The sequence below is a fragment of the Mesoplodon bidens genome (assembly GCF_964165515.1).
Source record: "Mesoplodon bidens genome assembly, chromosome: 2".
Lineage (NCBI taxonomy): Eukaryota > Metazoa > Chordata > Mammalia > Artiodactyla > Ziphiidae > Mesoplodon > Mesoplodon bidens.
In genome coordinates this window covers 160836811-160907646 of record NC_138177.1, presented here as the reverse complement: position 1 = coordinate 160907646, position 70836 = coordinate 160836811, and the positions used below count along the sequence as shown (strand labels likewise).

General features: G+C 46.5%; 3 protein-coding genes across 10 annotated transcripts; 1 reads left to right on the top strand and 2 right to left on the bottom strand.

Moving 5' to 3' along the window:
- Window positions 1-1150: 1150 nt before the first annotated feature.
- Window positions 1151-6330, top strand: HPCA (hippocalcin; the record flags this gene model as incomplete). Its single annotated transcript, XM_081225114.1, has 3 exons — window positions 1151-1528; window positions 5990-6095; window positions 6233-6330. The coding sequence occupies 3 exons, from the start codon at window positions 1151-1153 to the stop codon at window positions 6328-6330; spliced, it is 582 nt and encodes a 193-aa protein (XP_081081240.1).
- A 403-nt stretch (window positions 6331-6733) lies between these two features.
- TMEM54 (transmembrane protein 54) lies at window positions 6734-13624 on the bottom strand. Of its 5 annotated transcripts, none has more exons than XM_081217366.1 (6): window positions 13354-13624; window positions 10885-11078; window positions 8452-8511; window positions 8105-8293; window positions 7841-7975; window positions 6734-7416 (listed from the first exon to the last, which is right to left on the bottom strand). In XM_081217366.1, the coding sequence occupies exons 1-6, from the start codon at window positions 13367-13369 to the stop codon at window positions 7342-7344; spliced, it is 669 nt and encodes a 222-aa protein (XP_081073492.1). In that variant the 5' UTR covers window positions 13370-13624; the 3' UTR covers window positions 6734-7341. The 5 variants fall into 5 exon arrangements, with proteins under 5 accessions (XP_081073492.1, XP_081073491.1, XP_081073494.1 ...); XM_081217364.1 differs by having other exon boundaries at window positions 7330-7499; window positions 13354-13384; XM_081217365.1 differs by lacking the exon at window positions 13354-13624 and having other exon boundaries at window positions 10885-11121.
- Window positions 13625-36374: 22750 nt separating this feature from the next.
- On the bottom strand, window positions 36375-60585 carry RNF19B (ring finger protein 19B). 4 transcript variants are annotated; one of them, XM_081217326.1, is made up of 9 exons: window positions 59784-60582; window positions 47713-47918; window positions 45995-46139; window positions 44464-44626; window positions 43899-44013; window positions 42505-42645; window positions 41356-41563; window positions 38215-38346; window positions 36375-37186 (listed from the first exon to the last, which is right to left on the bottom strand). In XM_081217326.1, exons 1-9 carry the CDS (start codon window positions 60413-60415, stop codon window positions 36733-36735), a joined length of 2196 nt encoding a protein of 731 aa, XP_081073452.1. In that variant the 5' UTR covers window positions 60416-60582; the 3' UTR covers window positions 36375-36732. The 4 variants fall into 4 exon arrangements, with proteins under 4 accessions (XP_081073452.1, XP_081073453.1, XP_081073454.1 ...); XM_081217327.1 differs by having other exon boundaries at window positions 45995-46136; window positions 59784-60580; XM_081217329.1 differs by having other exon boundaries at window positions 37048-37236; window positions 59784-60585.
- Window positions 60586-70836: the final 10251 nt, after the last annotated feature.

Sequence of the window (70836 nt, the reverse complement as noted above, 5' to 3'; positions counted from 1 at the left end):
CTGGCCATGTGAGAGGTGTGGGCATGGGAGCTGGCTTGTGATGGCATGTGTGAGACATGTGGGGTTGTGGGCTGGTGTGTCTCGATGCACAGGGTATGGGAGTTGTGCGTGCATGGTGCTGTGTCAGTACATGTGAGTTGTGGAACAGAGAGAATGTTGTTGTGTGTGGAGGCACGGAGACCCTGGGTGTGTGTGTGCTGGTATGTGAGTGGCATGGGATCCATGTGTGGACTTGGTGCACTGTGTAGCATAATATGTGTCAGTATGTATTCATTTGTTTACTGTTGGCATCTGGACACATGTAAGTCTTTTAAATTTATTTAACACTTAGGTAGCACTTATATGTGCAGGCATCTTTCTAAGTGCTTCATATGTATTAACTAATTTAATCCTCACAACAATAATGAGGTAGGTACTATTACCCCCACTTTACAGATGAAGCAGAGAGAGTTTAAGGAACTTGCCCAAGGTCACAGAGCTGGTAAGAAGCAGAGCTGGGATTCAAACCCATGTGATCTGGCTCTGGAGCCCAGGCTAACGCCTACCTTATTCTGCCTCTTGTCAAGCACACATGGTGGGAGGGAGAACAGGTCAGTGTTTGGGTTGCAGGTGTATTTTGTGTGAGCAGGTGTATGTGAGGCAGTAAGGGGGCAGGGGGTAGGAGGGAGGAAGACCAGAGGGCCTTCCTGCACTTCCCTTGGCAACTCTGGGAGTTAGCCCTGTCACTTCATGGCTATGAAGGTCACCTCACTTCCTTGAGCCTACCTTTTCATCTGTAAAATGGGCTAATTCCCAGGCTTCACTTTGTGAGGGTGAAATGATATACCCTGGGAAGGCTCAGTGGCTGGCACTGGGAAGGGCCTCAGTAAAGGTGAGCCCCCTTCTCTTCCTCTGTCTCCAGGTCTGTTCCCTGGGGAAGTAGAAGGTCTGGAGAAATGGTGTGGAGCTGACACAGTGGCAGGGTGCCTGGGTATATGTAAGCTGTGTGATCTTGGGCCAGCTCCTCTCTCTCACTGGGCCAAAAGAGAGGCTGGGGTGGCTGGTGTCTGGGGGCCCTCCTGGAGTATTGTCAAGGGGCCAGAAGGGCCTGACCACTCCTCTTTGTCCCTTGACGCCCTCGGGGACCCAGGTGGGACTTGGCTCGGTGGCCATGGGCAAGCAGAACAGCAAGCTGCGGCCCGAGATGCTGCAGGACCTGCGGGAGAATACAGAGTTCTCAGAGCTGGAGCTGCAGGAGTGGTACAAGGGCTTCCTCAAGGACTGCCCCACGGGCATCCTCAACGTGGATGAGTTCAAGAAGATCTACGCCAACTTCTTCCCCTACGGTGACGCCTCCAAGTTCGCGGAGCATGTCTTCCGCACCTTTGACACCAACAGCGATGGCACCATCGACTTCCGGGAGTTCATCATCGCGCTGAGTGTGACCTCACGTGGCCGCCTGGAGCAGAAGCTCATGTGGGCCTTCAGCATGTACGACCTGGACGGCAACGGCTATATCAGCCGGGAGGAGATGCTGGAGATCGTGCAGGTGGGCCCCTGGGCCCCTCAGAATGGCAGGCACAGGGCCCAGCAGCTTGCGCCTGCCAGCCCTCTTTACCCTCTCAACAGCCCTTGTGGGTAGGCAGTGACAGGTGCTATTCTTACGACCCATTTAAAGAAATCTTTAATAGGAAGTAATTTCCAATTTAAAGTTGAGAAAACTTCCACATATCCTTTACCCATCTTCACCAATGAACATTTTACCACATTTTCTTTATCATCATGTGTGTGTGTGTGTGTGTGTGTGTGTGTGTGTGTGTGTGTGTAATGTTTTGTTGTTCTGAACATGACCCTCTACCCCTGAATACATCAGGACAGATTTCCTAAGAACAAGGACATTCTCTTACATAACCCATAATATGATTATCAAAGTCAGGACATTTAACATGGAAACAATGCTATTATCTAACTTACAGACCATATTGAATTCTGCCAACTGTCTCAATAATGTTCTTTATAGCATTTTTTGCTCTGGTCTAGGATCACACATTGTATTTAGTCATCTTATCTTTTTAGGCCACTTTAATCTGTAACAGTTCCTCAGCCTTTCTCTGTCTTTCAAGACTTGACATTTCTGCAGAGTACAGGCCAGTTATGTTTCACTGATCCTCATTTACTCATGAGGAAACGGATGCTCAGAGAGGTAAAGACACTTGCCCGAGATCACACAGCCTGTGAATGGGCCACCTGGCTCTGTCGCCCACATTCCAGCTGGATACCCAGCCACCTTCCAACTAATTGATTGAGAGCCCACTAAGAGCCTAGTACTGTGAGATGCTTATACCCATGAGCTCAGTGCATCCTTACAACAACCCCATAAGGCTCAGAGAGGTGAAGTGGCTTGCCCAAGGTCATGCAGCATCTAAGTGGAGTCAGGTTCAACTTGGTCAACACTCAGAGCTGTCTCTTAAAAGGGGTCTGGCTTCCAGTTCTGGAGTTGGCTTCAACTCTTCAGTTGCTCATCTGTAAAACGGGGATGGTGAGGCTGATCTCACAGGGATACTTAAGGACCTGATAGGAATGTCCTTTCTTAGAACAAATTTAAGCATAGTACGTTAGCTTTATCTCAAAAACCTTCCAGAGTGCCCATCCCCTCAGAAGCATTGAGGTCCATCAGGGATCTGGTCCTATTTTGCCTACCAGTTCCTTGTTCACTTTTTCCCTAAGCCTTTGTTTCTTCACCTATAAAGTGAGGGTGTTAACCCCTTCTTCCAAGGCTATTGTGGGTATAAAGCAGGATAAAGACTCTAGTAGATGGCCTGGCATATAACTGGCACCCAGTAAACATCAGCGATTGTCAGTTATTATTTTCTCCTCTGCACATTCTCTGCTCCAGCCAGAATGGCCTTTTCAACATCCGCGGAATGTGCCACTTTGTACAGGCTCTCGCTCCCTTTCCTTCTGCCTTTCTGAATTCTTTCCCTTCTGGTCCCTCAGCTCTGCTGTCTGCTCCCCCTCCCAACTCATCCAGCCACTAGTGGACTCTTGACTTTGGCTTCTGGGTCTGCTCTCTCCAGCTAGAGTGGACTGGGCTGCCTTAGGATGTGGTGCTCTCCCTATGTCTATCACTAGGGAAAAGACTTAATGATTATCAATGACTCCCATGGGCCAGGGCTTAACTCTCTAGTTGATGGATAGTGGAGGGTTCTGGGGTCCTGGTGGAAGGGTTGGGGTAGCCAGGGTGGTGGAAGATCACTCAGGGATTGGGCAGCAGCTGGATACCAACTAATCTGTATGGATGTTCATGTTTTACCACTTAGTGTGGTTGCCTGGTGTATACTGGTAAATGTCAGCCTTGCTGGAAGCTCCAAACCCAGGGCATTGGTCAAGCCAGTACCATTCTTTGGGCATCCTTAGGACCCCTTCCTGGCTGGCCTCTGCTATCTAAGCCCTGGGTTCCTTTACAGCAACCCAGCGGCTCCAGACGACCGGTGCAGACAGAACTCTGCAAACCCTAGTGACCGATTAATTACAAATCGTCTCCACTGAAACAATGAGTGAGCAGTAATTCCAGACAATTAATTAGGAGGCCCAGGAGAAGGGCTGTCACAGGGGAGCAGTCACTCTCTAAGTCACTTGCTCAGTCCTTCTCAGGACGGAGCCCTGTGCCAGGTGGTGGGCACACTGGAAGGGAAGAGACCTCACCTCAGCCTCTTGGAGCTCCCACTCTGCTGGGAGAGACAAGTGTGCAGGCCACACTGACCAGCTCGGTGACAGGGGTGTAAAGGTGACATCTGGGAGTCCAGGGGACTGAAGGGCAGGGAAGACCTGAGGCTGTGGTGGTTGAGTAATGGTTATACTATGATCATGTTTACTGACCACTTACTCTAGCCAGCTATACACAGTATCTCATTTAATACTCTAGACAGTCCAAATGAGGGAGGTATGATTACCCCCATTTTACAGATGAGGAAACTGAGGTTAAGTACTTATCCAAGGCTACAGAACAAGTGATTAATGGAACCAGGCCACCTTACTTCATATACCCTGCTTTGAGGGGTCATTAGCACTCCACAAGCATCTATCCAGTGGCTAAGAGGGAGCAATTTCTAATCTGGTGTCTGCCCTCAATTTCCTTTCTGAGCTTCAATTTATTATCTGGAAAATGGGGATCTCAGTACCTGCTTTTCAGGGCTATTGCAAGGGTGAGAATAATGTATGTAAAGGACCTTGCACATAGTGGGTGTCTGTAAATGGTAGTTAGTATTATTGTTCCAGGCAGAGACTGTAAACCCTGGGAGACCTGAAAGGCGCAGGGGTATTTGGTTATGGCAGAATCACCTACTAGGGGAGGCCTGATGGTGGAGAGGTCAGCAGGGACCAGAGTGTGAAATGCCTTGAATGCCAAGGGCCAAATGTTTGGACTTGATAACAGAGGGCAGTGGGAGGTGCCAGTGGCTTTTTTTTTTTTTTTTTTTTTTGCGGTACGCGGGCCTCTTACTGTTGTGGCCTCTCCCATTGCGGCGCACAGGCTCCAGACACGCAGGCTCAGTGGCCATGGCTCACGGGCCTAGCCGCTCCGTGGCATGTGGGATCTTCCCGGACCGGGGCACGAACCCGCGTCCCCCGCATTGGCAGGCAGACTCTCAACCACTGTGCCACCAGGGAAGCCCTGCCAGTGGCTTTTAAACAGGGGAGTCCCTGTCAGATGCCAGGCACTGTGCTAAATTCTGTGGATCTGGGCACTAGCTAGATGTCCATGGTCCTTATCTGTATGCTGGGGCCGAGGAGCAATCCTACAAAGGCATAATTACTTCCGGAGAGTTGTCCCCAAAGGAGGCTCTGGGGCAGCATATGGGCCCTGACCCAGCCTGGATCAGAGAAGGCCTCCCTAAGAATGCGCCATGTAAGCTGAGCACCAAGGAGTGGGAGGCAGCAGAAGGAGCGTGGGGCAGCATCCAGAAGGAGCTGGGTGCACGGCAGGCCCGGAGGGAGGCCTGTGGATGTTGGGAACAAGGGGGCGGCCCCTGGGCTGGGGACGTGGCGGTGGAGATCTGTGTTTGTAAAGAGGTCTCAGAGGCAGCGTTGGGGACAGACCCTAGAGAGGCTGGAAGAGACCACTGCGGAGGCCAAAGCCGGATCTGAGGCTAGGGAAGTTTATGGGATGGGAGAAGGAAGGCTTCTTGGAGGAGGTGTCAGTAGCAAAAAGCTGGCAGACTGAGGCGCCGGGACCCAGCCCACAGGCCAAGTCCTTTGTGCTCTGTGTACGCTTAGCGCAAAAACCCTCCTTCGAGTCGCCTCCGAAGCTCCTGCATCTGGCGGCAGCCGTCCTCGGCCCAGCACAGCCGAGGCTGTCCCCGCCCCGGGCAGGTACTCACGTGCGTTTATTTGCATAATATCTCCCGCTCCTTGTGGACCCAGCTGCCTCCGGCCCTCCAGCGCTCAGGGCGGCTCTACGCCCCCTGCCGGCCACAGTGGCATCGCAGCCCAGTGTCATCCCCTTCGCCCAGCGCCCCCTGTCGGCCATCGAGGGCGGGCCGCCCGGAGCCCCGAAGTTTCTGAGAAGCAGCTCTTTCAACCTGGGACTTAACTGGGAACCTGGGGCGTCCGGCACAAGCTCCTTGGCCGGGCGTTCCAGGCCCTTCTCCATCTGGGCCCCAATGTCCTCCAACATCTCTCCTGACCCCCTGCATTCAGCCATCCCCAAGTTCTCGGCGTCCACTCAGGGCTGCCCGCTCTGGGGCCTTTGTACATGCAGATCCCTCTGCCAGCAATTCCTTTCCCACCGAGCGCTCCAAGGGAACTTGTTCAGGGCTCTCTCCAATAGCCCCCTCTTCTGGAAACCTTCTCAGTCTCAGAACTTCCCAGTTCCCCCACTCCTCCGTCACCCCCTCTCCGCCTCACCTTGGCGGGAGCGGCGATCATCAGCGCACCTGGGGACGTTTTTGGAAAGTTGGGGGTGGAGGGATCAGGCAGGCTCCCCCTCACTCCCTCCCCACCCGCCCCCCAGGCCATTTACAAGATGGTTTCGTCCGTGATGAAGATGCCGGAGGACGAGTCGACCCCGGAAAAGAGGACTGAGAAGATCTTCCGCCAAATGGACACAAACAACGACGGTGAGGAAGCAGGAGCGGGGCGGGGCGGGAGCCACCCCGGGGCGGGAGCCACCCCTCTTCCTCTCCCGCGGCTCGGCTCTTCAGCCCCTCGCTTTGCTGCTGCCTTCTCCTCCGTCACTGTTTCCCTCACCCCGCAGGCAAGCTGTCCTTGGAGGAGTTCATCCGCGGGGCCAAAAGCGACCCGTCCATCGTGCGTCTGCTGCAGTGCGACCCCAGCAGCGCCTCCCAGTTCTGAGCGAGGAGCCAGGTTTCCCCTCCCTGCCTTCACTGGCCCTCTCCCGGCTCTCAGCTTCCTCGCCCTTGTGTCTGTCCAGGCTGGGGGTCAGATTGCCACCCCCAGGGTCTGCACTCTGAGGGGCCTATGGAGAAAGGAACCCTGCAGCCCCCCCAAGTCCCAAGCCAGCAAGTGGTTAGCACCCCCCATCCGGGAGGCAATATCTCCCTTCGGCAATGATAGAGACACAGGCTCTGGCTTGGTCTGCCCCTCAGTCAGCCCTCCCTTACCTAGCTATCAGAACGTCAGCCATTCCCCCTCCCCCACGCCCGCACACACCCAGCCATGAGGCCAGACTTCCCTCCGCCACCCACGGGGCAAGCTTCCCTGCCTCCACCCCAACCCTTGTAGATCTCAGACTTGGTGGAGTTGGGAATCATGCCTGTCTTTTTATTTGGAACGGAGAGAAGGATTCCAGAGGTTTGGGGGCTTGAGGAGAAACCTTCCTTGAGCCATCCTTCCCTGCAGGAGGGCCTCAACTTTGCCTGCTCCTGCTCTTGTTGGCCCAGAGGCCATGATGCAAAAGGAAAACCTCCTGCTTCCAGCCCCCCAGCTGTGAGTCCCATGAACCCCCGCCTGCGTTTCAGCATTTTGATGAACACAGACCCACGGACCCCTCTGTGTGTCTTGTCTCTCTCAGATACACACACAGGCCCACAGACAGATGGGCAGACACACCTAGAGCGCCACCCACAGTGTCCTGTGTGGGAGAGCAGCACAGGCCCCCGGCCGAGCCCCCTCCCCCGCTGCATGCATCCACGTGGAGCATCTCTGTTCTTTTTAATATCTTCAGAATAAAGTCTCGTTTCAGTGCAGTGGGCTGGGTGGCTGGAGGAGAGGGGTGAAAGACCCACCCGGGTCCTGGAGTGGCATTGAGCCCCCTTGGCTGGCTCCAGGAATCCTGGCCTGATCACAGTGCAGACTTGGCTGGAGGGCCCCAGTGGCCACAGGGCTTGGGTGAGGCAACAGCTGTCAAAGGGTCATCAGCCCAGAGCTAGTGCAGCTCGGCAGGTCATGGTCCTCCACAGGCTCTGGGCTCTCCCGCATCTGTGAAGACGTCAGAGGCTACCAGGCCCACTGGGTCTGAGTCTCCTCCTCCAGGACATCCAGAAAGTGGGACGGGTGGGGGTCTGGGAGGATTTTGGGGTGAAGGGACATCATTACTCTCCACTATGCAAGAGTCAGGCCATACCCTTGGAGTGCCCCCAATTCCAGCCCAGATACCTCTCCCCCTCCCCAAGACTCATCCTGGGCCTTGGGAGAGCCAAGTGTCAGCTGTATGACTTAGCTGGGAGATCTGAGTTCTCTGAGCCTCCAAGTCTCTCCTTTTGGTCCTGGGGAGAAAACTATTGCCCCAGTTTTCAAGGTGGGGGCCCGTTACAGAGGGGTGGGGACAGATCAGCCTGAGCTCCCCAGCAGGGGCTCCCAGGAAGTATGAAGAGTCAGGGCTTGGGGGGATGGCAGGCCTTACCATGTGATGGCTGCTTTTCCCCAACCAGGGCCTCAGTTCCAGCAACTGGTGGGCGATCTGGGCACTGCGGACAGCAAACACACTCTCTGCCACGCAGAACAGTAACGAGATGCCCCAGAGACACAGGCTGGAGCTCTGTAGGGGGACAGGGGGCAGTGATGGCTGCCTGGGGTTGGGGAGTGGAGGGCAGGACTCCAAGAACCCTACCCACCTCTGATGAGCACCTCGCGGCCCTCCCACCCCATCCCAGGCCTGAGCACTTACGTAAATGCGAGTGGGGTCGAAGGGACAGTTGGGCGCCAGTTCCAGTAGTTCGGGGTCCCCAAAAGTACAGGCAGCCAGCAGTGCCTGGCCCTGGGTGGCAAAGGTCACAGCAATCGAGGCCAAGAGGCTGAGAGCACAGGTCAGACAGAGAAGGGCACAGGCCACGCTCGAGCTAAACACTGCCCAGCGCTGGATGGAGGAAGCCACTGGTCAGTGGACATCAGGTTCGGTCCCATGGGCAGCTCTGGCCCCCATGGGGTCAGCCTCACCCCCTCCAAGCAGGCCAGGCCCTTGGGGGTGGCTGCTGCCCCTACCCGCACAGCCCCATCCCAGGAGGTACCACATACCAGAGGTATGCTGGGGAGGTAGCGTGATAACACGATGACTGCAATGCCTGAGGTGATGACCTGTGGAGGAGGCTCAAGTCAGCTCTGACCCCCTGCTGGAGGAGAGTGGGCAGGGGGTCAGGGCCACTCTCCAGCAAAGATTCCACCAACACCAACTCTAGCCCTCCAAACCCGCAACTCCTGCTTAGCTTTGGTTTCATTACCTCCATCTGCAGGGGGACACTGCCTCTTCATGGTCCAGCCCTGAAGTGACATTTCTAAAACACAGTCACTCCCTGCCTACAACCTTCCATGACTCCCCACTGCCTACAGCTGCATTTCTCAAGCAGGGACCTGTGTATCCCAGGGCCACAGAGCCATGTCACAGGATATATATGACATGTTTTCCTGGAGTGGAAAAGATTTTGGAAGAAACTCAGTAACTCAACTGGCAAGGAAATAAAAACAAAATTGTTACTTTAAAATAAACCAGGATACTTTATGGAGTAGAATTCAAAATCCCTAGGAGTATTTTTAACTATCGCAGGCTCTCAGTGACCTGGCCCCTGTCCCATCAGTTTCTCAACTCCACCCTGGGCCAGGCTCTTTCCTCATCGCCCTGGATACGGACACCCACACAGAGCCTGCGCTTGATGCCGCCTACACAGCGCCTTCTCAGGAAGGCCTTTCCTGCTCCTCTTTACCTGCTTGGGTTCTCCCTCCTGCAGGCCCCCCTAACCACCCCCAGCCCCAAGAGGCGGGTCCACCTCACTGTTAAGCCCACCAGCTGCCCTCTGGATCTTCTGGGTTCCACTCAGCTGGGCTCCCTCCTTCAGTTCCCTCACTTTACCAGGCACGGGCTGGACCCGCGGGAGGCAGGTGAGATGATAGGTGGCCCAGCAATGTCTGTAATTCACTGTGCAGCCACTAGTAAGTGCCTCAAACTCTCTGGGCTAAGCCCACTCAGCAGGAATGAGCTCAGGGAAAGGACACTGGCTTTGGTGTCAGCCACAGATTGTTTCACATCCAGGTTGGCTTCTTTGTATCAGCAAGAGGTTGGGTGAATCCCTGAGTCAGTTTCCCCCTATGTAAAGTGGGGAAAATAATGGCCCCGTGTTGCAGGGAGCTGTGGGGATTAACTGAGGAAATAAGAGCACAGCTAAAGTGGTGCAGCCCAGAGCCCATCCGTGGTGGACCTCCTCACCCTGAGCTCACTGCCTTGCCTGCCTTCCTCACAAGGTTGGTGAGACGAATAAACAACAATAATAGTAACCCCAAGGGACACTGCACATGTCTGTACAGCCTAGCTCTGTCCCACTGACTGAGGCTCTCCTACTTGCCGGGGCCCGTGATCCTTGCTTTAGGGCCAGCAGGCTGTCTGAGCTTCATTTTGCAGGGGAGGAAACAGGCTTAGAGAGAGAAAGAAATCTCTCAGCCAGGAGGTGGCAGGGATGGAACTCAAGACACTGATGTGCAGATGTTCCCCAAAGGCTGTAGCCACCTCTTCTGACAGTTGGGAAAGGGCTTTACGAACTTGAGAATACCAGGCCCCTTCATTCAGGTATTCATCAAACAGGTACTGACATCCAGCCATAACCATGTCTACCATTTATTGAGCACTTATAGTCCAGGCCTAATGCTAAACTCCTGCCAAATTGTTTTTGTTTTTGCGGTACGCGGGCCTCTCACTGTTGTGGCCTCTCCCGCTGCAGAGCACAGGCTCCGGACGCACAGGCTCAGCGGCCATGGCTCATGGGCCTAGCTGCTCCACGGCATGTGGGATCCTCCCGGACCGGGGCATGAACCCGTGTCCCCTGCATCGGCAGGCGGACCCTCAACCACTGCGCCACCAGGGAAGCCCCCAAATTAGTTTTTTCAGTGTCTCCAGAGCAGACCTTATCCATTCCCACCTCCACACCTTTGCATTTGCCATTCTCCATACTTGAAAGCCATCCCAGCTTCCTCTCCTACCTGCTGGCCCTAGCAGGCTTCATACCCAGGATATGGTAATTGCAGCCTATCTTTGAACTCCTATTCATCCATCAATACCCACCTCAGGGGCCTCCACCTCTGGGAACCCTCCCAAGCTGAGCTGATGCTCCTTCCTTCTGGCCAACAGTGCCTTGACTATTTCCCTATTGTAAAAATAATCCAAGCTCACAGTAGTGAGTGTTAACCATGTGCTAGGCACTGTGCTCAGCACTTTATGTGGATGATCTCATTCAATACTCATCAGGACCCTCTCAGATGGACACTGTTACCATCCCCATCTTATAGATGAGGAAGCTGAGGCAAAGAGAGGTTGGGTGACTGGTGCCGTCGGTAAGTGGCGGAACAGGGGTTAGTACTTGGGGCTCTCTGCCTGCCCACCCCAGGCTGTGGGTGGGCTCATCGAAGCCCCTTCCAGCACCCTCCAGCCCCCTCCTGCCAGCCACCCTCCCAGCCTGGCCATACCACGATGGCGGAAGTGACAGAGAGGATGTTGACCACAAGGTACTGCACAGCCACAGCATCGTGGGGGGCTCCCACATAGCGCAGCACCGTGCCGTGGAGGAGAGCGGCTGCGATGAAGCTCACGTGGCCCAGCACCACCAGCACCAGCCCCGTCTTCATCAGCACCTTCCGGAAGTCACCCACAGTCAGGCCACCTGTGAGGGACAGCCATGTCAGGGCCATGGGTAGGGCTTATCCTGCTGGGCAGAGGAGAAAACTGAGGCCCCTGCAGGAGTGATGGACATTGGTTTCTAAATCTATTTCTGGGTGACTCGAGGCCAGTAACTTGTCTTCTCTGTGCCTCAGTTTCCTCATCAGGAAAAGGGGTTCACAGTGCTTTCATGAGAGTCCTTGGATCTCTAAGGTTGGAAAAGCATACAGGTGGTACTTAATAAAGGGTAGTAGTCCTTGTTAGTGTTCAAGGTCATGCGTGGCACAGTTAGGATTTGAACCCAGGTCTCTAGCTCTAGACCCATGATCCTTCCACTAAGCTTTGCATCCACTGATTTTTTTCATCCATACATTTGTTACATCAATGTTCACTGAGTGCCTGCTCCATGCCAGGCCCTGAGGTACCACAGAGAGCTTGATAGTCACTGCCCAGGCCCCAAGGAGCCCCTAGTTCACTGGGCAGGGATCAGGTTCTATTCAGGATTCAGTTTGGTGTAAAGAGCCTGGCACACAGTAGATACTCAACTCACAATTGCTGAACTGACTCCAGCAAAATACTCAAACTTTTGAGTTTTCATTTCCCCATCTGTAAAATGGGAAGAATAACCCTTGTTTCCCAGTGGGGAAGGAGGGTCCCATGAGGAGATGGATGGGAAAGTGGGGCATACCCGGGGGGTGTTGGGAAAAGCGAGCTCTTGGTGCAGGGGCACTAGGCAGGGACACGGCAAGGTGCAGGAGGCTGAGGTCAAAAGAACATCAGGGACTCATACGCAAATCCTCTCTGAGTGTCCAAGTGGCTACTCGGCCCCTATCTGCACACCCCCAGGATCAGGAGCCCTCCTTCTGGCTGTTCCAGATCTGCTCTTCAGAATGTCCCCTTTGGGTCCTGGCTCTGCACAATGCTGGCCCCTTAGGCCCACCAGCCCCCTCACTCTAGCCAGCTCTGTGAGACTGGAAGACTGGCCTGGCCCCTAGAACTAAACAGCACCCCCTTCTTCCTTTAGCTGCTCTTTGTGGGACCTGTGAGTCCCTTCCTAGACCTCAGTGTCCCCATCTGTGGCAGCAAGGATTGGGTCATATTTCATATATGGGAGTTTTGCAGCCAGAGAGAAAGAGAGAGAGGAAGGAAGGAATCCCTAGACCGGATGTCCCTGGGGGCGCTGCGCCCAGAGGAAGCCCCCGGGAGCAGAGAGGGCTGGGGCTACTCAGACACACACACCCTCTGTGTGACTTTACACCAGCCTCTCTCCCTTTTGGGCCCCAGCTTCCCCATATGTAAAATGGGAAGGGGTTGGTCTAGCCGGTCTCTGAGATCCTTGGAGCCTTCAGGACCCTCTGGAGCTGTACCAGATCGAGGAGAAGCAGAGGGCAGACGATGGGCTGGACAGGCACCGTGGGACTGGATGGCATCATGAAGATTAGCTGCTGGCCAAACAGGAAGGGGCATGGCAGCTTTGTTCCAGGGGCCTGACCCACTTCACCCCATCCACCCACCTACCTGGCCACCCAGACACCACCCGGCTCAGGGCTGAGCTCATGAACAACAGCATCCCAGGACCAAGACTTGTCAAACTGGAGGTACAGTGCCAGCGTGGGGCTGTGCCTGGAGCAGTGGACAGAGTCTCAGGGCAGTTCCTGGCTCAGGAGGGATCTAGGAGGTGGTGCTCCCTCGCCACTTTACAGATGAGGAAACCAAGGCTCACGAGTTCTCTTGGCTAGAGAGTAGGGACTCCCCAGGTCTGTCTGATGCCCAAGAGCAGCATCATTGTGTCCAGGGAGTGAGAGGAGGGGACACATCAGTCCTACTCCTCTGTCTGGATCGTGTTTGCCAGTGGCCCTTCTCACCTGGCCCGGTTTGGGGGAGTGGAGGGTGTGGGAGCCGGAGACCTTTGGGAGGCTGAGGAAGCCGAGGGCAGGCAGCCTCTGGTTCGGAACTGAATGCCCTCCCTGTGCTCTCCCTTCTGTGGGCAGTGGGGGTTGGCTGCTCTCCTCCCACCTGGGGGTGCCTCCTCCGCAAGAAAGGAGAGCGGGGAGCAGTGGGGGCGGGCGAGAGGCCGTGGTGCTACCCCACATCGGAAGATACCAGAAGCCCTCCTCTCGCCAGCTCAGTGCTGAGGAAACTGAGGCCCAGAGCAGAAAGTGACCTGCAGAGAAGGCGGCCTGGACCCCGGGGTTCCGGGCGCCCACGACAGTGCTCCGCCCCTGCCAGAGGATCTGGGGCGGGTTCGGGTCTCCCGGGCCGTCCCCCCCGCGGCTCACCCAGGCGCAGACACATCTCGGCTCCCGAGCGGGGTCTCCGCGGCGGCTTCAGCGGGGCTCCAGACGCTGCGGGCGGCCGGGCGGCCCCACTCCCATACTGGTCCGCAGCTGCCGAGTGCCCAGCAGAGCCCGCGCCGCGCCCACTTCCCGCCTCGAGCCCGGAGCGCCCGGCGCCCGGCCGGCCTCCTTTCCCGTCACCCCCTGGGCGGCCCGGCCCCGGGAGGGCCCTGGCGGCTCGTTTGCATCCCGGGCCGGTCTGACCGGCTGGGCAGCCCTTCCTGGCCCGCCCGGCTGAGTCACAGCGCTGGTCTCACCCACCCGCCTCGATGTCGGCCGGCACCCGGCCAGCAACCCCCCGCAGCCCACCCCGCTCCAGTGATGCCCATTTTACAGATAGAAACTGAAGCCTAGAGGAGCTGCGATCTTCCCGGCTAGGGAGTGAGATGGGGGCCTGATGCGTGGTTGTCACGACCTGGTGGGCAGCTGGACACGAAAGCCCCGGGTTGAGGGCTGGGAATCCACTTCTTTCTAGAGGGTGGGGAAGTGCAACAGTGGGTGGTGAAAGAGCACTACCTCGGGAGCCAGGCTCTGTCCTTGACCTGCGCCGTGACCTCAGGTTTCCTCCCTGCCGTGGCCTGAGGGTCTTCGGCCACATGCTGAGCAAGGTGCTTTACTTGTGGGGGTGGGGATGGGGGGGGTCTCTGTTCCCTTCTCAGAAAATCAGAGATCATAATTCCGGTCCCCTAAAGTCATGGTGAGATACAAAAGTGAGGTAAGAAAATGCTTTGAAAACCCTCTAGAGTATCTTTGCAAAGAGCAGACTTAGCAGGAGCATGTAACAAGAGCTTTACTATTCCTGGCTATTGGTTACTGTGCCCTTTAATGTGCCAGAATGACCCTTTGTTTCATCCTCAACATGTAGAAATGGACTCACACAGGAGTGTCCAGCGGAAGAGGTGGAGTAGGGGTCTCAGTGCCCTTTCTCTAATGTGGCCGTGCTGTGGCTGCCAGCCTGGGCTCTTGGCCCTCAGGCAGGCCTCTGGGAGGCACTTCCGTGGTATCTGGGGAGCATCAATTCACAGTCTGCACCCCCTACCCCACTGGTCAGTGGCCTTGAGGGTAGGGGCTGGCTTGATGCATCTAACACCAGCTGTCCACTGAATGCATGTGCCTTGTGTGTGGGGCACACAACTTACTGATGACCAAGTCCACCTCCCAAGGGCTGCCCTGGAGAGCACGTGTGGTCACTGCAAAACCAATGTCAAATCTCATGCATGTGCGTGCATGTGGCTTCTCTATCAGTGTCAGGCTGTCCCCTTGACACTGACCCCAACTGGGGCAGTCTGGAATTAGGCTGGGGACCCAGACCTTTTAAATGTCTTTGCTTTCAGATGAATAAATGAGGGTTCTCTCTTTCTATCTTTAGAACAATACTGAGAGTTAAAGATTATTACCCCATTTTACAGATGAGAAAATTGAGGCCCAGAAAGGTAAAGGGGCTTTTCAAAGAGCACACAGCATGTATCATTGGTAGAGCTGAGACTTGAATCCAGATCTGTTTAACTGTGAAGGCTGCTCCTGAGTGTGGTGGGGGACAGGGGAGCCATAGTCTCCAGGGAGTGGGCCTACTCTCTGGGGCCTCTGAGGAGGGAACGGCCCACCTGTTTCTCTTCTGACACAGTTTCTCGGCCATGGTCCAGCCTAAGCGCCCTGAAGTTATTGCCATTTCTCTTTGCTTATTGCCAAGTGACCAAAGTCCATTCGTCTGAGTTGTCCAGTGTCCCTTGCCTGCGCCTCACCCTTTTGCACACTGGCTAGGGTTCTGGGGTTCTGGAAAGAACCCCAGGCTAGAGCACTAGTCCCTTGTGCTCCACCAACTCACTGTGACACCCTGGCAGCTCACAGCCCTTCCCCAGATCTCAGTTTCCCCATCTGTCAAATGGAGATAGTGATTGCCTTCCCAGATTTCTGAGCCATAAAAAGACTTGAGAGATATGAGAGTTGGTTGAAACCTAGCCAGAGAAATACAAATAGAAATTCTCTCTCTTCCTGGAACACTTAACAACCAGGTGTGGCCCAGTACACTTAAATTGGACTCTGGGTCTTCCAAGGGCATGGCCTCCCCGCCGGGCTGCTCAGCTGGGAAGGGGGTTCAGGCTTCCAGTCCTTGTGCAAGTCCTTTTCACCTGAGAAAGGCTTTTTCCTCCCTGATTATTAGAATACTTCCTCCCTCTAAGTAGAACAATCACACACGGACCCTACCATATTCAATTTTGTGTCTTTCCACACACATACATAAAACGAAAAGCCAAGTGATCATGCTGAGAGGAGGAGGTGGTTGAAGGGGACTTAGGCATATTTACAATGACAAATTCTACATGGTGTGAATGGGGAGTTTGTTATTCTTTGTATATTTTCTATCTTTTACATTTCTTTCTTTTTCTTTTTTTTTTTTTTTTTAAAGCTTATTGTAGAAAACAGAGGAAAAAAACAGGAAAGTATAGAGAAGAAATCAGAACTACTCATAATCCTCCCTATCCCCACGGATAATCAGCATTCACATTTTGGAGGGTTTTTTCCTATGTGTGTATGTAATTTTCTCCTCTGAGACTCTTGACTCCTGGCTTTACTCTGCCACCCCTTCTCATCACCTTGATCTGTTGCCCTCTCTGCCATCCCCTTCCATCTATCAAGGACTTGGGTTTCCAGATTTTGGTGAGGCAGTCATTCCAAATTGTCCTGCTCATCCATGTGAAGGACCCTCCAATACTCTTCCTTGACCTCCTCAGTGACCCTCATCATGACCCCAGCCATCCTGTCCGGGTTCATGCCTTGAACGGTCCCCTCTGAAATCCCAGCCTTGAGCATCCCACAAAGACTCCTCTTGCACCATGCTGGTCTTTTGACTCCCATGGCCTCATCCTCTGACTTCCCAGAGGCCACCAGCCCATTCTCCTTTCTTCTGTTCAGTTAACCCCCTCCTGGTTTCTTTCCCACCAAGCCTACATCACAAGGTTGAGCATCTGAAGGCCAGCTCACTAGTCCAGGTGAGAAATGAGGAATGTAGGGGACTTGGAACAGGATGGTGACTACGAAGATGGAGAGAAGGGGAGGTTTGAGATATGTGATTAGTCTGCATGTTAAAACGTGGAAAGCACGGCTCTAAATCCACTCACCTCGCTCTCTCTCCCAGTCACTCCTACAGCTCCACATGGACCACACTTCATTCCTCACCCTCTTCCTTCCTGCCAAGTCTTTCCCGTCAGCCTATAAACATACCCAAGTCTCTTCTATCCTAAAAAAACACACCTACCCTTGGCTCCCTTTACATTTCTACTTACTGCTTTTGTACTTCCTTTCCCTTCCCCTCCAAACTTCTGAAATGAATTATCTTTACATGCTGTTTCCATCTTCTCAACTACCACCCCCTCCACACTCCACAGCAGTGCACTTCAGCCCTCCTCTGGAAGAGCCCTCTTCCGGGTCACCAGTGACTTCTGACCACACTGAATCCAACGAAGCATTTCAGTTCCTAACTTATTATTATCAGCCACTCTCTCCGTACTCCTGTAACACACCTCCTTCCCGGTTTTCCTCCTACCTCTGGCCGTTCCTTCTCAGTCTCCATTGTAGACTTTTTGTCAACAGCTCAACCTTTAAATATGGGTATTCCTCTGTATCCTTGCTGCTTCCTTCATGGGTCCCATTGGTTAATTCATGTAGTCTCATGGCTCCCCTTTTATAGGATGATTCTCCCAGACTAGACAGCTCCCCTGAGGATCAGACTTAAATATCCAATGATCTTACCTCTCCACCTGGGTGTCCAGTCACCTCAAGCTCAACATGTACCAACTTTTACCCCCTATTGCTTCTTGTGTATTTTCTACCTCAGTGGGTTGGCATCATGAGGTACCCAAGCCAAAAACCTGGGACTCATTCTTTACTCTTTCCTCTCTTTTTTTTTTTTTTGCGGTACACAGGCCTCTCACTGTTGTGGCCTCTCCCGTTGCAGAGCACAGGCTCCGGACGTGCAGCCTCAGTGGCCATGGCTCACGGGCCCAGCCGCTTCACGGCATGTGGGATCTTCCCGGACCGGGGCACAAACCTGCGTCCCCTGCATCGGCAGGCGGACTCTCAACCACTGCGCCACCAGGGAAGCCCTCTTTCCTCTCTTTCTACATAAAGTCAGTCGTCAAGTCCTGCCGATTTACATCATAGATATTTCTGTAACTAGTGCTTCCTCTTTGTCTCTGCTACTATTGTCCTTGTTCACGCAGCATCTCTTTCCGCAACTGTTTTTTCATACTACTGAGTAATCTTCCTAAAGTATAAATCAGATCACGTCACTCTTCTGCTTAAAATCAGTAACATAAAAGAAATTTAAGAAGACATAACTAAATGGAAAGACATCCTGTGTTCATGGATTGTAAGCCTTAATACTGTTAGGATGGCAATTCTCCCCAAAATCCAAGCTGCCTTTTTTTTTTTTTTTGGCAGAAATTGACAAGCTGATCATAAAATTCATATGGAAATGCAAAAGACCCAGAATAAGCCAAAACAATCTTGAAAAAGAAACAGGGACTTCCCTGGTGGCGCAGTGGTTAAGAATCCGCCTGCCAATGCAGGGGACACGGGTTCAATCCCTGGTCCGGGAAGACCTCACATGCCACGGAGCAACTAAGCCCTGGCACCAAAACTACTGAGCCTGCACTCTAGAGCCTGCGAGCCACAACTACTGAGCCTGCGCACCACAACTACTGAAGCCCGCACCCCTAGAGCCTGTGCTCCGCAAGGAGAAGCCACTACAATGAGAAACCCACGCTCTGCAATGAAGAGTAGCCCCCACTGGCCGCAACTAGAGAAATCCTGCGCACAGCAATGAAGACCCAACACAGTGGGTCTTTCTGAGGCACTCGTCGTGTGCCAGGCTCTCAGTGTTTTACACATATGAACTCATTTAATCTTCACAATAACAATAGTACCATTGTTATTCCCCATTTTACATTTGAGGAACTGAGGCATGAAAGAATTTGCCCAAGATCACAAAGCTAGACAGGGATAGAGCTATGACTTGAATCCAGGCAACATGACCTCTGAGCTTATGTACCTACAGCTTTGCTAAGAGAGATAGCCCATAGCCAGCAATCCAAGCTGATGCAGAGTCTGACGGTCACATGCTTTGCAAGATTGAAAAAGCTCATCTGTTCACGTCAAAGCTAAAGTGAGTGGGAATAAAGGCAGGGAGGTAGGAAGCACAACCTCTCCCAAACCCTTCCTACCTGTTCCCACTAAGAGGACAGTGACCCTATGTAAAGAGCCTTCCAGTGAGATGCAGCCTAGTGGTCAGGGACAGACAGCTGTGCCTTCCCCCCATGCCTGGTGTTCACAATTGCTTCAAGGCAGAGGTGAAGCTGGAGGCCCTGAGCTGAGGACTGGGAGGTCCTTTTGCTAAGACCCTGCATGGTAGTTTTCAACTACCCATTCTAAGGTCAAACCCTTGACCTTGTCATCTTCAGTAACTATACTACCTCTAAGACCATACGTTTCAGCACCCTACTCCCTGACACCTATCTATCTCCTATCTTTCCAGATTACTTTCTCTATTGCCTTCTCAATTCTTCAGCTTCTTAAGAGCCTCCACTCTCTTGACGCTTCATGATGGCATGCCTAAGAATTTGGGCAAAGGTCTTTTCTCCATCTCCACCCTCTTTCTGAGTGATCTCATCCAGTCTCTTGGCTTTTATACTACCAATGTGTCAATGATAATGTCAGTAACAACAATATATATCTTCAGCTCTGACCACTCGCTCAGTGCCAAACTTGTGTACCCAAATGCCTCCTTGTCATCTAATGGCCATCTAAACTGAATATACCCAAGAAGAGCCCTTAGTTCCACTCCCCTTAATTCATTCTCCCTCCAGTCTTCCCCATCTCAATAAATGGCACCATCATCTACCTAGTTGCTCAAGCCAACAACATAAAACGCATTTCTGATTCCTGCCTTTTTCTCATTCTCCATATTCTCTCCGTCGACAAGTCCTGTCGTTCTACCTCCCAAATATATCTTAAATCAAACAGCCTGTTTCCATCTCCACAGTCACTCCCTGCATCTAGTAGCCTCCTAACTGGCCCCTCTAATCTACCCCTAAAATCTATTTTCTACACTGCAAAGAGAGTGATCTTTCAAAAACATAAATCAGGTTATATCAACACCTCCCTGGGAATTCCCTGGTGGTGCTCTCACTGCCAAGGGCCCGGGTTCAATCCCTGGGCAGGGAACTAAGATCCTGCAAGCCATACAGCATGGCCAAAGATAAATTAAAAACAAAACAAAATAAACACCTCCCTTTAGTGGCCTATGTAGGGCTTCACCACAGCTTACAATGTCCAACATGCCGAGGTCCCCACTCACCTCTCTGATACCACATCCTACCACTCTCCTCTCAATCACTGCACTTCAGCCACCTGCTCTTCTTCCTTTTCTTTCAAGGCACTAAAGTAGATCTTTGCTCTTGCTGGTCCCTCTGCCTTCAATACTCTGTCCTCAAATCTTTTCTCTGTCTCACTGTCTATATCAGTGCTGTCTAGTAATCATGGAAATGCTCTATACCTGCATGGTCCAAAAGGGTGGCCACTAGCCACACGTGGTTACCGAACACTTAAAATGTGGCTAGGGGCTTCCCTGGTGGCGCAGTGGTTGAGAGTCCGCCTGCCGATGCAGGGGACACGGGTTCGTGCCCCGGTCCAGGAAGATCCCACATACCGCGGAGCGGCTGGGACCGTGAGCCATGGCCGCAGAGCCTGAGCATCCAGAGCCTGTGCCCCGCAACGGGAGAGACCACAACAGTGAGAGGCCCGCGTACCACAAAAAAAAAAAAAAAAAAATTGTGGCTAGTATGACTGAGAAACTGAGTTATTTAATTTACGTAATTAAAATTTAAAGTTCAATAGGCACAGGGTTTAGTGGACACCATATTGAACCGTGAACATAAATTACCCCAAAGCCTCTTTCTATTAAATTACCCAGTTTTCTTTTCTTTTTTCCTCTAAGTCTTATTGAGAAATAATTGACATTCATTACTATATAATGTTCAAGGAGTACAGAGTTTTATTTTTCCAAGGTACTTTTCTCTAGGTGAAATAACCTTGTTCATTTATATATTAATTTTCTGCTCTGTCTACAAGAATGTAGGTCATATGAGAGCAGAGGCCTTAAGTATCTCATATAAAGCTCACTACTCAAAACTCAGGGCCTGAAATGGTGTTAGTTAGGGACATGGTAGAGGCATGATACATATTTGTTAACTGATGAATAAAGCATTGGTAGTGGTTCTCCAAATGTGGTCTGCAAACCTCTGAGGATCCCCAAGACTTTATCGGGGAGTCTGTGAAGTCAAAACTATTTTTATCATAATTCTAAGATGTTATTTTCCAGTTTTGATGGCAGAAAAGCAATGGTGGGTCAAACAGCTGTCCCCTTAGCACTACGAAAGGTAGGGGCTCCAGGATATCCTTGTAGTCATTGTATCCGTCACTGCTGTGCACGCACAGCAAAAAAATAAATATACCAGATTCATTTAAGGATGACTTGATGAAACAGTAAAAATTATTAACTTTATTTTTTTTTTTATTTTTATTTTTTTTTCTTTTTGCGGTATGCGGGCCTCTCACTGTCGTGGCCTCTCCCGTTGCGGGGCACAGGCTCCGGACGCACAGGCCCAGCGGCCATGGCTCACGGGCCCAGCCGCCCCGCGGCATATGGGATCCTCCCGGACCGGGGCACGAACCCGTATCCCCCGCATCGGCAGGCGGACTCTCAACCACTGCGCCACCAGGGAGGCCCAAATTATTAACTTTATTAACTCTCTACCCTTGAGTATACTTCTTTTAAATATTTTGACAAAATGGGAAGAATTCTGCTGTCTGCCTAAGTACCATGGTTGTCTCCAGGAAAAGCACTTGTGCAATTGTTTGAGTTGCAAGATGAACTAGCTGCTTTTTTTCATGAGCACCATTTCTACTTGAAAGAAGGATTGAAAGACATACTGTGGTTATGGAAATGTAGGTTATTTTGCAGGCATTTTCTCTAAAATGAAGGAAGTTAGCCTGTCAATTCAAGGGAAAAAAATTGACAATATTTGATGCCAAAGATAAAATTTGAGCTTTTGAGTGAAAATTAGGTGTTTGGAAAATTGGTATCCACTGCTGTGAGCTTAGCAGCTTCCCAATATTAAAGACTTCTAGTGGTGACATTAACATATATGATTTTTATATTGTATAATGAAATGTGTCAACATTTGGAAGATCTGTATAACTCAGTGAACCAAGCAATACTTTCCAAGTGACCAACACATGACTGTACAAAATCATGCACAGGTTAAGGATGAATTCAAAGTGCAAGATAGACCAATGTATTTTAATCTAATGGAAAGTTGACAGATATGGTTTCAGATTCCACATTGAAACTAAATTTTACAAAACTATGACTTGTCAAGTTTAGGTAGAGTATCAAAGAGGAATATTCACAATTATCTGAAAATCCTTTTAACATACTCCTCCTTTTCCCAGTTATATACCTGTGTGAGGCTGAATTTTCTTTATGTACTTCAGCCAAAACAACATATCTCAACATATTGAATAAAGAAGCAGATATGGGAATTCTAGCTGCCTTTTATTAAGTCAGACATTAAAGAACTTTGCAAAAATGTCAAACAATGTCATTCTTTTCACTCATTTTTTTGATTTGCAAAATGTAATTATTTTTCATTGAAAGGGGTATTATTTACTTTAACATTGATGGGTTTATTATTTTTTAATAAATATTTTTAATTCTTAATTTTAGTTTATAATATTGCAAATATCAATAATGTAATCCACATAAACAAAAGCTCTTTCAGGTCTTCAATTTTTCAGAGTGTACAGGGATCCTGAGACCAAAAAGTTTGGGAAATACTGCTATAGATAAACAATAAAGTTAATCAGCCCCTAATACCTTGGTGCATTGATGAAGGGAACACAAGGTAATTATAAATAAGCAATCCCATTTTGAACAGGAGAGGAGGGGAAAAATCACCCAGTGGTCCATGGTGTGTATTGTATCCTGCAGAGTGAGAACAGCAAGGATTCCCTGCTTTGATAAAATGAGGCCAGTCTGGCTGCTCTGCCAGGTTGGGGGAATCTCATCTAACCATTGTAACTGTGGCCACATTTTAGAAGAATTTTGAGGATTTCCGATTGGTATTGTTTGGGGCCAAGACATTGCCCCTGGGGTTGATCAATTACAGGATTCCACGTGCCAGGATTGGGGTTTCTCTCACAGAACCACCCCCTTAAAAGCTGTGTAAGTTTTCTGGCTATTCACATTTGGATAACTCCATGAGTTAATAACCAAGTCAGAAGAATCATGAATTATGGTCCCTAAATCTAGACCTTGATCTTGGTATACAGGGTCTTAGCAAAAGGACCTCCCAGTCCTCAGCTCAGGGCCTCCAGCTTCACCTCTGCCTTGAAGCAATTGTGAACACCAGGCATGGGGGGAAGGCACAGCTGTCTGTCCCTGACCACTAGGCTGCATCTCACTGGAAGGCTCTTTACATAGGGTCACTGTCCTCTTAGTGGGAACAGGTAGGAAGGGTTTGGGAGAGGTTGTGCTTCCTACCTCCCTGCCTTTATTCCCACTCACTTTAGCTTTGACGTGAACAGATGAGCTTTTTCAATCTTGCAAAGCATGTGACCGTCAGACTCTGCATCAGCTTGGATTGCTGGCTATGGGCTATCTCTCTTAGCAAAGCTGTAGGTACATAAGCTCAGAGGTCATGTTGCCTGGATTCAAGTCATAGCTCTATCCCTGTCTAGCTTTGTGATCTTGGGCAAATTCTTTCATGCCTCAGTTCCTCAAATGTAAAATGGGGAATAACAATGGTACCCATTTCTTTGTGTTATTGTGAAGATTAAATGAGTTCATATGCATAAAGCACTGAGAGCCTGGCACATGATGAGTGCCTCAGAAATGTTAGCTTTTATTCTTCATTATTCTTTCTGCAAAATTTATGCCTTTGACTCTGAAATCAAGGCTTGGGAAAATAGCCAACACACACAACCCTCTGACAAATTTTTATCAAGTCCCCTTAACATCCCACCTATGTCAGGTACATGGTCTGAGCTTCAGGAGACCCTGGCCTTGAAGCTGCATCTCAGGGAATGCTGACCTCCTAGCCTCCTGGGAATGGAAAATCCCAGGATTTTCCCAACAGTTGGAAAATCCTCACTGTTCTGTACCTCACCTCAACTCAGCCATTTCCATGTGTCAGGGACACCACTGGCAACACCCCACTTCTCATAGTAGTCAGAACTTCAGTTGCAGGTGACAGAATCCTAACAGAAATGGGCTTTGGGTAGCGGGAAGGAATTTGTTGGATGACGTTCTGGGAAAGTTTGGGGGCCTTAGGCATGGTTAGATCCTGGCATTAATGTCACATAGGGAGTTCCCTGGTGGTCTAGTGGTTAGGATTCGGTGCTTTCACTGCTGTGGCCCTGGTTCAATCCCTGGTCGGGGACCTGAGATCCCACCAGCCATGTGGCGTGGTCAAACTACAACAACAACAATAACAAAAAAAAAACCCAGTGTCATCTGGTATGCTCAAAGGTGCCTCTGTCTCTTGTCTTCTCTCCATTTCTCAGCTCTGCCTTCGTCTGTGCTGGTTTCAGTATCAGGCAGTCTCTGCCCATGCAGTGGAAGATCCATGCTTACAACTTCCCAGCTTTGGAACCTCAGGAGAAAGCAGCCTCTACTCCCCTGGAATTCCAGAAAAGCTTGGGATTGCCTTTAATTTCTCCAGTTGGAGCTGTGTTCTTTAGCCTTGAAACATCCCAGAGTGACGTCACATGTGGCCTCAGGGGACTGACTGAAACTGCACCGCCAGGGAAGGGAGGAAAGGCTTGATATTTATCAACCATCTGTTCTGTGGCAGGCATTTTATATCTTCTCATGGTGAAGTTTATCCCTTTTGGGGAAGGAGACTAGATCTTCTGGTGGTCTCCACCTCCCTCCAAGCTGAGAGCAGAGGGGTTCCTTCTCATGTCCACAGCCAACCCCTCTGCCTGTGCCCTTGATCCCATCCCTCTATTTTCCTAAAGACAAAGCACCATCTAATAGCATCCTTTCTCTTATATTGTCACTCTCTCCATTTCTACCCTATTTTCTCCTGAGCCTCCAAACATGCTTGAATCTCTTGTACTTAAAAAAAAAAAACAAACAAAAACAGAACTCCTCTTAGCAGTACCTCCTTACTTTTCACTCACACCTCAACTAAACGAAATCAGTTTTCTATTGCTGCCATCTTTTGAAACTGCTCTTTCCAAAGTTACCAGTTACTTCCCCTGTGACAAATCCTGCCCTTGGCCAGCTTGACCTGTCTCACATGTCAGCTAACTCTGCTTTCCTTCCTGAAATCCTCACCCCATCATTTCCTTCATTCCTGGTTCTCCTCCTCCTTTTCCTGGCTGCTCCTTTCCTGCACTCACTGGTTAAAGGTTTATGAAAAGAGAAGGCCAATTTCCCTTTCATTCACATCTATGATTTCAAGAAGTGTTTTTTTCATTCGTGATTTTCCATCTCCAGGGCCTGGGTCTGTCTCTGGGTGTCAGTTTCTGTGCCCTGACACAGAGCCTGAACAGAGCAGCTGTCCACATATGGTGAGCAATGAGTGGATTTCCTCAAAGGTTGGTGCCTAAGGAATGACAAAGCAGTATCCAGAGCTGGAACTATATCCCAAGCCACTCACAAAGGCAGACGCACAAAAGTAAGAGGAGGGGTGGTTATCCTGCCCTTGCTGGATCCTTGTGATGACAACTCAGGCCTGATAATTCAGCCACAAAGAACCAGCAGTCTTCTCTCTTTGTCACCCTCCACTCATGAAGCCCTCTCCCTCATGTCTGCATGAGGGACAGCCATATTGGAGTGGGAAGAGCATGAATTCCAGATCTGGGTTTGCAGCCTGCTTCTTTTTTGACCAGGCTTCGATCTCCAGAAAATCAGTGGCCATGGCTGGGTATGTTCCTAGCTTCTTCAGGTGCTCAGATGACTTTCAGGAATGGGGGCCATGGTATGGACTCAGAGGATGTGGGGTATCAGGGGAAGCCATCTCAGGGGCCCCAAGCAGGTCCCTGGAGAGCAGGAACAATGATCTGGCAACATGCTCTGGATGTGCTCCTAGCACTTACCTCTCTCATTCCAGACGGCCTCACACGGGTGCGTGGCCTCCATCACATCCATGTTGTTCACAGCAGCATTTGGCTTGGGCCCAAATCCTGTGTCCAATCAGCTGCAGTAAGGTTGGCAGGGCTGGCCTCATTGGATTTACGTGACCTAGATCCCGCTGATTTCATGAAGCAAGATCAGCTAAGGTCTGCTGGCCCTGGGAGATGGGAGAGGGAGGTGCAGGTCCTCAGCATCATGGTTTTTGTGTCTTCCTCACTGTGTCTCCATTTCCTTCCTTCATTTGACAAATGAAGGGATTGGCAAAGGTGTGTCCAAATTTGACTTTCCAGGAATTTATTATTATTATAGTTGGGCTGCACATCAGCTCTAGCAAAATGACATGTCACATTCTTGCTCGAAGTTTTCAAGTTGTGCTGTTTACTAGTCAGGGATCAGTTGCAGGAAACAGAAACCACTCTATTTTAAGCAGAAAAGGATTTGATACAGGGAATCAGAGGTTTAAACACAATAGTTGGGAGGGCTGGAGGAGTGGGCTCCAGGAATGACTTCCAGAACAAGACCCCAGAATAGCTGCTAACTGGCACAATCATGAAGGTCATGAGTCAGGAGGCTGCTACTAGAATTCTTGCATTAAAGAACACACCAGGGCTTCCCTGGTGACGCAGTGGTTGAGAGTCCGCCTGCCTATGTAGGGGAAACGGGTTCGTGCCCGGGTCTGGGAAGATCCCACATGCCACGGAGCGGCTGGACCCATGAGCCATGGCCGCTGGGCCTGTGCGTCCGGAGCCTGTGCTCCGCAACGGGAGAGGCCACAACAGTGAGAGGCCCACATACCGCAAAAAAAAAAAAAAAAAAAAGAACACACCAAGTAAAAAGACAACCCACGGAGTGTGAGAAAGTATTTGCAAATCATATATCTGTTAAGGGACTTATAACCAGAACACATAAAGAAGTCTTTATAACTCAACCATAAAAAAGACAACCCAATTTAAAAATGAGCAAAGGATTTGACTAGATATTTCTTCAAAGAAGATATACAAATAGCCAAAGAGTACATGAAAATGATGCTCAACATCATTAGTCATTAGGGAAATGTAAATCAAAGCCACAATGAGGTACCACTTTATGCCCCGTAGGATGACTATAACGAAAAAGACACAATAGCAAGTGTTGACAAGGATGTGGAGAAATTGGTACCCTTGTGTATTGCTGGTAGGTAAAATGGTATAGCCTCTATGGAAAGAGGATGGTAGTTCCTCAAAAAATTAAACATAAAATTTCCATATGATCCAGTAACTCCGCTTCTGGGGTATATACCCAAAAGAACTGAAACCAGGGGCTTGAAGATATCTGTATACCAATATTCATAGCAGCATTAATCACAATAGCCAAAAAGTGGAAACAATCTAAATATCCATCAACTGACAAGTGGATAAACAAAATGTAGTATATCCATACAAAATCCTTACAATATTCAATGGAATATTAATTATTCATCCAAAAAAAAAAAGGAATGAAATACTGATACATGCTACAATGTGGATGAACCTTGAAAACCTTATGCCGAGTGAAAGAGGTCATATACAAAAGTCATTTTGTATGATTATACAAAATGTCCAGAATAGGCAAATTTCATAGAGAAAGTAGATTAGTGGTTGTCAGGGCTGGAGGGAGGGGGGAAATGCGACTGACTGATAATAGGTTTCTTTCGGGGGGGGATGGCAATCATCTGGAATTAGACAGTAGTGATAGTTGCACAACTTTGTGAATATATCTAAAATCTACTGAGTTGCACACTTTAAAATGGTGAATTTCAGGACTTCCCTAGCAGTCCAGTGGTTAAGACTCTGCGCTTCCACTGCATGGGGGCACAGGTTCGATCCCTGGTCAGGGAAGTAAGGTCCTGCATGCCGCACGGTGCGGCCAAAAAAATAAAAGTAAAATGGTGAATTTCATGTTATGTGAGTTATATCTCCATAAAGAAATAAGATGGTTAAAAAACACACACACCATGTGGCTCTAACCTAAGGACCAGGGATCAGAAATCTACCTCTGCTGCTGCCACCACTGCTTTTCAACCTCAGGAAAGTAGTGCTTGGACATTGGAGTGCCGCTGAAGTAACTCAAGGTTGCCACAAACATGAAGCAACAACCACACAGCTGGGAGATGGCCTTTGCCTTACTTTCTCCTCCCAACTCTTATATAAACGGATGCAATTTATAAACCCTAATTTGCATGCAGAATGTTAACTGCAAGGGATTCTGGGAAGTGTAGCATTTAACTCTGGCCTTGGCACTATGAGAAAGAGATTGGAATGGATGCTGACAAGCAATTCACCACATCTACACAATTTCACCCTCCCTAAAAGGAGAGATCCAAAATCTCATTAGTCATGTATCCAGCTCTGGGTGATATTCATTCCAGTTCAGTTACGATCCTGTCTCAACAACCTGTAACCTAATGATTAACTGATCAACTTACCAACACACTTTATGATACTAGGGAAAATGTGGGAGGGGAAGAAATGGGATAATATCTATAAATATATACATACCAGAGCAAGGGAAAAATACGAAACGCTAATATAGTCCTCATCTCTCCACCTTTCAGGAATTACTTAGATTCATAAATATCTTTCTCTGCTACTTATGAAGTTCATTTTCACAGCCAGTACCTCAGCCGGATGAGGCTCTTTATCTGGTGTGGTGACCCAAATCTTCATTCCTAAAGGAATTAAGCCTTCCCTGGAATAGCCTTTTAACCTTGACTCCTGCATACAGCAGTACTAGAAGTAGCCCAGAGCACCCTTTAAGTTCCAGACACACTCCTTCCTGCTCCCATTGAGCAACAACAAACCTATCTCCCTTGATAATCAGGATCAATCTCTCCATCTAACACAACTGCCCCCTTTTAGGCTATTGGTTCAGCGGATGAGGAGCCCAAACTGGCCAAAAAACTTCCAGTTCAATGGACTCGTTATGTGTCCTGGTGGAAGTACTTCTCCTCTGGGTATTGAGACTTCTAAACTAACAAAGACCAAAGTCACAGGGGCAAGAAGCAAAACTTTTGTGAATGGGTTATATACAGGTCACTGTTTCAGAACGTATACCTCATCCTATAGGACAGAACTTCCACTGCATGAGACACTGTCTTCCAATAGTGCCATTTGACTGTTGTGTGAGGCCAGCTGCTTTGGATGATCCCGTGGGTCTTAGCCCATTGCCTCACTTGATGAGAGGCAGTGTTGTGTGGAATACTACATGAATAGACATTCAGTAAGTTCATGGATAGTAACAATGATGATGATGATGAGCATGATAATAATAAATGAAAAGGATGATACTAGCTAATACATATAGCTCTTACTACAGGCCAGGCACTGTCATGTGCATTCATTTAATCCTCATAGCCCCAAATGAAGAAACGGAGACAGAAAGGTTAAATAATTTGCCCAAGGTTATAAGCTACTTAAATAAATGGTGGAGTTAGAATTCCTACTCAGGCATTCTGGCTCTGCTGTCTGTCCTCTTAACCACTATGCTTCTCAAAGTGAACATATAGTCAAATTTAGAATAATGGGGGGATGGATGTCTTTGGCTTGATAATTGTTATTTTTCTCATTTAAAGTTGATTCTTCATGAATATTTTAGGCTTGGCATACATGGAAACAATTCATATCTTGTGTGTCTTTTCCAGTGAGGACAAATCCCTGCCTTCTCTGTGATGGGAGGGATCTGATCTGATATTAAGTGCCCAGCTGGTCCCTCCAGAGCATGGAGCAGGGCTCAGCTGTAAGCCAACATCAGCTTCTCAAAAGAATTGCCATTGCCAAAAATAGCCTGGCTTGGCTCCGAAATCTGATGGCCCTGTGCTGTTTTTCTCTTATGGATGTTTGCCACAGTGTGTGTACAGTAGCCTCATTTGCCAAGGGATTTTGCACACCACTGGATCTGCTAGGTCATAAAATTCCAACTGCTTACATTGCAGCCTGTACCAACTGGTGACCATCCTCTTTCTCTGGGCCCATCAAAGCTAGTAGCCCTTGTGGGTTACTTGGAAATTGGGTCAGCGCAGCATAATCAAACGGGGTACACTACCTCCCAAATCAAGAAATCCACCAAATGCTCAGGACTTTTCTTAGTGGTGGGGGGTGTACAGTGCAACAGCTCATCAGTCACTTTAGATAAACTGCCATCCTCCAGACTCCTGCTCTGGATCCCGAAAAATTTCATGGAGCTGAAAATTCCCTTAAGCTTCCACAGGGACTATCCCCTATCCTCCAGAACACATGTGTTTTACCAAGGCATTTAGATACCTGCTACTTCTTGCTTATTATGTCCAAAAACATGCCATCACATACAGAGTGATGTTCTGGGAAATATGAAATGATTGAAGTGCCTGCACATTAGATTTCAGCAGAGCTGGAGAGGTGATACCACCCAGAGGTAGGACAGTAAGTGGTACTGTTGACCTCGACAGGTAAAAGTCATCTGCTTTTCATGTTTTCTGCTATTTGGGCTACAGAAAAAAAGCATATCCCAGGTCAGTAGTTGCATGGCTGCAGGTGCTGGGGCAGGTGTTGACTTGCTTCAAAGTGATTATATCTGAAATAACAGCTACATGTCATGTCTTCTACCGGGCAAATAATTTAAATGTAGATATGATAGGGATCACCACTGTGGAACTTCTCAGTCTTGGATGGTGGCGGTAATATTTATCATGCCCTCAGGGATGCACTATTTCTTCTGGCTTATGATTCTGGTGTAGGACTGTGCAAGGGGCTTTCCTCTGCTCTTCTTACCACAATAGCTTTCACTCTACCGGTCAACGTGAAGATTCTGCCAGGTGCCAAATACATCTATTACAACTGTGCTTAGAGGAACTGGGAAATAACCACAGGATGAATATGTGAGATAGATACAGGCCAAGATTCCTTTTAAGTTACATGATCCCTGTGTATTAGTTTGCTAGGTATGCCATAACAAAGTACCACAAATTGGCTGGCTTAAGCATTACAAATTTATTGTCTCACAGTTCTGGAGACTAGAAGTCCAAGATCAAGGTGTTGATAGGGTTGGTTCCTGCTGAGGGCTGTAAGGGAGAATCTGTTCCATGCCTCTCCCCTAGCTTCTGATGGTTTGCTGGCAATCTTTGGCATTCATTGGCTTCTGCTGCATCACCCCGATCTCTGTCTTCATCTTCACATGGCATTCTCCCTGTATGAGTGACTCTTTGTCCAAATTTCCCCTTTTTATATGGCACCAATCGTATTGGATTAGGGGCCCACCCTACTCTGGTATAACCTCATCTTAATTACATCTGCAACAACCCAATTTCCAAATAAGGTAACATTCTGAGGTATTGGGGATTAGGACTCCAACATATGAATTTTCAACCCATAACACCCCAAAGGCCTCTATTTTTAACTAGTGATCCACAAAGACCTTTTAGGTCCCTTGAGATTAGTACTGGCTTAGGGTCGGTTTCCAAGTATTCCCTAAAGGCCTGGGTATTTCCATCTCCCTAAGCACAGGAACATAGTTAATTGACTTAAGATTCCTTTGGGGAAGATTAGAAAATTTACAATTTAGTTATGGTAATATTGCTGGGTGCTTTCTCCAGGGTACTCAGCATTCCTTTACTCAAGGGCTTTGGGTCTGAGAATTTAGTGAGTGTCCATAACTCTCCATTTTGGTGACTTAAAACAGGCCTCACGGGCTTCCCTGGTGGCGCAGTGGTTGAGAGTCCGCCTGCCGATGCAGGGGACACGGGTTCGTGCCCCGGTCCGGGAAGATCCCACATGCCGCGGAGCGGCTGGGCCCGCGAGCCATGGCCACGGAGCCTGTGTGTCCGGAGCCTGTGCTCCGCAACGGGAGAGGCCACAGCAGTGAGAGGCCCGCGTACAGAAAAAAAAAAAAAAAAAAAAAAAAAACAGGCCTCACTTTGCCAGACCTGGAGATTTGCTTTGTGTATACAAACCAAGTATTCCTGCTCTGTTGCCTTGGTACTGCCCCTTGGCCCCTGCCACTCCAGGATCTCCATCATACCGACTGATATCAGGGATTCTATTTCAATGGCAGCATCTCTTAGCTTCACTTCCGACTATAGAGGATATACATTACAGCACTTTCAAGGTAAGGTGTTCCCTTTATCTATGTACTTTCCGATTCCTTTGTGAAAGGAATGTCCTCTGAGCAATTTTAGAGGGCAAAATTAGGAGATGAGTAGGTCACACATATGATAAATCTATACCAACACTTCTATCTTCATGTTTCTGGATTCATCTTCTAATGCTATACTAAGGAATTTTTAGCATTTCAATTTGAGTGTAGACCACTGTTAAGTCCAGGTTTCATCCAACCAACCAGCTAAAAGCTACTCTTAGCTGCTAAAGTCAGTATACTGTTCCAGAATCTCTAGAATGCCCATATGAATAAGTTCAACTCAAATGAAAATAAAATTGTTCTTTTCTTCCTGGTCTAATACCTTTAGAATCCAGTCCACACACATTCCTCAGGTTTCTGCTGATTCAAATTAGCAAAATCTCACAATTCTGTAACCTTTCTTTCTCTCAGGTCAGATTTTGTGGTTGCCTTTCTGAAGCATACTGGGATCTGACTCTAGTCACAGATTTGGTAGCAATAAGGGGTAGTGGGTGGGACATGAGAAGTACATGAGAAGGGACACAAAAGCCTTCCCTTTCAAGACAACTACCGCAGGTAAGTTGCCCTATCAACGGGGGGGGGGGGGGGGGGAACACAGGACCAGCCCTATCAACGGGGGGGAGGATAGGACCAGCCCTATCAACGGGGGGGGGGGGGGGAGGTTAGGACCAGCCCTATCAACGGGGGGGGGGGGGGAGGACAGGACCAGCCCAATCAATGGGAGAAGACAGGACCAGCCCTATCAACAGGGGGAGGATAGGACCAGCCCTATCAACGGGGGGAGGACAGGACCAGCCCTATCAATGGGGGAAGACAGGACCAGCCCTATCAACAGGGGGAGGATAGGACCAGCCCTATCAACAGGGGTGGGGGGAGGGCAGGACCAGCCCTATCAATGGGGGAAGACAGGACCAGCCCTATCAAGGCAGGGAGGAGTGAGGAGGGCTGCTTCTGCTGGTAAGAGAAGCTAAGTGGAGTCTGTGGGTTCAGAACACTAGGATTTACCCAAATCTAATCACATGTCGCCATTTCACATCTTACTCTTTCCTAAACAACGTCCTAACTTTCATATAAGAGACCTGGTAAGCTAAGAATTTAACTTATGTTGTAATTCAACAATCCAGAATCTTTCCTTGATTTTCATGTACATCAGCCTTGTGGCTACAAGAGACAGCTTTGAGCTGAAAATTATAAACTCCTGAGCCTTTCATTTTCTTTCTTTAATCTCTCTAGCATAAGCCACCACCATTTAACTCTTCATTTCTTACATGATGGTCTGTTGTGGCAGCCACTTGGTCTATCAAAGTCTTTTATCCAAAAGACAATTCATTCAATGCGACCACAGATTTAAGTCATCTTTGCCTACTACCTTACCATTTTCAATGGCAACTAGATTCTCATTTCCTTCAAATCCAACTTAGTCATAACTAATCAAGAATCCCATCTTTGAGGGCCTACTGTCTCTAACCAAATTTGGAACCAAATACTGTATCAGTTAGGGTTCAGTAACTGCAGGAAACAAAACCCTTCCACCTATTTTAAGTAGAAAAGAATTCAATACCTGTAAATTAGGTGCTTACAAAGGAGTTAGAAAGCTGGGCAAGTGGGCTTTAGGCTGGACCGCCAGGAAAGACTCCCAGATTGGTCCACTATGGGAGCCACTACCTCTGCCACCATCAGGAAGACGAGGAACCAGGAGGCCAGCATAGGCTGACTACAAGAACATTTATCACTAATGGTTATTTATGGATCAGGAGTCCCTTCAACATCCACACAACTATTGATGGATATTGGAATACCACTGGAGGGAAACCTAAGGGCTCTATACTTTTGCAGGAACAACAAAGTTGCTGAAGATGACCCCTGAATCATTTCCTCCTTCCATATCCTTGTTTGTGCATCTGGCAAAATAAATTACATTCAGAACCTTGGTTTCAAGGAAGTGTGAGACATGTAGTTTTAACTTTCCAGCCTCTAGAGTATAAGACAGTACATTAGAAAGAGGTCAGAATGAGTAAGTACCCATTTAGCACTTCCACAAATTTCTTTCCATTGGCCCATCTAAGTAGGACTGGTGACCAGACATGCCCTCTCCCAGTTTTAGCCACTTTTAAAGTTGAACACAACACCCCATCTATCTGGCTTTGAAGATTACCTCTCTTCCTGACCTCAGAGTAACCTAAAATGTCATTGTCTTCAGAGTTGTTTTGATAATCTACACAATCTTGTCCTCAGCCACCTCTTCAACCTTCAACCTTCAATCTACTACTCTCCTCCTTGGTCCACTCTGTTCCAGCCATTTAGGCCTCTATGCTGTGTGTGTGTGTGTGTTTTTTTTTGTTTGTTTTTTTGCGCGGTACGCGGGCCTCTCACTGTTGTGGCCTCTCCCATTGTGGAGCACAGGCTCCGGACGCGCAGGCTCAGCGGCCATGGCTCACGGGCCTAGCTGCTCCACGGCATGTAGGATCTTCCCGGACCGGGGCACGAACCCGTGTCCCCTGTTGGCAGGCGGACTCTCAACCATTGCGCCACCAGGGAAGCCCTGTGTGTGTGTGTTTAAACAGACTAAGGATGCTCCACCAAAGGGCCTTCGTACTTTATTTTTCATGTCTGGTATGTTCTTGCCCTAGAAATCCACATGGTTCTCTCTCACTCCATCAAGACTCTAATAAAATGTACCTTTATCATAGAGGCCCACAGTACCCACCTAAAGCAGCTCTCTTTTCCACTTTCCCTGCTTTTCTTCATCGCACTTATCCTCATCCAGATTATACATCTGATCGTCTTTTCCCACTAGAGTGTGACTTTCACAGGAACAGGAATTTTGTGTTTTCCTTATTGCTGCACCCTATACCTGAAACGTAGTAGGTATTTCAGAATGAATGAATGCTGTACCAGTAAGAAATTAAACTTTCCCCATTTTCTAAACTGAGAATCAACTTTTCCCATGCATTACTCATGTTCTCCTCCAGGTGGTGCTGACGGGCCTTTTCATCTAATGTCTAGGAGATACAACAGTGTTGCAAAGGATTAGAATAAGCTTAGTTTTTCACAGCCTCTGGTCTAGAGCTCTGGGCTTTTTTTGGATGGCACCCATAATCTCCCTTAACTTATTTCTTCTTATTCGTGCAGGAGAAAAAAAAATATGGGCCTTTAACAAAAGCGTTTTCAGTACGCCGTCTCACTTAATCTTTACAACTCCATAATTAGGATTATGATCCCAAGTTTGGCTAAGTGTAAACACACTCAGAGTAAGTAGCCCAACTCTTGCAGCAGTAAGAACTGAAGCCTAGATAAAAATACAGGTTTGGCTGCAACTCCTGCCCCTCCAAAAGACTTCCTTGATTTTATCCAAGTTAATTGCTCTCTTCATGCTGCTTCAAGAGAAATACAAGTCTTGAGTTGATAATTTGCATTTCAGAGATTTCCATACACTCTGCCCCTTTTCCCAACAAGTTCCCTTTTTCACACAAAGACACCCTCTTGGTCATTCTTCTAGAGACCCAAAGTCCACTAACAGCACCTCCTGTCCCAGGTGCAGGGCAATGTGCTAAGTCTGGTTGCAGTGCCCAAGAGATAAGAAGCTTCCAAGATGGCTGTTGTCCAGACTCATCATCCTCATCGTAGTAAAGCACAGGCCAAGAAGACAAAGAGCAGGTGCATCTGTGAAAGGAAACAGAAAGCCATCTGGTCCTCAGGGAAAGGATGTTTTCAATTCTTCCTCTGGGCCCAGGGCTAAAGTGACAGAGAAGTTTGGCACTGGAAGCTCCTTAAATACTGAGTTGGGGATATTAGCGGCATGAGAGAGTAATTGACTCACACAGTCACAGAGTAAATTACTGCCAGATTTGGAATCTCAGATCAGGTTTCATAAATCTTTTAATTTTTCTGCTATACTATGTATGAACTTTGATTTCTAAGGCCATTATTCTAGACAGAGCCAAAACCCCAAGTAGCACTAACTTAGCTCAATTCTGACAAAATTATAAGATCAGATAAAATTAAATATGTTGTGATTTTGATGGCATGCCTCCTCTCTCCTTTCATTACAAATCCTAGTCAGATTCTTTAGTCCCTCTTACTTAAACTAGATTGGCAAAACTAGAGAGTTTTTTGGAACAGGGAATGTGTACCTGGGAGCATAACAAACACCTAGGATATTGCTTGGTGATTATGCAGAACGGGTACATTTCTTTATCCAGTAAGAATACTCTGTTCCCCAACTTATAACCATGCAACATTCACTGGAATTTCTGAAGAGCCACTGGAACTGATACCCCTTCCCTCCTCTGAAGCACGTTTCTAATAGTGACTATAATGCAGAAAGGGGTAAATAAGGAAAACTGCACAGCTGCCTCTAGAGGGCAAACAAGGCTCATTTTAATCTCCAGCTTCTCTATCTGGTTGACTCAGCTAATTCTTCAGTCTGACTACACAGTCCAAATCAAGCTTGGCTTTGCTTCCTGTCATACTAGGAGTCATTGGTTTACAGATGACTCCACTGCAGTCTGGTTAGAATACCATCCTTCTTTCCTGGGATTAGGAAAGCTTAGATCTAGAGACTGTTAAAGATGTAGTGGTCTGTTTCAAACACTTGGCTCTGGAGAACTATCCAAGCCAAGGAAAATGAGAGGAGTTGAATTACGACAGAAATCTTTATTAAAATGTGTCCTTCAGTAATATGTTAGTATACATACAATATACACACATACATCTGTACACTCTTTGACACACCTCACAGATGGCCACCAACAGTTTAACCAATAAATTAAAACTAAAAAAGGGTGGGGGGGCAAAGGGGATGGGGGTGGAACTAAGGGTAAAGTTTCCATGTTTCCTCTGGTAAGAAATTGCAAATTTCTCAGAATTTCCCTGGGGAAAACCTGTGACCAGAGAATCTTTGAAATAAAATATGTAAATCCCTGCCCCCCAAAAAAGATTCCAAAAGATGCAGTTACAAGTGTGCTTCTCAGAACAGGAGCATTTATTCCACTTCATACTCTGGCTTCTGCATCTTCCGGCTTCAAGACAGTCGTCCCCTCAGCTGGGGCAGAGAGGTTCATATGGGCACTTGGGCTCGGTGCACCTGGGGCTCTGGGTGTTGAGGGGCAGGCTGCAGCTTGGGAGTGAGGGGAGCCGCACTCATCCGAGGTGATGTCTGGCACATCATCAGACTGCGTATCAGAGCTCTCCAGGTCACTGCGGATGCTCTCGGGCTGGGCCAGGCTGATGTCCCAAGGTCTGCTGGCCTGGCAGTCTTTCTGTTCACAGCTTTGGTGTTTGCAGGGGGGATCCTCTTCATTGCTGCCACCGCCACCACCACCTTCTTCATTCTCCACCATCTGTGCGTGAACATGGAGTGAGTCCTCCGTGCTGCTTCCACTCACCAGCTGATAGTGGCTTGGTTTGGCTTCAATGTCCACTTGGATTTCCATATTGTTGCATTCTCTGTGGAGACAAAATCCACTTTGCTGAATCATGCATGGGTCATGCTATACCTGTTGGTAAAAGCAGTTTGTGGGTTCAGGATTAGAAAGTCCGAAAATGTAGGTAAATAGTAGAATAGAGCTCACTTTTAGAGAAAATAAAATTTAACCTAACACTTAAATAAGATGCAGAAGAACAATTAGATCTTTTTGTTGATTTAAAATACACACACAAACACAAACATCTCTGCCAATTTCTGTATTTCTTTATTTTTTAATTTTCATTGGAGTATATATAGTTGATTTACAATGTTGTGTCAGCTTCTGCTGTACAGCAAAATGAATCAGTTATACATATGTATACATATATCCACTCTTTTTTAGATTCTTTTCCCATATAGGTCATTACAGAGTATTGAGAAGAGTTCCCTGTGCTATACAGTAGGTCCTTATTAGTTATTCTGCCAATTTCTTTAAACAACTAAAAATGAGCTTCCAAAATTCAACTAAGGTTCGGAGCCTCACACTATCTTACTCAAAATATGAAAGTGAAAGAAGAGTCACAGCTTTTTACTTCTCTGCCACAATCAGAAGAAACCAGAATCTCTCCAGTAGGGAGTGCTGCAGTCACACCATACCAGATACACTAGCTTCTCAAATATAAATAGCCTACAGGAGCCACATCAAGCAAAGAGCAACATGAGAGCAGAAACCATAGAGCCACATACATACATCAATGGACACCATCTAGCTCTTCAGTTCCACGTGAATAATTACACTGTTGCAATAGCCAAGAAAAGAAAAGGAAAAAAAAGGAAATAGAAAAGGAAGAAAGAAAGAACCTCTAAAAATCAAGTGCTAACAAGAAAAATCAATCAAGAGATGCCAAATACTCCCATACCAAGAACTTGCTCGATGAATTCACAGGGTATACACACTATGTATCACACTAGATGGTACACAGAGCCCTAACATGAGGCATTGAGCTTCTAGGGCGAAAACCCAATCAAAAAAATGCAACCTCTCCTAGGCTTCTGACTGTTCACATACCTGTCCTGTGGGTTGTAGGAACTGATTATGGAACCGGCCATAGCACGAGTGCTTGCGTTGTCACTAATTGCACCAAGACTGGCTGTGTCTTTGGGGAAAATTTCCTTTTGGACATCGGCTTGGACTTCTAACCTGTGTAAAGAGGGGACGTTTAAGTTAATGCGAGACCTGGGTATTCCAAGACAGTCTGCTTCCTGGCACATACCTCTTCCATTCTTCTCTTGCTAATTGAGTTGATCTGATCTTCTCCAAATGTCAAATAGCTCAAACAGATGCCCACACATCTTCTCTCTTAAATTTATCTATTGAAATCGTCCCCTCCTTTCCATCCCCACTGCTACTGTTTAACTTCAGGCCCTCAACAGCTCCCCAGTGGGTAACTGCAATTGGGCTCTCTTTCCAGTAGCCCTAAGTCCAAGTCAAACAACTTCCAGATCAGTGCCAACGTGGACAAAAACCTGATCACTCTAACAGCCCTCTCTTGGCTCCCTCTTGCCAACAGGCATTTAAGGTCTACTGATTTGCCTCCAAGCTCTCTCTCCAGTTCCATCTCTCACCATAGGTCCTAAATCAAAATCACACTGAATTTTTTTCTTTCCTTACACACCTATACACATCTTATACCTCTATGACTTTGCATATACTAGTCCCTCTCTCTGGAAGTTTCCCTTCTCTATGTGACAAACTCATACTCAGTCCTTAACAACAAAGGAAGTATCATCTCCCTTCATTCTTCTATCAAACCAGTCACTTCCTGCGAAGTGCTCCCACAGCACCTACCTATTTATTAAATCAATTTATGCATCTCTTTCCCAGTCATCTGTGAGCTCCAAAAAAGGAGAGACCACACCTCATTCACACTTTACCCTCCATGTCTTGCACATACTAGGAACTTAAACATTTAGCAATCAAATTACCCCCAGCCTATAAGCTTAAAGGACATAATAAGAGTCAACCTCCGACAAGAGCAGCAAACTTTCCCAGTGGTGTCTCAGAGGACCCATAGCTTTTCCTTTCTTGACTCCAATATCATTTGGTTGCACACTTAAGTATTTCCTCATAATGGGTTTCACAGCCAAACCCATCTGACTCATTCACTTCCTATAAATGGCTTTCACAGTACTGGAACAGCTGGACTGGCTAAGTTGCAGTTTCAGCAAGTCAGTCTCCAATTATGTCTGCTTATTTACAGGGGTGTTGGTTTTAAGAAAGCACAGCAGTGAATTCTCCAGCATGTGCTGGCGGGATCCCCTAACAAGAGACAACCAGAGTCATGAAATGCAGACAGGTCAGCAGCAGCCTGCAGCTGCACATTCAATCAACCTCCATCCTGCTGCCTGAGTCGTTGCTCTGCTGCTCCAGCCTTAGATGCCCTTCAAAAGTGTGCCATGGCTCAGGAAAATGAGGCAGTGCAATGGAAAGTACATTGAGTCAGAGACCTGGGTCCTAGTTTCAGCTCTGCCATAGAATCACAGTTAGAATTGGAAGAGGCCTTTCACAAAGGACATCTATCACCTTAGGTGGTTTGCAGATGCTAGTCTGTGCAATGGCTATGCTAAAATCACCTGGGGAACCTTTTCAAAACACAGATCCCGGGGGCTTCCCTGGTGGCGCAGTGGTTGAGAGTTCGTCTGCCGATGCAGGGGACACGGGTTCGTGCCCCGGTCCAGGAGGATCCCACATGCTGCGGAGCGGCTGGGCCCGTGAGCCATGGCCGCTGAGCCTGCGCGTCCGGAGCCTGTGCTCCGCGGCGGGAGAGGCCACAACAGTAAGAGGCCCGCGTACCGCAAAAAAAAAAAACAAAAAAACCCCCCACAGATCCCTAGGAGATTAGAAGAGAAGCTGGGAGATTTTAATTTATTAATTCTGGGATAGGGTGCTGACATCTATTTTTAAAAGGCTCCCAGGTAACTGACAAGCACTCAGGTGTGGGATCCAGTCCATCTGCCATCTGTTGCTTGACTCCTTCTAATAGCCAAATGGCCCTCTGGTCTCACTTTAAACACTTCCAGGGATAGACAGGTCCGTATCTACTAACGTAATCCATCCCTTCTTTGGACTTTATATAGATTTTTCCTATAGTCTCTATAATGAAACAAAATTAGTTTCCCTCTAGCTTCTGCCAAATCGTCTTAATCTATCTCTTGGCATGAGGCAGAACTCTTAATCCTTTTTTCCAGTTCAAGGCCCTTCAGATATCTGAAGGCAAGCATCTCCCCTACCTCCCTACCTGGTTTTGTAGCACCTTTACCCCTCCCCAGGGCTCTCTTCTCCAGTGCGTTCAAATAACTGCTTCTCGTGTAACATCTGCTATGCTCCTCTGAATATGTTCTGTTTTTTCTAACTGGTACAACGACCAACCAAGTCATAACCTTTTTAGTCATAAAGCTTTACATATTCTCAACACAAGTTTATAGAATTGATTTACCTTATCTATCAAATGGGAATCAGAATAGGAAGGTTTTAAGGATCACAGCACCAATAAGCCAACAAGATACAGTATAAATGCTGTTCAACTAAAAGCCAGTGATAAGCCTAACGGAGGACACAGTCTTGGGAATTCTATAAAAATGCATACTTCCCCTTCCTGATGGAGGCAGCCTAACGTAGTAGAGGGAGGATCTGAAGTCAAGATTATCCTTTATTGGGACTTCCCTAGTGGTCCAGTGGCTAAGACTCTGTGCTCCCAATGCAGGGGGCCCAGGTTCGATCCCTGGTCAGGGAACTAGATCCCACATGCATGCCGCAACTAAGAGTTCACATGCTGCAACTAAAGATCCCGTGTGCTGCAGCTAAGACCTGGCGCAGCCTAAATAAATAAACATTTTTAAAAAACAAAACAAAAACAAAAACAGAGAGAGAGATTGGCCAGGAACACAGGATTACTGTGTTAAAAAAAAATTATTCTTTACATGGAGCCACTATGGTGCAGTGGGAAGAAACACAGACTTTAAGTCGCTTAACCTTTCTAGCCTATTTTCTAATTGTAAAAGTTAAAACAAGACAAAACAAAACAAAAAAACACCATTGATGATTAAATCAAAATGAGATGCTATATGAGACATGTCTGGCACAGAGAAATGGCTCAATATGATACGTTACTTCTTATAATTCCAACTGGTTCTGTCAGAAATTGCTTACCTGCTGTATTTTCCCTTGCCACTGGAAAGAATGCCACCACTCAGTGTGCCCCCTGAGAGGGCTGCAAAGCTGGCCGTTTCGCTGTATGGACCTTGCATAACACTGAGTCCATCCGTAGGGCTTCCACTGGTGCTCAATACGCTGGTTAGACCTTCAATGCTACTTTCCCCAATGCTGGGATTCTTGAGGGCTCGCCAGGCATCTGCCACTGGGGATGGAACCAAACATTTCAATTGATGATAGCACAGCATCAAAACAGAGTCTGGCATTTTCCTGCAATGACTCTTCAGAGCAGAGAATATTCATGTAGAAAAATACTCGTTTATTCACTTTATGAATAGCTACTACAGGCAGCCACCACATATCTGGTGTTTTAACATATGCTCACATGTAATCTTCCCAATAACTAGGAATAGCCCCAATTTTAGGTGAGGAAACAAAAGCTTAGAACTAAATGCCTGGTCTGTGGCTAGTCACACGAAACTACAATCTGATTCTAAGTCTCCCATTCTTTCCATTACACTATAGATGTCATCTAATTAAACATGAAAATTTCAAAATACACTTAGGTCATGTGCTGACTCTAGTAGGAAGCTTGAAAGACCTTTGGGGATCTCTGTGTCCCAGGTTAGTTAATATGGTAAAGTGGAAACAACATCAAAGTATAAGCCAGAAGACTTGCTATAGTTCCAGCTCCGCAAAAGCTCTTAAACCCATTTAACAGATGTTGAGACAAAGGCTTAAATAAGTTCCGATTAATTGGGGATAATAACAGCCCTGGCCCTCTCTCTTCAGAGCTGTTGTAAAAGCCAAGTGAAAATAATAACTGTGTAAGTCTTCTGAAAATTATAAAGTACCATGCAGATATAAGACTTTATTATAATTATAATTATGTAATTTACTATTACCAGCATACTTAGAGTTACTTGGAGTCCTACTAGTTTGTACCTGCCACACAGAGGCAAGTACCAGGGGAATTAACCTAATAACTCTGGAAAAAAGAAATGAAAAGCTAAAAATACTTTACCTCCTATAAAGCTCATTAGCCAATGTAATCCAATGTCAATCTCTCTGTAAAATGTGCTGAATTTTACTGACTTTTATCTTGTGTTCCATAAATTCAAAGGGAAATTAAAATTCTCCTTTTACCTGTGATTGGGCCATCATCTTCATCAAATTCAATTTTCACTCCCTTTCCATTGGCCGTACTAACTCCACAGCCACCTCCACGACAGAGAGAAATGGGCACAACCCCATAAACATAAGCCAGCATAATAGGGACACCAATACCTGGGGAAGATAAGGAAACATGTCAGCAGGCCATCAGGTTGCAGCTGCCCTGAATTCTCCTTCCCAGGGCTGAACACAGACAAACCACTTTATAAAGGGCCAAGGAAAGACAGAAGATAGCTATGCTAAAGAGGCAGCCTGGTCCAACAGAATGATGACTGGACTTGGAATCAGAAAGGCCTGGATTAGAATCCTGTCTCCAATTTACCAGCTGTTATAACCTTGGACATATCTTCCTTAGGTTGCCAATGATCAATGTATGTACAGTGCTCAGCACAGTAAATATATATTGTTTTCATCTTCCCCCTTCCATTCACTGCTGAAGTGCTAATCCAAGAACCAATCAATAATCAAACATTAAATAAGCGACTCCTAGGGTTTAGGATCCCCCCAGAGTGTTAATTCCAAAATCTTGCTGCTGTGGAAGGCAGAATGGCTTAGTTGTTAAAAGCCCAGACTCTGAAGTCAGACTGCCTTAATTCATGTCCCAGCTAAGTGACCTTGGGCAAATTACTGCACCTTTCTGTTACAACTGGGCTGCTGTGAGGATTAAATAAATTAATACAGGCAAAAGACTCAGACCTGCTCCTGGCACATGGAGAGTCTCAGAAAATATTATATTATTATTATTCTAAAACAGACCCTCATGCCTCCCTAAATACTGTGAGGCATTAAGCAAATCAAAAGTAATTTTGCTTTGTGGGTTCTGTGGCAAATGGAGAAAGAAGAGGAAAGGTGAAAAACTAGGCCTTAAAGTAATATTTTTTTTTTTTTTTTTTTTTTTTTTTTTTTTTTTTTGCGGTAGGCGGGCCTCTCACTGTTGTGGCCTCTCCCCTTGCAGAGCACAGGCTCCGGATGCGCAGGCTCAGCAGCCATGGCTCACGGGCCTAGCCGCTCTGCGGCATGTGGGATCTTCCCAGACCGGGGCACGAACCCGTGTCCCCTGCATCGGCAGGCGGACTCTCAACCACTGCGCCACCAGGGAAGCCCAAAGTAATATTTTTTAATTCAATCTTTTTTATGTGCCAGATGGAGTTCTAGGCACTAACTTACGAATGAAAGATCCCAAACTCTGATACTTAGTGTGGCTGATAATAATAATGGTGCCTAATAAACTCCCAAGGTGGGTCTGACATAAAATGCAGGAGCATCCAGGGTGAAACATCTGGCCAGCTGGCAAAACTGCGGGGCCAGAAAGCTGATGGGAGTGGGTCGTGTAAGGGGAGGAGTCATGGTCCTGGCTAGCTTCTTACCAACACTAACTGCAGCAATAACTGGGGATGCAATGACCGACAAAGTCACTCCTCCTGTGATAGCCAAATTCCTCTTATGTTTGGAGGTTTTCCTTCCCTCATACCTGCTATGAATCTAAGAATAAGAAAGAAAATCCAGGTCAGCAGGTTAGGACATCAATCTTTTTGCTAGGGAGAAAAAGGATAAGTGAATATTCCCTTATAAGTTACCTATATTAAAACATATTGCCCCATGTCAAAGAGACATCTTTCTCACATTTTAATCTAACTCAGACCAGGATGATATAAACGAATACAGAAAAAGTTAATATAAGAAGAGACAAAGTAACTCAGGGGAGTGAAGTAAGCATTTTACCTTTAAGTCACTGAGACAAACCAGGCCCGGGATGTTAATAAGAACTTTCAGATCTCTTGGGGATTTATGAAAATCCATTTAAGAAATTCTTTTTATTTAAGAACCAGCTGGTTTTCAGGCAGCTCTGAAACATAAGCTCCTCCCCATTTCCTTCAAACCTTTACCAACAAACCTGAAGATGGAACATGCACAGAACTCAACATATCTTACCTTCCTGCCAACATAAACAGGAATGCCAATGACCATGGCAGGAATGGCAATGCCAGCAATGAGGGATATCCCCACCGGAGCACCAATCAATGTGCCCAGCTGCCAAAGAATTTTCTTCTTACGGCTCCATGGTTTCTTCCCCCAGAATGTACAGCCAGAGGGGCTACAGAGGAAACATGCTGAAGTTAATGTCAATATTACAAATGCAGCTATTGTCATCAGAGAGCTTGATAAGAGCAAGAGCCTTCTTTTCTATAGGAGTGATTAATGGTTACAAGAGGTTACAAGAAATGAATTTATTACATGAGGGGGAGTAAAGGACAAGGCTAGACTATTAAGAGTTCTGGCTCTTTACTTTTTTTTTCTTTTATCGTAAAGGCAGGCCTCCAGACTTGAAACCTCTTTTCCGTTCTTTTCTGCTGCACTCTGTCCTCTCTAACGCACCAAACTGAACCTACTTCTCTGAGTGATACTACGTGGGATCCTGCATAGTCTATGCACTTGACATCTCATCTAGACATACTGTGTCCTGCAGCTAATGAACTCTCTCTGATTTGCATAGTTTTCTCGGCATATGTAGATACTGCAAACCACCTTCCTGGGACAGGATATAAAAAGACTTCATCATACCCTTTATGACAGTTTCATACTCTGAGTTTGGCTACTTTTACACTCAGCCCTTCTGAGTCCAACCACTTTTGCCCACTCCCTTTGTACTGTCTTCTCTACTAGATAGAGTAAGTAATTTTGAAAGTAGGGATCATGTCTTACGCACCCCTGTGCCCCCAATAATTGGTATACTGTAAGTAATCAAATGTTTGCTAAATTGGAAATGAAAATGTTTCATCCACACAATGAATGTTAAGTTTGTAAATATTAACTCCTTCAGGACAATATTTTAATGACTACTACATCCAAGGAACTGTAAAAAGGTAATACTGGCCTGAAGACTCTTAATATAGTTCAACAAAATTCGACACATAAATGAAGTAAAAGTCATGATGATGTTTATAGAACATTTAAAGAATGTCAGTAAAGAAGAATGAGGCAGAAAAAACTGGGGGAAGGCATCAGAGATGGAATGGCATTTAAAGTGGCCCTTGAAGGCTGAATGAGAACTGAACAGTTGAGATAAAAGGGGGTTGCTGGGGCGTGAGGTGATTAGAAAGCATTCCAGGTGAAGGAAAGAACATGAAGAAGTATGGAGGTAAGATAACACAGAAGAGACACAGATAATCTGGGACATAGCATTTATGAAAGCAAAATGGAAAAAGGTATATTGGGGCCAGACTGCAGAAAATCTTAAAAGCCATGCTAGGGAAACTGAACTCTGTCTGGAAGGTAATGGAAAACAGTCACTGGAAGTTGCTGAGCTGGAGAAAAACATGATTGGAAGGGTGTTTCAGAGGAACTTTTTACAGCTTCCTTATGCTGTAATGAGAGGACAGACAACGATGTTTCTTTGACATCCTTTTCCCTAAATCAGTAAGAGAACAAGACTATAAAAACAATAGACACTTTCTCATCTCACCTGAGGTAATGCAAGTCTGAGATCTCCTTCATACAAAGCCAACAGAATTCACAGCCACACACTGCACAGGTCATATGATTACAGCTTCCATCATTCATCTTGATAATGTAAGCACTGCATCGTGGGCATGGCTTGATGTCATCTGCTAAGTGGGGGGGAAAGAATGGGTAGAAAAATATCCCTAGTTAAACCTCGTTTGATTTTATTATTCCTAGGAGTATGTGCAAGAAATGAAGAGGCAGTCAAGAATTCTTGACTGAGGATTCCAAATTGTGCAACCCACTTCACTGGAAGGCTGGCTATGTCTAGACCTCAGGAAATTTCATAAAATGGATCCTGTCTCATACAGAGCTGCCTATTCCTCAATCTGGCATCTTACACAGCACTACAGCCACACTCTGAGCAAGGAGACTTCCCTAGAGAGAAAGATGGTTCCAAGAAAAATGGAATTTCAGCAGCCAACAGGCTGGCAGAATTAAAAGCACAGTCCTACAGGAAGAATAGTCTGCAGCCCGCATTTGGCTTTAAGTCTTGAAAAATTTTAGTTCAGGAAACTCATTTCTCAGGTACAAGTATCACTGTGATTTGCTGTTAACATAATTCACAGTACCTTCCCATAATACTTTAAAATTCAAAACCTACAAACAATTGAGTATGCTATGTAGCATACACCTGGTAATTTTCACAGCAAGCTAGGAACTATCCTATTACAAAGAGAATTTAGGAGATTATACTGTGCCAGGAAAAAGTGAATGGTAAAATCTTTCCTACTAGCTTCTTTCAAATGACATCAGTGAAATAAAGCACACTTATAAAAGGCAATAAAACCACTGACATTTTAAAAGAGGTTCACTCTGACATGTCAAGGTTGGAACTGAATGTGTGATATTCCTCCTTTTAAGGTTAATCATTAATCCATACTAATATTATTTCCTTTCCTTAAATCTGTACCCTACTTCCCAAACCAGTGATGTACTTAAAGCTAGTAGGAAAACAGTACAGTTTTAATACTAAACGTCTTTCTGCTCACAGTGAAAGTTCTGAAAAAGCCCCTAGCTGAAGGACCCAACTGCTCTCCAATCTGAGACATATTACTAAGAAGGTAGAAAGTACAGAATTCAGTTTTGCTTTATTCCAATTTCACCTGGGTTGAACAACCTATAAATGGTCAGAGAGAGAAGCTACATACCAAATACAGTGTTGAAAGTATTACCAAATAGTTTCTGCACTTGGGACTTCCCTAGTGGCGCAGTGCTTAAGAATCCGCCTGCCAGTGCAGGGGATACAGGTTCAAGCCCTGGTACAGGAAGATCCCACATGCCGCGGAGCAACTAAGCCCATGCGCCACAACTACTGAGCCTGCGCTCTAGAACCTGTGAGCCACAACTACTGAGCCCGTGTGCCATAACTACTGAAGCCCACATGCCTAGAGCCTGTGCTCCGCAACAAGAGAAGCCACTGAAATGAGAAGGCCATGCACCGCAACGAAGAGTAGCCCCTGCTCTCTGCAACTAGAGAAAGCCCGAGTGCAGCAACGAAGACCCAATGCAGCCCAAAATAAATAATATAAATAAAAATAAATTTATAAAAACAAACAAACAAAAACCAAATAGTCTCTGCTCTCTAATCCTTGAGTTATACAGAAAGGTAATCTCTCCCTTTGGGCCCACATTATGAAATACCAATAAAGAGACAAATGAGACAATGCCAACTCATACCTGGTCCAGATTCTTGCCCATAACTGAGACCCGAAGTGTGCTTGGTCCGAACACGCAATGTCTGCGCCCTCTGCTGACGGGCCATATCGCATGTCTGATTTGGATGCCATATTTGCTTGCAGTGGTAACAGAACTCAGTCTGGCAGCCTTCCCTCTCACAGGTCAGCTTTGGGCAGCTGGCACAGCCATAGGCAATAACAGCATACCTGGGTAAGGAAATAGGAAGAGATATAAGTAAGTTAAGACATGCATCAGTCCCAGTGGGGTAACACTGTGTGGTACCCCCACCACTTAATACGATGCAGAGGAAAGAAAACACATATAACAAATAACACATGCACAAGCACACCTAACAAACTGTAAAACATTCTGTGTGAGAAAGTAAATTGTTTCTTGAGATTCTAAAAACACATATCATTTATCTCCTGAAAAAGTAGGGGAAAATATCATACTTAGCCTGAATTTTTTTTTTTTTTTTTGGCCGCACTGCATAGCATGCAGGATCTTAGTTCCCCAATCAGGGTTCGAACCTGTGCTCCCTGCAGTGGAAGTGTGGAGTCTTAACCACTGGACTTCCAGGGAAGTCCAGCCTGAATTTCTAGCATGTATTCAGTCATAGTTTAAGATGCTTTAGGAGCAGTTTGTCCCAGCAAGTTTCATAAATAAGGGTACAAAATTATTTCCTTTTGATGATTTGATATATTTAGAGAAATTAGAATTTGTTTAAAGGATAGAACATTTGTAAAATAAAGTACAAGAGCAAAAACTAAAGCAAGTACACTTTTTAAAAATTGCAGTTTAGTTGATGTACAACATTATATAAATTTCAGGTGTACAACACAGTAATTCACAATTTTTAACGGTTATACTCCATTTATAGTTATAAAATATTGGCTATATTCCCTCTGTTGTACTATATATCCTTGTAACTTATTTATTTTATACATAGTAGTTTGTACCTCTTAATCCCCTACCCCTATCCTGTCCCTTACTCCTTCCCTCACCCCACTGGTAACCACTAATTTGTTCTCTATTTCTGTGTCTCTGTTTCTTTTTTATTATATTCACTAGTTTGTTTTATTTTTTAGATTCCACATATAAGTGATATCATCCAGTATTTTTTTTTTCTCTGTCTGACTTATTTCACTGAGCATAATACCCTCCAGGTTCATCCATGTTGTTGCAAACGGCAAAATATCATTTTTTTAATGGCTGAGTAGTATTCCATTGTGTATATATACCATATCTTTTTAATCTACTCATCTGTTGATGGACATTTAAGGTTGTTTCCATATCTTGGCAATTGTAAATAATGCTGCCACTGGGGCGCATGTATCTTTTCGAATTTGTGTTGGTCTTTTTTTTCTTTTTTCAGATAAATACCCAGGAGTGGAATTGCTGGGTCATAGGGTAGTTCTATTTTTAATTTTTTGAGAAACCTTATACTGTTTTTCATAATGGCTGTACCAATTTACATTGCCACCAATGGTGTATGAGGGCTCCCTTTTCTCCACATCCTTGCCAACATTTTTTGTGGACTTTTTGATGATAGCCATTCTGACAGGTGTGAGGTGATGTCTCATTGTGGTTTTAATTTGCATTTCTCTGATGATTAATGATGTTGAACATCTTTTCATGTGCCTGTTAGCCATCTGTATGTCTTCTTTGGAGAAATGTCTATTCAGGTCTTCTGCCCATTTTTCAATTGGATCATTTTTAAAATTTTTTTGATGTTGATTTGTATGAGCTGCTTATATATTTTGTTTTTGTTTTATTAAAAAAATTTTTTTAACATCTTTATTGGAGTATAATTGCTTTACAATGTTGTGTTAGTTTCTGCTGTATAACAAAATAAATGAGTTATATGTATACATATATCTCCATATCCCCTCCCTCTTGTGCCTCCCTCCCACCCTCCCTATCCCACCCCTCTAGGTGATCACAAAGCACTGAGCTCATCTCCCTGTGCTATGCAGCTGCTTCCCACTAGCTATCTATTTTACATGTGGTAGCGTATATATGTCAGTGCTACTCTTTCACTTCATCCCAGCTTACCCTTTCCCCTCCCTGTGTCCTCCAGTCCATTCTCTCTACATCTGCATCTTTATTCCTGTCCCACCCCTAGGTTCATCAGAACCATTTTTTTTGAGATTCCATATATATGTGTTAGCATACAGTATTTGTCTTTCTCTTTCTGACTTACTTCACTCTGTATGACAGACTCTAGGTCCATCCACCTCACTACAAATAACTCAGTTTTATTTCTTTTTACGGCCGGGTAATATTCCATTGTATATATGTGCCACATCTTCTTTATCCATTCATCTGTCGATGGACACCTAGGTTGCTTCCATGTCCTGGCTATTGTAAACAGTGCTGCAGTGAACATTGTGGTACATGTCTCTTTTTGAATTATGGTTTTCTCAGGGTATATGCCCAGTAGTGGGATTACTAGGTCATACGGTAGTTCTATTTTTAGTTTTTAGTTGTTTTTTTTTTTTGGCTGCATTGGGTCGTCATTGCTGCGTGCGGGCTTTCTCTAGTTGCGGCGATCGGGTGCTACTCTTCGTTGCAGTGCGCGGGCTTACTGCAGTGGCTTCTCTTGTTGCAGAGAAGCACACGGGCTTCAGTAGTTGTGGCATGCGGGCTCAGCAGTTGTGGAGCATGGGCTTAGTTGCTCCGCGGCATGTGGGATCTTCCCGGACCAGGGCTTGAACCCGTGTCCCCTGCATTGGCAGGTGGACTCTTAACCACTGTACCACCAGGGAAGCCCTATTTTTAGTTTTTTAAGGAAACTCCATACTGTTCTCCATAGTGGCTGTATCAATTTACATTCCCACCAACAGTGCAAGAGGGTTCCCTTTTCTCCACACCCTCTCCCTGCTTATATATTCTGGGTATTAACCTCTTATCAGTCATATCATTAGCAAATATTTTCCCTCATTCGGTAGTTTGTCTTTTTGCTTTGTCAATGGTTTCCTTTGCTGTGCAAAAGCATTTAAGTTTTATTAGGTCCCATTTAGTTTTGCTTTTATTTCCTCTGCTTTAGGAGACAGATCAAAAAAATATTGCTATGATTTATGTCAAAGAGTGTTCTGCGTATGTTTTCTTTTAGGAGTTTTATGATTTCAATACTTTTTCATTTTTAAGTTTCATAGTGAAGCTGGTCTGATGGCAGACTGAGAGACAGTGAACACAGATGGGTTTGTGATCAACTTCTACTGAAAGCTCATTTTATCTTTCCAAAAAATTTTTTTCCCCAATTTGAATGTATACCTTGAAATCTCTTCTTTCTTGACAGGTTCCAGAATCGAAGAATACCACTCATCTATCTTATGAATTAACATAGAATATGGCCATATCTCCCCCCAATCCCTTCTGACACATATTCTTAGTAAAGATGGACAATTCAGAATCTATCAGCACCAGTATCAACTGCTTCTTATAATTCATGTTTATTTACCAAGAATTACTTTCCTACAAACAATCCAATATATTTACAAACTATTAGCCTTTCTGACTAATTCTAAAAATTTCAACTAAATGCACAGACTAACAAGTAGACACCTGTTCAAAATAATTCTTTTTTTAAAAAAAAGTAATTTAAACAAACAAATGAAGAATGGAGGACAGCAGTTGTGAAAGTTCAAACAATTTTTAGACAGGTCAGTGATTTCAGGCTTAGGTGTTGCCACTGGGGCTTTGTCACCTATTCCATGTTCTACTCCAATAGTCAAAGACCTCAAACAGCTTAAACAAAAGACTAATAACATTTTCTTAGATTTATTCTATGGTTTGTTTGCTTATTTGATTGTACATTAGATGTTCACGATAGCAACTTAAGTTCTCAGGTTCATCATAGATTCTGCAAGCTGATTTGAGAATGACACTGAAATTACCGATGACAAGGTATCATCTATGTTACATAATACAGGCTGTATTAAAACTCTTCTCAGAAAGAGCAAAGTGAGAAGAGGTCAATGTATGTATGAATGCAAATGATTCATATCCTGTAGGAGTTCTGAGCAAATTTATCCCACCTAGTTGTAAAATAACTACTAAAGAAAAAAAACGTTTCTCCTGAAGAAAGTGACTTGCTTGCTATTTTGTGTTAAATGAGAAAGGTACTGGATGATCTCAGAAAAGTATTAAGTCAACTTCTGACAATACATATTGGATAGACTGCCAGTCAGGAAACCTTGAGCATTTCATGATCCATTCCTACCTCACATGGTGGGAGTAAATATTTATTAACAGATTCTTCTTTTTTTTCAAAGAACATTTGATAGTATTGACAATGTCAATTTGGGGTGTGGAATTTGGTTCCAAGGAAGTAAAATAACCCCAAATACTCAAGAACCCCCAGCAACCTATTACCATGACAGAGAATTACTCAGGGCACGAGACTTGGCATTCCTGTTTTTGGGTGCCTGGTCTGGGCTCCTTGCCCCTGACTCGTACTGCACGACACTGAGCTAATTAAAATCTCCAAACCTTAGATTCTATCCCTAAAATGGAAGTATAGGTGCTTGCATTCTTCGAGTCTTAAAACTAAACATGTTTTAAAATTAAACATGTTTTAAAACTAAACATGTTTTGGGACTTCCCTGGTGGCGCAGTGGTTAAGAATCCGCCTGCCAATGCAGGGGACACGGGTTTGAGCCCTGGTCTGGGAAGATCCCACATGCCGCAGAGCAACTAAGCCCGTGTGCCACAACTACTGAGCCTGTACTCTAGAGCCCGTGAGCCACAACTACTGAGCCCAAGTGCCGCAACTACTGAAGCCCACGCGCCTAGAGTCTGTGCTCCACAACAAGAGAAGCCACCGCAATGAGAAGCCTGTGCACCGCAACAAAGAGTAGCCCCCGCTCGTCGCAGCTAGAGAAATCCCGCGTGCAGCAATGAAGACCCAACGCAGCCAAAAATAAATAAAATAAATAAATAATAAAAAATAAATTTCTATTAAAAAAACAAAACTGAACATGTTTTAAAACTGCAGTTGAGGACTTCCCTGGTGGCGCAGTGGTTAAGAATCTGCCTGCCAGTGCAGGGGACACGGGTTCGAGCCCTGGTCTGGGAAGATCCCACATGCCATGGAGCAACTGAGTCCACGCGCCACAACTACTGAGCCTGCGCTCTAGAGCCCACGAGCCACAACTACTGAGCCTGCGCGCCACAACTACTGAAGCCCACAGGCCTAGAGCCCGTGCTCCACAACAAGAGAAGCCACCGCAATGAGAAGCCCACGCACTGCAACAAAGAGTATCCCCGGCTCGCCGCAGCTGGAGAGGGCCCGTGTGCAGCAACGAAGACCCAACACAGCCATAAATAAATAAATAAATTTATTAAAAACAAACAAACTGCATTTGAGATTTTGTCCCAAAAGTTATGGTATAGATAAACAGCGCGTTTTGTCCTACTTCTTGGCCTTCGCATATTCTATTCCTTTCAGCCTCGGAACGCCTTCTCCTTACTTCTTGTCCTGGCAAATACTTACCCATTTAAGAACCAGCTCAAATGTCATCCTCTCTATAAAATCCACTTAACCTCTCCAGGCAGTTGGTTGCCCACTCTGTGTCTGTGCATAATTACTTTACAATACTTAACACCTTATATTGTAATTATCTGTTTATATGTATGCTTCCCCAACCAGACTACACAAGGAAAAGTATCAACCATCTTTTAATCTCCAGGGTCTAGCACACTGATTCATGCTTAAAATAACTGTGTTGAATGAATGATAGAGACCCTCTCCTGTTTGGGTTTTTTACTTTCCCCGGGTCATTTAGCTCTTCCCCTGGGCCATTACTTTTTCCTAAAGCAATCTTTTAAACTTATCCATGCATCTATTGGCTTTCTTTATGTCAAGTACTATAACTTAATCCTAAAATCCTGTTTAAGCCCCTTTGCTGAGCAAACGCCTCAATTCTGAATAGGGCAATCTTCTACCCCAGGCAGTCAAGAAAAACCCTTCATCCTTGAGACCAAAACTGCCTTGACTATCTTGTTCCCTCTCTTCCATGTCCTACACTGGAGCCTCTCTCCTACTCTGCCTTCTTAGCTGAACAGAGCATTCAGTTCTGCTAATGAGAAGCTAAATGGAAGGTGTAGGAAATTGCATGATGCTAAGAACACAGAAGCATCCTTTCCTCCCCCCGTTAAGTTCATACAACTTTTATTAATTTTGTTAATTTCCTATCTTGAGAAACATTATAATGTGTGACAAGCTAGACCACAGCATTACCTTACTCCAGCCCTGTGGGAAACATTCCCAATAGTATGAATTTGATTATGCTCCAACAAACCCTGGGAGTTAAAGAAATGCGTTCCTATATTATGTCTATACTTCACCGTTCCAGGCCATATAATCATTTACAAACAGACTCTGAGCATATATAAGGGTGGAAAACATGGGCCAAGTTGTCACAATGAGCCATACTATTACTATCTTCCTTTTTACTGTGCTAGTTCAAACCCATGTCATCTCTTGACCAGACAACTGCAAGAGACTGCAGTCTCTTTATTCCCTACTCCAATCCAAATTCCAGTTCCAGAAGTTTATCTATCATGATGTTACTCTTTTGCTTAAAATCCTTCAACAAAAAAGAAAAAAGTCCTTCAAACTTACACTTCTTTGCATGGCATAGATAGACCTATAAATCTGAATCCAATCTACCTTTTCAGATGGATCTCAAGTCACTTCCCAGATCATGTTCCCCATATTGTATATCCAGAGGCTAACCAAGCGAGACTCCAGACTTAGTCTTGAATTTTTATACCTCCATGCATTTGCTCATAACATTCTGGCTTAAGACACCTTTTTCTCTACCCTCATCTTTGTCTGGTATAAATTTCTACTCATACTCTTCAAGTCCTGATCAAATATCATCTCCTCCACGAAGTCTTTATTGACACCATCATGCAAAACCTTTCATCCATCTTCTAAGAACACTTGTATTTTCTTTAGTATATATTACATTGCATTTATAATTATCTTCCTACTTACCTATCTGTCTCCTCTACCAGGCCAAACTCCCTGTCAAGAGGCCCATGTCTAAGTCCTTTTTGTAATACCCAGTACTCACCTAAGTTTCAACACCATATGATCTTGTTAAGTGTCTGTTTAATGATTACTTGTCTGTCCTCTTCTTGCACACCCTCCTCTTATCTGTTTCTCCTCTCAAAACTGTGGTGTTTGTATTCTTTATCTCCCGTATCAAAAATTTAACTATTCATCCCATTCTTCTGGGACCTGATTGAAAGATTTTGTTCAGAGTTGTAGAAAAAGTTGGAATATAGATATCCTAGTCTAGAGGAGCTCTCAATTTACTCAGAGCACAAGATTTAGTGTTAAATAAGGACAGTAACAGAAGGCAGGACAGAATAACTATTAAAGGAATTTAGAAAACTGCAAATAGGGAAAGTTTCAGGTATGCTTTAAAGACGTCATCGAAACAAAACAAAACAAAACATGTTTTCTGGTGATCTCAGTTTACTGAAATTATACCAGACTGAAGATTTGCATATTAGCATTAACAAGATTTACAGTGTATATTAGTATTTTTTAAAGGGTCTAAGGGGTTCAGAAATAGAGTTGCTTTATTTTGTTCAATCCAACATTTCCCAAGCTTATTCAATCATAAAACATTTTTCTTTTCAATAGTAATGCCTATACCTTGGGAAATATTGATGTTGGTGAAAAATAGAAAATAAGATCAAAAGATGGTTGGAGACCATAAAGGGTCTTAAATAATAAGGATAGATCATATAAAGAATAAGTTCTTAAAGACATAAGAAGTCATCTTGTAGGTCAGGTATGAGCAGTTTTAAGCAGGGCAATGATATAAAATGCTCCACTTTAGAATGAGTACTCTGGCAAATATGAAAAAGACATATTGGGCTGTAGGATGATGTAAATGGCGAGGGGCATTGTAGGGGGAATAAAGAGTTATGAAAATGAAGGTACAGAGCTAAATTAAGAAAAGAGGTCCAGGGGACTCCCCTGGTGGTCCAGTGGGTGAGACTCCACGCTCCCAATGCAGGGGGCCCGGGTTCGATCCCTGGTTGGGGAACTAGATCCCACATGCATGCCGCAACTAAGAAGTCCACATGTTGCAACGAAGAAGCCTGCATGCTGCAACGAAGATCCCACGTGCTGCAACTAAGACCCGGAGCAGCCAAAATAAATGAACTTTTTTTTAAAAAAGCTCCCCATCTCCACCTTTAAAAAAATAAATTAATTAATTATATTTTTTAAGAAAAGGAGAGAGAGAAGAGGTTCAGGAAGGCTTCAGAAAGGAAAAATCCTCCCTCACTGACTGAGAAATCTGTCTTACTCAGGGAGCTTGCTCTTCCCTCATAAAAGTGTTAAGAGACAATCAGAAGCTTCCTGTTTATGGGATAATCCAGCCCAGTTATCTAGGAGGGCCAATAAGTGATACTACCTTCTGGGGTCAGGTGGGACGGGGGTCTCTGCAGGAGACAGAGGCAGCAATGAGAGGCTGGAGTGGTGGACCTGCACAAAGAACTTAGGTCAAGACAGCCTTATCTCCTGTTCACCTGTACAGAAGATCTGCCCCCTGTATGCCAGGAAATATTCTGTCGTCTCCTTTGCTCACCCCTCAGTCTTCTACAGATTCTGAAGGGGTTTAAAGATAGGCAACAGGGCACTTGAGAGGAAAACATTACATGTTTACATGATTTGGAGGTTTATGAAAAGACCTTGTGCTTAAGTAGAGACTCTAAGGGGTAGCATATCAACTGTACCATTTATCAGCTGTGAGACACTGGGTCCCACACTTAAACTTTTCTGAACTGGCTTCTCTTTTATAAAACGAGTTTACCACCATCTACCTGTATGAAACTAAAATGAAATTATTTCTGAATGAAGTTACAGTCTGAAGATTATAAAGGACTATAAAAATGTCATTTATCTGTATTCTGAGTTAATTTTATTTCATTTGAAAGTATGTTTTAAAGATTACACTTGGTGGGAATTCCCTGGGAATCCAGTGATTAAGACTCGGTGCTTTCACTGCCGTGGGCCCGGGTTCCATCCCTGGTCTGGGAACTAAGATCCCACAGTCTCGCACAGCAAAAAAAAAAAAAAAAAAAAAAAAAAAATTGCACTTGGTAATATTGTACTTAATAATATTAATAATAATGTGAGTGTTTTCCCATAGAAATCAGTTCCCTTATTTATGAATAAAATAAAATTGTATTTAAGTATGAAAAAAGAAAAATTCAAGATTCTTTTCTCTGTTCCACAAATATTTTATAAACAAATAATGAATCGTTTAACATATAGTGTTCTTATTATCATGAGTAATCACAGTAAAACTAACGATCAGATCACTTCTATGCTCCCCTCACCCTGCCAAATACACACATATACACACAGAGAGCAAAAAAGAACTTGATAAATTTGGCTGGCAGGAACTTAATCTGCAGGCAGTAAAGATGGTCAGGTATGAGAAGACACAACTGGGGTCTTAGGCTTCTCTTCTAGTTCTCATCCATGATTTTTACCTGACCCAGAAGAATAGAACAGTTTGATTAAAACAAAACAAAACAAAACAAGCTATTTTTCTCATGACATTAAGAAGAGGTGGCAAAACCACTGGCCACATCCCCACCTATTTGGGAAGTGATAGAAATTTAAAGTTACTCCCTGTTTATCTAACACCTTCAACTGAATTATCAAAACACTCTGAAAATATCAATTAGGCCTCTCAAGTAAGGAAAGGATTAGGCCTATTTCAGGTAAGAAAATTAAAGTAGGTAAAATCAGAAGAGAAACCAGATTCTAGCATTTTTGGCTCTCTCAACATTGTCCTTAGGCCACACTTGATGAAATGACCCAAACAGTAGCATCCCCAATAATGCTGATAAGCCTATGCTTTTTTAAAGCTTTTTATTCTTTGAGAGAAAAGAATACTGGCCTTGGTTGGAGTTAAGACCAGTGTTCCAAGCCTGATTCCACCACCCACTAGTTATATGACCCTAAACAAGTCACTCAATTCATTTAAACTTCAGTTTCCTTATCTGTAAAACAAGATCAAATCTATCTTACAATGTTGCAGGGATCAAATTAAATTATGTATGCCTGACACATAGATACTCAGATGCTAGCCTGCTTGCTTTTCCCAGACTTCACCTTCTTTAAACCAACAGATAACACATTTAAAGATTATATTAAACTTGTTATAGTTTTTTAACTAATTAAAAAAAACCTCTGGATGGTAGTAATCCAATACTTGGCTAAAATAAGAAATGGCCTAATTTTTTAATAACTTCCAAATCAGTAATGGTTTAGAGTTGTCATCATCAAGATTGTAAATTAATTCCTGTCCATTTTTATTGATGTGAGCAAAGACAGAGATTGACTTCAGAGAAATAAAAACAAAAAGAGAACTTTTCCAGAAATAGAATCAGTGATGCCACATTTCTCAGTTAAAATTCAAGGAAATTCACATCTGAAAAAGGAGTTAATATACTATTCCAAAGTTAACCAAGCAGTGTTCTCTTAAGTAAATATTCCTTTGGTTCAGAAAATAGATCAGTAGTGTCTGTAAAATTTCAATACCATGTAAATTAACCTCTTAAGGCTAGGTAGAGATCACCAGATCTCCAGATATAAGCAAACTTTTCCAAGAGCCTATGAGGTTCTTTCTGACACTTATTAACTGAAAGTGAAAGTGACCTACCATAGTTAAATGCCCCAACCTTTGACCACAACACTTCAAAGTAATTTAGAAACCTCAACTCAGTGAGCTTAATAACACATCCTTCTCTAAACAAGTTTGTCAGAACAGAAAAATAGAAGAAAATAACTCATCTTACTCCCCTAGACACTCTAAGTCGGCTTCTTTTGAAGGAGACAAATAGCAGAATCATGGAAATCTTAAAACAGCCTTGATATATAGGCTACAATTAAGAGCCTTTCTTAACTCCTTTGAAAGAAACGAACACTCAGCTTTTTACTAGGAGTCCCTAGCATCTTTTTGTCCTCAAAGCATGACACACAAGAATAAAATGATCTGTCCAAGGTCGCAGAGCAGGTAACGGCACAGTCTGACGCCCCTCTTTGCTGCACGCAATCGTTCATGGGATGTACTGACAGTAACACAATCAGATTTTAAAAGGTAAGGGTCAGGGGTAGGGGGCGGTGTCCACTGAATGCTTCAGATGGTGAAATCTGGTAGTATTATGTCTCTGCATCTACTGCCTATTTTCTCACTGACCTTAAAAAGCCGGCATACATGGTGCATCGTCAAAAACTCAAGATCAGAGGAGCTGGGAAACACATTTTCTCCTACCATGTCAACCTCTGGGCATCCTTTTCAGTGCCCCGTTGCTTCTCTGGACAAAGAAAGGGTCTGTCCACTCTGCACCCTGCCCAAGACAGCAGTGTAAGAACCACAGGGGGCCCCCCAATAGCGTGGCACAGAAGACACACCACAATGCCCAGGGTGCCCCCCGAGCGCTGCCTGGGAGCTGTCCTTTCCCGTTAGTGCCATTTCAGTCACCTGCATTCCAACTTTCAGCAGTGGTGGGCAGAAAGAACACCCCTTCTCCTGAAACGCTGCAGAGTATGCCCCTAGCCAAATGGACACACCCCTCCAAAGCGCTGCCCCCTCAGAATGATATTCTTATTCCATCCTTTGCCAGATATCCCCTCCCCATCCTCATTAAGACATATCCCCTACCTCTGGACAGAGGAGCATTCACCCGACCAAAAACGGCCTCTCCCAGCCTCCTGACTTGATGGACAGCTCCCTTCTCACCGGCTGCTCAGCCCCCACTTCAAGCCCTCGGGCAGTGGTGGGGTGTTGGGTGCGTTTACCCTACTCTTCTGGGCGTGCGGATGGTTAGCGCTTACCGGCTCGCCGCAGTTGCCGCCTGGCTCTCCCTCCCCCTGGTCATCCCTCACCTCTCCCTCCACGCTGGGACACACACACACATGGTGCGCAGAGGACGGCCCCTGGGGCCGGTCACACGCGGTGACCAGCCCCAGGCCCCAGGTCCCCTCGGCCGCGGCCACCGCGCCCGGGCCACGCCCCCGCTCTCACCCGCAGTCCGGGGCCGGGCACCAGCGGCAGTCGGGGTCCGAGGCCAGGTAGCGGCGCAGCATGAACTCCTCGTACTTGTGCATGAGTGGTGGGTCGGCGAGCAGCAGGCGGATGTCGTGCGGGTTCAGTCGCTCGCTGCACTCGGGGCAGCTGATGGGGACCCGGCTCTCGCTGATCTCCAGGCGCAGGTAGTGGCGGAGGCAGTCCCGGCACGAGCGGTGCGGACAACTGAGGAGGCGCGGGGCCCGCTCGGGCGGCAGCCGCACCAGGCACAACGGACACTCCACCTCCTCCGGGCCCGAGCCGCCGCCCTCCGCCGCCTCCTCATCGTCTAACCCGGGCCCCGCCGTCGCCGCGGCCTTCTCCTCGGCCTCGGCGGCCGGCTCGGCGGGCAGCGCCTCAGGCGGCGGGGCCTGGGCCGCGGCAGGGGCCGGGGCGGGCGGCGGCGGCGCGGCCGGGGTTGGCGGCTCGGCCTGCGGCTTGGCCCGGGTGTGGCGACCGCGGGCCGAGGCGGAGAAGACGCTGTGGAAGGTGAGGCGCCGGCGCCGGCCGCCGCTGCGGCACTTGGGGTCGGGCGCAGCCGCGTGTAGGGATGTAGACCGCGGCGACTCGGAGTCTTTCTCGGAGCCCATGGCCCCCAGAGACCGAGGAGAGAGGGGCGCCCAGCGCCGCCACAGCTCACGCCTCAGCGCCCCCTCAGCCGGCGTCCCGACCGCCGCCGCCGCCGCCGCCGCCTCAACCGCCCTCCCAGAGACAGAAAGCGAGGGGTAGCGACTAAGCGGTTATAAAGCCTCCGCCCCGCGCGCCGCTGCCCACTGCGCAGGCGCCTCGCGAAGACAACTCACAGCCCGCGCCGCCCCGCCCGGATGGGGGCGCTGGGCGGGGCCGAGCGGGGTGGGGCGTGCTGGGCGTGCTAGAGCGGAGCTCCGCCTCCTCGGGGTCAGGTGATTCCAGGACCTCCATCTTGAGGAGACGGTAACCCAACTGCTACAATACCTTCTCTCTGACCCCCATCATCCGCAAGGTGGAGTTTTCGGTTTGCCTTTCCTCAAGGATGGGCCGATTGCCACTTGCAGCAAATGATACTTCAGTTACTCCATCTGTAAAAAGCAGATAAGGGTAAATCAGATGGTGACTCCGAGCTGGTCCACCTTCCAGCACTTCTTTTGTTGTTGTTTATTAAGCTTTAATTAATAAAGAATATATTCATTGAGCATCTGTTAAGTGGAGGCATTACTAGATAAGACAGACGGGGTCCCCCTATCTGCAAGAGAATTCTAGAACAAAGTCCAAATCCCTTAATCTAACAATCCGTGGTCTCTGTGAGCTAATAAACTATTCCTAGGCCCACCTCCCATTCTTACCTCCCCGTAGCTTCGTTATTTACAATTTGTGGAAGGAGGCCCAGCATCTTTTTTGCCTGAAAGTGCCTTTCTTTTGCTGGTTCCCCACTGCTCTGACCGGGGGAAGATCTGGATTCAGACTTACAAATGCGAGGCAAGCAAGCCACTTTAACGGCAATGGGAATGTATCAGTTAGGATTATACTCAGTTGCAAATAACAAAAGAAAAAAAATGACTTACGATAGAAATTTATTTTTCTCTCTGTGAAAACTAAGTCGCAAAGTAGACAGTTCAAGGCTGCTCTGCCATCCTCAGCACTTGGTTTCTAACCTTAAGATCACCTCATTATGGTCCACATTCCAGACAGTGGGGAGGGAAAAGGGAAGAAAGGTACAATATTTTCCTTTTAAGAAGACTACCTGGAAAGTCTGGCACGTTTGTGCTTACATCTCATTAGCCAAAGCATCGTCACATGGCCATACTGGGACATGTAGTTTTCTAACTGGGCACAATGTGCCCCTAAAAATAGGTGCTCTGTTATTAATAAAGAATGGTGGAATGAGTACTGGAAGGTAACCAGCTGTCTTTTTCATGGGTGGTATTTAAAACCATGAGAAAGTTCCCCAGGAACAAACCCTGAGAAAGTTCAGACTCATGAGGTAAAACAGTGGAAGAGGAGCCAGCAAAGGAAACTGAGAAGCAGGGGCTGTGAGACAGGAGAAAACTCAAGCCGGCATGATGTCACAGACACCTAGATAAAATGTTTCCAGGGGGGAGTGGTCAATTGTGACAAATCCTGCTGAGAAATGAAGAAAGATAACAGAGAAATGACCGTTGGATTTGGCAATACCAAAGAGTCCCATAAGGAGGAGAAATGTTTCTCCTCAAGGAGGAAGGAGATTTGATGCTGGATGGCTAAACAACAATTAATTTCTGTATATTGGTCAGAGTAGGCTAGGCTTTGTTGTGGTAACAACTCATATCTCAATGCCTTAACACATTGATATATTTTCCCCACTCATACAAAGCCTGCTATGAGGCAAGGCTGTCTCTGGGTCACTCAGAAGTCTGGGCTCTACCACCCCAACCCAAGGCTTTCAGGATTGCCTCAATGGGGGAAAGAGAGCTGGAGGGTTGTGCACCATCAGTTCAATACTTCAGCCTGGAAATGACACGTGTTACTTCCACTCACAGACTATTAGGCAGAAAATGTCATACAGGCCCAATTTAATTGCAAAGGAGGCTGGGAAATGTAGGGGCGGGGGAGGCATGGACTATTTAGTAAGTGATGTTGTCTCAGCCACAGTTCCCTATAATCACTGTTGACTTTGTTCTCGGTGCCCAATGTCCTGAGCGGTTGCAGAGCCCCCTTCAAGGAGGTGTGTGCCTGTGGTAGGGATGAAAGATGGGGGAGAAGTCTGCCTTGTTCCATGGGTCAGTTTGTGCTGAAGGAGGTGGGGACCCCTGATTCCAGGCAGACCCAGCTGGCTTTGAGATGCTTCCTCCTGTGCAGCTGACAGAAACAGCTGTCAGAATCCTAGCTTGCTGAAAAGCTCAATGCACCGAATGTTTGCTTTTCTTGGCTCTGGTTGCCAAACAAACTGCCTCAGCTCAAAGCTGCCACCATCAGTGCTTTGGCAGAAAACTGACCTCTCATAAATGCCACTGGACTTTGCTATGGCCCCATTTCTACTGGGTTTTTTCTCCTGAATCCATCACCCGTGAATCAAGAGACTAAAGCAATTCCTCCCACTTTTTCCTCTGTGTCTCCACTTGATACAAGTTGAGCAGTGACTCAGGGAGATGACATGAGAGAGAAGGATTCTCACTTGTCTATTCACTCATTCAGTAAACATTTATTATACTTACTTTGTGGAAGGCTCTTTGCCAGGCACTATGGTCATAGAGATGAAGCACAGTCCAATAGGGATTGCAGACAAGAAAGCAGGTCATTGGGATACTAAGTGATAAGGTCATGTACAAAAAGCTGTGACAGGCCAGAGGAGGGCATGGTAAGCCTTGCTGAGGTGGTGAGGGATGGCTGTCCTGAAGAAGAGCCCTTTGGATTGGGTCTCAAAGGATGAGTTAGAGTTGACAAGTTGTAAGAAAGAGAAAGGACATTCCGAACTGAGGGAGCCTGAAAGAAAGGCATAGGGGTACAAAGGCTGGATCAGCCTGAGGAAGTGTGAGCAACAGGGTGTGACAGGAATAGAGAATGTTTGAAAGCATGTGTGAGAGAAGAGAAAATGGAAAGTTTCTGTATTATGACTCCATTGGATGCAAGGAAAAGAAGTGCAACGTAAACTAGCCTAGGCCAAAAAAGTGATTTGGGGCTCATGTAAACCTCTGAGACAAATACTACAGCTACTGGGCCCTTGGTCATGGGGGATGGGATGCCATGATTGAAAGTCCCCACCTGGAACGTATGGTTGGACCAGGGGAAAGGGCAATTCTTATGTTTTCACAAGAAGGGAGGGGTCAAACATGAGCAGGTAAAATATGAAATTTTCACCAGAGGTAGGTTGGGGCCAGGTCACCAGGAGCCTTGAATGCCAGCCTGAGAACTTCAGCCTTTATTCTGTTAAGTAGTAGGGCACTGTGGGAACATTCTGATCAAGGAGAGCCATATGTACAATGAAGGTGGCCTGTAAAGCCTACTCTTTCTTTACCTGAGGCTCTACTTTTGAGCTTTCTCTTGCCTTTCCAGGTTGCTTTGAAAGCTAATTTTAATCAGATGTCACCTGAATACTGCTGGGCCCCAGCTCCTTCCTCTGGCCTCAGGAGTGATCTACCTGTTGTTACCCCTAATTATTCCCTCTGGATCAGGAATGGTGAATGCCGCTGGCCTAGTCAGTCTGATCTGGGTGGCCTCCTATCTCCTAGGTTTCCTGGCCCTTCCCCCTCCCTGCTTGCCTCAGTGAATGGCCTCCCCATCCACCTGGAAGTCCTCCTGCCTCTGACCTGTCCTCCGAGCCCCATATCCAAGTCTTATTTACTCTAAAGTGCTTGTGGAACCTCACCCTGGTTCAGGCCTCATCATCTCTCTTGCCTGGACTTTGGCCCCAGCTCCCCTCAATTGGTGTCTTTTGTGAAATCATCTGCTCATGTCAACCCCTCCTCAAAAAACTTTCTACAGTTCCCACTGCCAGCCTCATCTCCTTCCATGCATCGTGCTTCTTTGCAAATGCTAGTCCCTCTGCTTGTAATCCCATGCATAATTCCAGGTTCATTTCCATGGTCACCACCTCCCTTTCTACTTTCAGACTCACCTCCCTCCCAGTGTCACACCTATTACTAGGATGACCACATGATTTACTGTCCAAACCCAGGACACCTTTGAGAATGAAAGAGAATGCTATTATCAATTGCCCTGGTTCAACAGGTATCTGATCAGTCTGTTCCAGGCAAACTAGAAGGTACGGTCATCCACCTACACCCAACATGGTCAGAAAACCTGGCACTTGGTGCTTTCATATCTCTCAGCCCTTTGAGATGATATTGTTATCCCCATTTTTAAGGGGATGAGGAGGTGAAGCCTCAGAGAGAGAAGAGACTTGTGGTCACACAGCCAGAAGGCAGCAAAGCTGGCTCGGGAGGTCAATCATCAGATTTCAAATCCTGAACTCTTCTGACTCTAGAGGTTGGTATGGGCCACCACCCCTGACTCCCCAATACCACAGAGTCTTACTGTCTAGGTTAGTCATGTGTGGTCCCCCTTCCCCAGATGTAGGGGGAAGGTAGAAATGCAGTCTTACTCATCTTGTGCACTGGTTCCCCCCCCAGCACCTGGTGTAGAGAAGGTCTCAGGGTGGGTTTGTTGGATGGGTGACTTCTTGAGGCTAGAGCTGTGTGTTTCATCTTAAAATCTGAGCCCCTTTTCCACACCTAGTACAGTACTTGCTGCGCATCTGTTCATTCAGTTAACACTTATTAAGCACCTACTGTGTGCCTGGTACGGTGCTGGTGATACAGCAATGAGCAGAATAGATAAGGTCCCTGTTCTCATGGAGCTCACTTACAGTCCAGTGGGAAAAACTGTACAAAAACAATCACAAATAAACATAGTTACAAATCAGGATAAATATTAAGGAAAAATACTGGGTACTGAGTTTTAAGAACTATTTTGGAGGTAAATTTAATAGGTTTTTGTCATAGATTTGATGGAGGACAGTGAGACAGAGATGGCTTTTGGGCTTCTTGCCTGAAACAGAGATGAAGACAAAAAGAAGGCGCAGTTTGGAGAGAGAAAAATGTCGGTTTGGATGTGTGGAGGCTGGAAGTGTCTGTGGGATTTCTGTTTTAATCTTCACCGCCTCCAGCCAGGTTAATTGATTTACCCCAAATTGCAACATTGCGGGCCAGTAACAGAAACCTGCTTCAGCCAGCCTAAACAAAGCTGGCCTCCAGCTAGCATGGTAGTGAGAGGGGCAGATGTGGGAAGGAGGGAGAGAAGCAGAGAAGGGATGTGCTCACGGAGACAATAATCAGACCTCCCAAGATGCAGTGAGGACCGTGGCGAGCAGCCAGGCAAAAGCCGCTTTACACCCTGAGGAGGGAGCAGCATCCCCACCCTACCCTCCTCCGCAAGAGACCAGCGCATCCCGGAGCCCTCGAACGAGGGGAGGGGCCTGCTTCGTGCCTGGAAACCCAAGCAGCCCGGGTGGCTCCGCTGCGGGACCTGCCAATCGGACTGTGCCTAGTGGCGGCGCCACGTGACCAGCCTCCCCATCTCCTCCCCTCCTCGACTTCTGGGGGAGACTGGCATCCCCGCCATCCTGCCACCCCTGCTCTCCCGCCCCCGCCCCTCGCTTGCCGCAGCCGCGTGAGAGTGGGCTCCGGCGAGGGGCCGGGATTCCGCCGCAGTCCGCTGCGGCGCGGGGGAGGGGCGGGGAGGCGAGTGAGCTGCAGCCGCAGCGCACGCAATGTTTTCCGTCAAGGTCGAGCATACCCACTCCAGGGCAAGGCTGCCTCCGGAATCCCTCCCAGCCATTACTACTGCCGCTGCCCCGCAATCAGGCCACAGCATCCCTGGCCCTCCTGGACCACTGCCCCAGCCTGTCGCGGGGCTTCCTGCAGGGACAGCGGGGGACAGGAGGGTTTCAATCTATCCTGCCCCACGAGCTAACCAGCCACTTTTCTGTTAGGGCACACCTCATGATGTGCCGCCCTGCTTTAAACCCCACACTGGCTCCCAATAGCTCTATAGGAGAGCATTAAGGCCCTTCATAACCAAGCCCCGGCTTAACCCTTTTCAGTCCCACTGCTCTCTTGCACCAGAGACCCAGTCCCTCTGGACCTCTTGCCCCTCCAGGAACAGCCATCACTTTCATACTCAAGTGACTATTCTTGCTGTACTTTTTGCCTAGGGTGCCCTTTGCGAACCTAGCACATTCATAGACCCAACTTTATTATAATAAAATTCGATGGGGGGGGGTGGGAACTGCTGCTGAAATGCTTCTCAGCAAAGGTCACAAATTTGAAAGATTACGGGGGTCAAACAGGAGAAATAAATAGGGCCAGTGGGCAGGGGCATAAGAAGAACCTGGCTAGAGGGCAGGGACTCTGCTCTCCATTGAGGCCAACATGCTTCTTGCGGGGACTGTGGGTCCTATGACACCAGATATTGTGAGTGTACAGGAAAAGCCACAAATCCAGATTTTTATGTGAAATCGCTCACTTTTTAAATATTGATTTGATTTTTTAAACATCCTGTGGACCAGATGCAGCTCATAGACCCTCAGTGTGTGACCTCTTCTCTTTAGGAAAGAGGATAGCTTTCACTGGGAAAATACTTTGAAAAACTGTTTAAGGTGAAGGTGTGGTCTTGAAGCTCCCAGAGGCAGCTGTTGTGGAGGCAACAAAGAAGAGGAATTGGATTTGATTTGTTCTTAAAATGACTCTAGACGCTTTAAGCTACTGAGGACTCAGAAAATCTACCAGAAACTGGAGGACTGGGTTTGGGAAGTGGGGAGGAACCGAGGCGGGGGGAGGGCAGAGGCAGCAGAAAGCCAGCCAGGACACCTACCCACCAGCATCAACCGCTGTGAATGATGGCAAACATTTCCTCATTCATGGGGTCTACATGAAGGCCAGGGAGGGGTCCTGTTGTGCTTGGACTTGCAGGGGGTGAGGGAGAGCGTGAGGGGGTGACTGGAGACGGGAGGAGAAGCCAGCCCCCCAACTCCTAAGGCTTCACACAGTGGGATAATGCCTAGAAGGGAAATTGGAGAGCTCCTTAGGAAGAGAGAGTAGAGACAATAGCCAAATGGCAGATATCCATGGCCAGGAGACAGGAGCTGGCCACAGCTGAGGGGGTAGGAACAGTGTAGAGGGAAGCAAAAGAGCTGCTGATGCTGTCTTGGGAACCAGTGTATTTTCAGTTCACCCTGAGGTCTTTTGTAACTGTGATGTGGTCTCTTCGTCTGTCTCCCATTCCTGGAAATCTTCAAAAAAGTCTTCTGTACTCACTGAAGCTGCCCCGACTGGGGTGTTTGTGAAAATGGCCGAAGGGGCCAAGCTTTACATCTGTTTTGGCATAGTGCTGATCAAAGACAGTACAGGCTGAATCAGGAGCTGGACCACGAGATATCAAATCTCCCAAGAATTCGCAGTAATTTTGGTGAGGGTTTTGGAATGAGTGCTTGGGCTCATCCCATGATCTCAAGGGGTCAGGAGGCCCCTGGCTGACATCTAGGTTACAGTAATAAAGAACCAGCTATAATTTACTAAGTGCTTACTTGTGCCAGACATTGTGCAAATACATACATTACCTCTGTTATCCCCACAGTGATTGTATGAGAGAGATATTATTATCATAATCCTCATTTTACAGATGAAGAAATTAAAGCCCACAGAGGTGCAGTAACTTGCCCAAAGCCACAGAGATAGAAAATAGTGGACTGGACTCGCTCTCCAGCCGATTGCCCCCAGCAGAAGAAATAATCATCTTCTCTGGAGTTTTCCTGGACAGCACTTACTATGCAGAGTTATAATTATTGTTTTAACTTGCATGTCTGTCCTTCCCACTCATCTATAAGGGGACAGGAGCCAAGCTGCTAATTTCAAGTGCCTGGCACACAGTGGGTGCTGAGTACATGTTAAATCAATTAGTTTAAGGAAGGCCAAAAGCAGCACCTCAAGTCTTAGGTCTTTGTGCCCTTGGACAAGTCATTCACCCTCTCTAGGCCTCAGTTTTCTTGTCTGTGGAATGGGAATTATAGATCTCACAGGATTATTGTGAGATTTAAATGAGACCAGGTCGTGGAATTTCTGTAAATTTCCATTCAACCAGCAGCTGTTGTTGCTGCTATAAAGATGATGATGATGATGACGACAATGACATGATGATGACTGAGAAAGGAGCAGGGGAAAGAAACCAGGATCCAGAAATTCCAGAACTGTATCAGTTCAAACAGGGAGGCCCAGTCAGTGTGCAGCGTTTCCAAGACTACTGTGTCTTCATTCATTCATCATTGCTGGAACACCTACTCTGTGCCACCGCTTGATCATTCAAAACTCTGCAGAACAGAAACTCAAATTATCCTCATTTTTCAAGTGAAAAAAATGAGGTAAGATATATGACGTGACTTCCTCAAGGGGAACACAGCGACAAAGTGGCAGAGGCAGGATTTGAACCTAGATCTGTGTGGTTCTAAAATCCTTGATCTTTCTGCTTTCCATTACACAGCTTCTTCAGTCTTCACTCAATTCACCAGAACATTTATCAAGCATCAACTAAGTGCTAGGCCTTCTGCAGGGGTAGGGGATACAAGGCCCAGACTGTCTGAAAGCCATTTCTAGGTCAAGCTGGTGAGACAGACAACTCAGCAGACATTTCCAATTCAGTGTGATAAACTCTGTGCTGGGTGAAGTGTGGGTGATAGGAGAGTGTGCCATTGACTTAGACTTGCCTTTCTCTTTGGACTGTGGACCCCAGGTACATCTCAAACTTGCCAAGTGGTTCCCTTCAAGTCCACCTCTCTGGGGTGGAGGGGGTTTTGCAGTGGGGACCAAACAATAACCAACAGTCCTCTCCATAAGAAATCCCTCCCAGGGCTTCCCTGGTGGTGCAGTGGTTAAGAATCTGCCTGCCAATGCAGGGAACATGGGTTCGAGCCCTGGCCCGGGAAGATCCCACATGCCGCAGAGCAACTAAGCCCATGCACCACAACTACTGAGCCTGTGCTCTAGAGCCCTTGAGCCACAACTACTGAGCCTGCATGCTGCAACTACTGATGCCCGTGCGCCTAGAGCCCATACTCTGCAACAAAAGAAGCCAGCACAGTGAGAAGCCGGTGCACTGCAACGAAGAGTAGCCCCAACTCACTGCAACTAGAGAAAGCCCGCGCGCAGCAACAAAGACCCAACACAGCCAAAAAAAGAAAAAAAATCAATAAAATAAATAAATTAAAAATTAAAAAAAAAAAAAGATCCCTTCCAACCAGCCTCTCCTCTCTCTTCATCTCTGTCTCTGTTTCTCTCACAGACACACACACACTCCATGATGACCGGAGGTGGGTGATGGGGTAATGCTGGTAGAACTGGTTTCTCCATCCTTCGGCATGCTCTGCCTGGGTGGTCCATGGTTCATGGCATTTGTTACCTCTGCCAAAACAACAGGGACATCCTGTTACACATTCATTAAAAAGAAATCAGGGAGGAAAGTCACCCAATCGATAGTGATTATCTCTGGGTGGTGAAGTTATGCGTAATCTCTATTTTCTTCTTTTTTACTTATTTGCTTAAAATTTTTTTTCTAGCATGGATTTATTACTTTTGTAATCAGTAAAACTATTTTAACAGTTATTTGTGGCCTCATAGATGTGGGAGAAGGTCTATGAGAAGCAGTCTCAGAAGGGGCTTTGTCCTGAGTACAGCAGGGACTGGACAAGGCAGCACACAGGGGAGAGATGAGTAAGTGAGAAGTCATCGAGGATTAAAAACAAGAGCCACCATTCCTGAAGGCTTGCTCTGAACCTAGGTCCTTCCTGGCCTTGATGTACATTTCTCAGTTAACCCTCAAAACCAGTTTAGGAGATAAGCTATTATTTCACAGCTGAGGAAACCAAGGGCCCATTTTATAGAAAAAGAAACCAAGACTCAGAGAGGGTCCATTACGTGCCTAGGACCGCACAGCTAGAAAGTGATGGAGGCAGGATTTGAATCCAGGTCTGTGTAGTTTTAACTTATGGACTTCGTGGCCATTCCAAGTTCTCCCGGTTGCACAGGGCTTACGTATTCCCATCTCCTCACACATACTCACTGATATTAGTACAATGCAGAGGGGCAGGTGAGATAAAGATCGTTGTCCCATTTTCCAAAATGAGAAAATTAAGACCAGAGAGGAGATTTGCTCAGCATGGAGCTGAGAAGTGGTAGCTCTCCTAGAATCCTCCTTTCTCTCTTCTGCTACCTTCTGCCTACTGCTGGGGCTTCCTTTGTGAAACAAATGACTCAAGGTAAATTGCTGGCTGGACTTCCCCTTTCTCAAAACACAGGAAGTCTGTGTTGTTTGCCATTGTGAGAGAATAATTTCAGGTCAGTTACAATACAGGCCACATAGAGGATTGGGTCCTGGGGTGGGGGTGGCAGGCAGGGCTCCCTGCGACCTGGGCTGTCTGGAGACACCTGTATTTTTCCTTCCTGAGGTTCATGTCAGTGTGTCTGCCCAGGCTTGAAGTCACACCCCAGATAGCTGACAGAACTATTAT

Bases quoted from the DNA above. Each gene is read 5' to 3' on its own strand.
- TMEM54 (XM_081217365.1), bottom strand. From the start codon at position 11,106: ATGGCCCTGACATGGCTGTCCCTCACAGGTGGCCTGACTGTGGGTGAC. The intron at 8,512-10,884 runs GTATGGCCAGGC...CCTCCTCCACAG, and splicing joins CTGTCACTTCCGCCATCGTG to GTCATCACCTCAGGCATTGC. The intron at 8,294-8,451 runs GTATGTGGTACC...TCCTCCATCCAG, and splicing joins ACCTCCCCAGCATACCTCTG to CGCTGGGCAGTGTTTAGCTC.
- RNF19B (XM_081217326.1), bottom strand. From the start codon at position 60,415: ATGGGCTCCGAGAAAGACTCCGAGTCGCCGCGGTCTACATCCCTACAC. The intron at 46,140-47,712 runs GTATGAGTTGGC...CCCCCCACTTAG, and splicing joins TGGGCAAGAATCTGGACCAG to CAGATGACATCAAGCCATGC. The intron at 44,014-44,463 runs GTAAGATATGTT...TCTTATTCTTAG, and splicing joins CTGTTTATGTTGGCAGGAAG to ATTCATAGCAGGTATGAGGG.